Genomic DNA, 72,089 nt, shown 5'->3' on the forward strand with positions numbered 1-72,089 from the left:
GGAACAATCCCTATGCATGCAATAATTTCAACTGCAAACATCTATTTTCTATTTGTATATTCAGTCATAAAATTTTAATGGCTCTCAAACTGTTTATATTATAGGTATTTATATGTATTTTATGAGGCATCTCAAAAGCAAAATTGCAACTCTGCTTTTTTTCAGTGAGTGCTAAGGAGGAGGACCTGCACAGCGAGAGCGCAACCTTCATAATAACTATGCCATCGGAGGAGCAAAACAGCTCCAGTGACAACGGCAGAAAAGTTTCCACTGAAAGCCCAGCTCGCCCGACTATGGCTGTAATCAGTTCTCCAGGGACAGATTTGTTCCATACGCCACATGAGAGGCAGCACTCGAGAACAGTGAATGCAACCACAACCACTGATAAAGATGCAATTACCTCAGATGGGCCGAGCTTTGTCTTAGCGTCACATTCCACGGGTGAGGACGGCACGGCAGCGGAGCCGTTTCAGTCCGACGGAGACCTCTCATTGTTCTCCAATGATGAGGAGAGCCTTCATCCCTCAGCTGAGGCTGGATTTGAGTCAATGATGAATGACACCATGACGCCTGCTGCTCATCTGTCCAGAGGCAGGGAAAAGATCCCAGCTTTTTTTCACGCTTCACTGGAAAGCAAGAATCAAAGAGTCTGGGAGTCTATTACTCCTTCGGCCGCAAATGGCATTCCCATGGTATCGGCCTCTGATCCATCAGTAATTGATAACCTTGGGGAGTCAAACGAGAGCGTGAAACGATGGGGCGAAAACAAGACTGAAAATTGGACTCGGGAGTCGTTTGGCGCTGATGACCCTCCGAATGGCACGGCAGACGTTTTTTTGAATAAGAACCGTTCAACCATTATGCATTTTACAGTTTTGCAGGGTACAGGGCTTTTAACCACTGAGCTTGGTCAAAATCCAAGAAATGCATCTGAGCCAGAAGAACAGAAGAATCCGTTTTCACCGAGTTCAGTGATCCTTGCTACTCCATTACAAGTGAAACCAACCAGCCAAGTAGTAGTTAATAAAATGGCAGAAAGCAGCAAAAATCCCAGCACCAATGGACCAAAACCTTTTGGGATGTCACTGAAGCACCCAGACTCTATGTTTTTATTCTCCGCTTCAAAGCTGACCCCTGCAAAGAATCCAGACGCAACCACACTGAATTATTTTTCAAACACGGCAACAGCTGCTGGCGAAAAGCACGTGACAAAACAATTTGTGGCCTCGCCATTGATATCCGACTCTGTGCGTAGAATCGTCTCAGCGAGGGACGGACTAGAAAGCAAATCGATTTTCCACACCAAATCAGGTAAAGAGCGTCAAATTAAACCAACGTTCCAAACAACTTTCCTTCATCGACTAAATAAAACAGACCTTTCTTTGACCACCGAAAATTCATCATCTTTACTTAAACCATCAAATCTTTGTTCCAAAGAAGCCAGAACATCTAATAACCCTGTGATGGAGAAACGTAACAGAATGGATCATTTTCCAGTTTGGCTGAGTGAATTGATAGGCTTTAGTACTGCCTCATTAACCAACGCTGAGGAAGCAACTACAGCAAGTGATAAGCGAATGTTCACGAAACAGACTCAAAGTTCACTCGCTGTGCCCCGAACCCTTTCACCTCAAGTAGATGCTTCAAAACATTTTGATCAGTTTGACGAATTATCAACAGCGGCGCCTTTTTCACCTCTTACAAAGCTTAAGAATGTGTTTCATGTCTTCAAAGTGAACGATCATCAGCCTCAGCAGCCTCTAAATCATTTTTCCTCAGAGAGATTAAAGCCTTTTGTATCAGTTCGACATTCTGAATCGATTCCTCCTTCGTTTACATATGCAACTGTGAAGAGATTCACAAACGTGGAAGACTTTAGTACATTTGACTCTACGAACCAAAACCAAGAGTCACAAAAAACCACATCTGTCATATCCGAGAGGCCAAATGTGAACTCAAACAGATTAACAAGACACAAAATGATATCAATCAACAAAAGCATGTCACATTTTAGCATTCCCATAACACATACGAAAACAAGCATTAAAACAACTATGGAGTCTTTTGTCAACGTCTCTCTGTTCTCTCATGCAGTTCTGCAAAAGAACTCCTTTTTGCTGCCAACAACTTTAGGTAAGTCACAAAACACAGTGACAACGGATGCCAGAGTTCTTTCAAAACTTTTGTCCATCTCTAAGAAACGTAATAGTGAGTACGGCTTTTTAAATCACTCGTTGACAACCATAAAGATTGGTTTGCCATTAGATGACAAACAACAACATCTTAAGGTCCCAAGAGGGACTGTGATGCCTTTTTTTGGCAGCTACACGGTTAGCAGTATCCCATCAGTCCAGCGGCTCATTGAAGCTCACCCTGGAGAGGAATTCCTCACTGGCGCACCGCAATCACAATCTGGGCTTCAGATTGAGTCATACTTAAACAAGAGAGATGGCACGGCTAAACCAACAACCCTGAAACACCATGATCAGAGCAGTCATTCTGTAGTAGGCATGAATCAAACCTCTTTCACGTCAATTTCGCACAGGATTGTTTCAAGCCCAGGTCACACTACTGTTTCCCCTGGTGTTTTCTCAAATGCTGAGTTTAAACAACATTTGATCTTTTCTGCTTTGCCGTCAGTATCTACTGAGCGAACAATGATGCAGGTAAATGGACTTCATATGTTTGTAAATTTATCAGTTGTTAAAGAGCATCCTCTGAACATGACGTCCAGCCCAATTTCTACCATCAGTAGGCACACAAAAGCTGCAGAACGACCAGAAGGGGCCTTGAACACATCGCCCCTTGAATCATCCACTGGAACAACTTCACCAACTTTTCCTTTGCATCTTAATCAAATGCAGAATGTGTTGCGTGAAGTGACCTTAACTCAAAACCAGACTGAAGTTTTCTCAACAGTAAATGAGCATTTGCGAACTACGCAATCGAACTTTCCTTATGATGAAATGTCCAGTTCAGGCACGACAGATGATGTACAAAAACACCTTGGGCGGACTGCGCTGTTTGTTGTTACTGGGGAAAAGTTCTCTCCTATTGTCCACACGGATTTGAGTTTCTCAAGTACAGAGACAAAATCGCTCCCCAAAGGTTCATTACAGTCCAGAGAAGGGAGTGAAGATATTTCACATGGCACCACTCCATTTGCTGAAAGTGACTCAGGGGTATCTGCTGAGTTTGTGTCAGACCTGCCAGTGATAAACAGGAAGAGGAGGGTTATATCACCCGATTCTCTCAGCGGGTAATGACACAGAACTCCAAGATCACTTTTAATGTGGAAATGAAAGAATTTTATTAGCATTTGTGTAGTGCTAGATCAATTATGAGCTTAAGATAGGTAGATAGATGATAGATAGATAGATAGATAGATAGATAGATAGATAGATAGAGCGAATGAACAGTAGACAGAACAATAGAATGATATAATGATACAACGAACGATAGGTAGATAGATGATAGATTGATAGATAGATAGAGAGTGAAAGAACAGTAGACAGATAGATGATAGATAGATATATAGATAGAGTGAACGAACAGTAGACAGAACAATAGAATGATAGATAGAATGATAGAACGAACAAACAATAGAAAGAACAGTAGATAGAAACAATAGAAAGAACAGTAGACAGATAGATAGATAGACAGATAGATAGATGATAGATAGATAGATAGATAGATAGATACATACATAGATAGATAGATACATACATAGAAAGAACAGCAGACAGGACAATAGATAGAATGATAGAATGATAGATAAATACATAGATAGATACATAGATAGAGCGAAAGAACAGCAGACAGGACAATAGATAGAATGATAGAACGATAGAATGATAGATAGAATGATAGATAGATAGATAGATAGATAGATAGATAGATAGATAGGTAGATAGATAGACAGAGTGAGAGAACAATAGACAGAACGACAGAATGACAGAATGATAGATAGATAGATAGAATGAAAGAACAATAGATAGAATGATAGAACGAACGATAGAGTAATGACACAGATAGATAGATAGATAGATAAATAGATAGATAGATAGATAGATAGATAGATAGATAGATAGATAGATAGATAGATAGATAGAGTGAAAGAACAGTAGACAGGACAATAGATAGAATGATAGAACGATAGAAAGATAGATAGATAGATAGATAAATAGATAGATAGATAGATAGATAGATAGATAGATAGACAGATGATAGGTAGAGCGAAAGAACAGTAGACAGAACAATAGATAGAATGATAGAATGATAGATAGATAGAATGATAGATAGATAGATAGATAGATAGATAGATAGATAGATAGATAGATAGACAGATGATAGGTAGAGCGAAAGAACAGTAGACAGAACAATAGATAGAATGATAGATGGGATGATAGATAGATCAATACCTAAACACTATATCAATAAAAGCCATTTATTATTATTTTTTTTATTATTATTGTATTTAATTTTTGTGAAAGTGCTTTATAAATTATAAACTGTAATTAAAAACCAAAACAAAAAAGAAAAAATAACTGAAATCTGGTGGACCATTTCTAATTAAAAAAACACCATATTTCCCCCCAAACTGTTTGTTTAGAAAATTGAAAAAAAAAAAAAACACCTGGGTTTAGACCACAATTAGTATGCCGTTTGGCCTCCTTTTGCAGCCAATACAGCATTATTTCATCTTGGGAATGACAAATACAAGTCCTGCACAGTAGCCAGAAGGATTTTGAGCCATTCCTTTCGCAGAACAGTGGCCAGGTCACTATGTGGTGTTGGTGTATGAAAACATTTCCTGACTCGCTCCTCCAAAACACCCCAAAGTGGCTCAATAATATTCAGATGTGGTGACTGTGCAGGCCATGGGAGATGTTTAACTTTACTTTCATGTTCATCAAATCACTCTTGTCACCAGTCTTGCTGTGTGTATTGGTGCATTATCATCCTAATACACGGCACCACCTTCAGGGTACAATGTTTGAGCTATTGGGTGCACAAAGTCAACCTTCACACTCTGCTCTTATTGGTGGAATGTGCGATCAGTAAAGACTGGCCACCAGGCTGCATAAATATAGCCATGAAACCTCCAACACTATATTGGCCAGTGTTTCAGTTTCATTGTCCAACCCCTGTATATATATATATATATATATATTTTTTTTTTTTTTTTTTCAATTTCAGTTTAGTGATATCATTAAAGTATGTCTGCTGTTGTTGTGGATGGAACGTTACTTTACTAAATAAACTTTAGCTCTGCAAGTACAGATGCAATCTATAGAGATGCCAGCATGGTGATAAACTGTAGTCAACATGATTAATTTTCACTGCACTCAATTGGATTTTGACCGTCTGATTGTCTTCTTCCAGTCTGGCGCAAATCTCAGATGATATCTGCGGCACTGGCAACTACACAGCAGAGATGAGTCTGAACTTGGAGAGAGATATCATGCCCGGAGATCTCATCCCTGCCCTCGGAAACCTGCGTGTCGTCATCAGCCTCAAAACAAATAACAGCCAGGTGAACCTAGAGATAAAATCCTGCTGCCTATCGCCCACCGTCAGACTTGATGAATTTAACACCACCTGCTGCATTTTTTCCAGGTAATGTGCACCTCTCAGGTTATTTCAGATTAACTCAAATCACATGGTGCCCTTGAACCAGGCCACATTTCACATTATGCTACCAAATCAGCTACATGGTCAGAGCATGGCTGGATTATACGGATCCCGTCTCCCATATTTTTAAGTGGAAGTTTAATACGTCAGCATTAGTTCCTGTTTGTATGACTTAGCTACGTTTTAACTGGTCACCTTATCACAGGGGAACAGCATTAGAATGATTGGCTAAGAAATAGTCCCTCAAACCTTTTAACTTGAGAAAGCTATAAATATCCTGGGCAAAGTATGTCCCTATATCGAGCTGTTAGAGCGGTACAGTAAACTGCTGATGCCTGTGTCCCTGCTAGTGTGTGAAGTATTCACTTTCTTTGAGTCTCTCGGCTCTGTTGCCAATAGCACATTGCCAAAATATCCAGAGACAGCACAATGTGTACTTTCAGAAAATTTATGCACTACACCTTTTATCAAAATAAACATCTGTGAGGTAAATTCTTTTGAAATTCAGTATTTTGGAAATACAGTAATGTGCTCTTGTTAAACAAAATTGTTTCTCAGTCAAGGGAGACATGGGAGCTCTTGTTTCATCAAATATAATTGCTAAAGTCATTTTTGCAAATTACACTCGAGACGTTCAGAGGGAGAAAGTCTGTTCTTTTGCATACTTCTGCACTATTTTATGCCATTTAAACTATAAGAAGTACAAGTAGTATCTAAGAATTTTAGATTAGATACTTATTTCTTCTTTAATTTTTGGACTCTTACATCAGATCAAGTGTGTTGCATTCTCATCATAGAGGGAAAAAGTCACTAGGGGAGGCAGTGCCTCCACATCATTATAATTGGCTGATTGACAGGTGGTCTGCAGATCTGCATAAATGCGTCAGACTGATGGAAATATACAGAAAAAAAAAAAAAAAAAAAACTCCAAAAAAGCTACACTAAAGTATGTTCCTTGTATTATTCTAGTTATTTTTTAAGGGGATAGTTCACCCAAAAATGAAAATTCTGTTATTAATTACTCACCTTTATGTCATTCCAAACCCGTAAGACCTTCTTACATCTTTTGAACACTAATTAAGATATTTTTGATGAAATCTGAGAGCTTTCTGACCCTGCATACACAGCAACGCAACTAGGAGAGATGAGAGATGGATATTCTAAGCAGCACCACACACGTGTCATGATACTCTTGTGAATCGTGGCGGAGACTGACACGGAAGAGAGTCGTTATTTTTGTTTTCTTTGCACACAAAAATTATTTTCATAGCTTCGTACAATTACGGTTGAATCACTGATGTCATATGGACTATTTTAACGATGTCCTTACTACCTATGTAGGATCACGAAGCTCTCAGATTTCATCAAAAATATCTTAATTTGTGTTCCGAAGATGAACGAAGGTCTTACAGATTTGGAATGACACGAGGGTGAGTAATTAATAACAGAATTTTCATTTTTGGGTGAACTATCCCTTTAAGCTGTGTAAAAATGTGCTTTAAAACATAATTTAATTTTAGTGGCATAATGATTGTCCAGCATAAGTCAACACAGAAATGTCTGTCATCTGAGACATTTGACATTTTGATTTTAAGCTCTTTTTTTAATGAAACATGCATGGCTGAATTGTTCACAATAACTAATAAGATGAATTTAGAAAACAATGATAGTAGGGTAAAACGGGACTAAATTCGCCCCGGGGTAGAAGGCGCCCTTGATATTATTGTCCTGTAAACCACTAGATGGCAAAAAAACGTGGCGTAGCACTTTCCAAAACATTGGCTTTTCAAGATGTACATGCAAATTTGTCTGATCCTTGATGCAATCGTGGGCAGCAGCGCAAAGTTGATTCTGTGCTTACTTGATCTAATATTTTATGTTTTTAAAAATGTTAGATTTAAGTAGAAAACAAGAATTGATAAAATGAATGCAAATATTTTGCGACAAATGTCTTCTTAATGATTTTCAGTTTTGTTTAAGATAATTAAAGCAACAGTTTTTAAATAACGAAAGAATTGTATTTGGGGTATATGATAATTATCTATCTATCTATCTATCTATCTATCTATCTATCTATCTATCTATCTATCTGTCTGTCTGTCTATCTATCATCATTTCCATTTGTTGACATGACATTGATATATTCAGATGATAAATATCATATATTATATAATATATAATTATAAGGGTAGATTTGTACATACACTGCCAACACACATTAATGTTCAAACAACATGAAAAAGTGAACTTAGGGTACCCCGATGACCCCTTTAAGGTGTGCGCCCCATTGTACCCTATAAGATAAATTATGTTAAAAAATGCTTTTTAATGTTAAATAATAACATTCAGGGTTCACTCAAAAATGAAAATTACCCAATGATTTACTCACCCTCAAGCCATCCTAGGTGTATATGATATTCTTCTTTCAGATAAATCTGAGTTATATTAAAAAATGTTCTGGCTCTTGAGATTTTGAAGTCAAAAAAAAAAAAGCCTACATCCTGCGTCTTCCTCTGGAATGCCATTCTCTCATACGACAATTCACGGAAGCTAGATATTATGCTTTATAAAGTTGTAAATATGGTTATTATAATTTTTTTTTTTCTTTATTAACAAGCCAGAGCCATGTGGAGCACTTTTTATGATGGACTGATGCACTTTATTGAACTTCAAAATCTCAACCACCATTCACTGCCATTATAAAGCTTGGAAGAGCCAGAAATTTTATTAACATAACTCCCAATGTATTCGTCTAAAAGAAGAAAGTACACCTAGGATGGCTTGAGGGTGAGTAAATCATGGGGTAATTTTCAATTTTGGGTGAACTATCCCTTTAAAATTACCCAGAACTTGCATGTCACGTTTGACTAAATCAAACCACTGCTCTCATTGTTATCATAATTAGAAAACCATCAGATATTTGCATATAGCACTCCATCCACGGGATTTAATTGTCATGCTTTTTAGCGGCAGACGTTTCACCTCTGTTTGCATCACCCGGCAAGTTCATTATTTTAGTTTTGTTCGCACTATCAGAACTAATGCGTCTGTTTGATGTGAACTCCCTCAGGCTGCCTATAGACCCTCATGGCATTAGACTGCTTCCTAGCGTCCTGTCAAAGAGGGCCAGCTTTACCATCAGTCTCTTCCAGATGATCAATTACTCCACCGCTTACCTGCACTGTGACCTGAGCGTTTGTTTGAGGAACCATTCCGAGTGCGAGAGGGTGAGTCTGAACCCGGCCTCACAGATGAAAACTTAGGTATCATTTATCACTGTTGAAGAGGTCTCAATATTTCTCCTGAAAGATTTTCTACTTTTCATTACTCTCCCGCTTTTGATGACAGCGTCTGCAGTTTCTAAATAAATGATCTTCCCCGGCTTGTTACTCTGTCACTGCAAGACAGAAAAAGTGAAGTGGTCGGCAATTCGTAGGCTAACAGAATAACTCGCCGAGCCTGTAAACAAGTTTAAAGTATGCAGAAGTTCAGGGGGTTTATTTTGGCCCCGTATAATGCCTTGATTTCAGGATGATGACATTATTGGTTATCCATTTCTCATCCCAGCAGTGTGTTCAGAGTCGAAACGCGCATCTCGGAGAGGAAGCGGGGGCCATCTTCAGCGGCACGGGAAACCGCATTTCTTTCGGCCCTGTTTTGAAAGAAGCAGACAATTCATCACTCTCTGAAACAGCAGGTAACTTATTACCAAGTTGTTCTGGTGAGCTAATAAAACAAACTAGTGGAAAAATATTTCAGCCGAACTGTCGGCCTGATTTGGTTTGTTAATGCCGTACAGATGACACCGAAGCCGTGGTGGTGATTATCAGCTCAGTGGCCGGCTGTTTGCTGGCGTGTTTGGCTCTCTTTCTTGTCTGGATGGCAAACAGACGTTGTCTGCAAAGGTCTGCCTACTGCTGGTCCAGGGCCCTCTGTGAATGCTAACAGAACAGAGCTCACTGCAAACCAGCCAACCGGACTGAAATCTGCATTGAGCATTCAATCATTATCTGACAGTTTTTGAATTGCTCATCATTATGTTTAGTTGCTGCACTGGGAAACTGATGAAACTATTAACATTGTTAAAACAGGCCCAAAGTGCTCTTGAATACTCATTTATTCTGTATCACAGTGCCATGCTTTAAATATTACAATAGAGATGTAAAAATCGCAAGTCAACCTTTTTATTGTGAACACTTATACATGCTAAGTAAATGAGTAAATAATGTAAACAGACAGCTGTTTAAAGGGACAGTTCATACAAAAACCTACCCTCATGTCACTCCAAAACCTTTCTTTCCTCTGCGTGAAGGTGCAGTCAGATTGGTTTGGAGAATTTTTTCGAACTGTTTTCACAATAATTTCTGTTCATTTCGTGTGAGGTCAAAAGTTTTTCCAATGCAGATTTCGCACCCGTTCAAGTTCAAGACTGTCTAACAGAAAGCTGCTTGGTTGACAGGTTACTTCCGTGTAAGCGGTACTTCATACATCTCCACACTATTGAGAATTTACCGTAGTCACACAGGAGTTCAGGCGAGACACTACAGGCAAAAACAGTTTTTTCCTGCTCCTGTCAGTTTTGAGATTTTGGTATTTTACAAAATATATCTCAAAAGTATTTTTCCTGACTAGTGGAAAGAAAACATCCAGAATACACTTTTAAGTGTTTATAGCACTTCATCTATTTGTATCTCTAGATTTCAGTTACAGTTCAGTTTCTCAAAATAGGATTCTTCTCCTGCTCAAAAATGTCCAATTCAGTATTACTTGTATTCACCAAACTTTACAGTTTTATTCCTGTCTATATTCTGTAGACCTCTGTAGAATTTTTACAGAGGGAGTTGCTCATATATAATTTGCCTGGTTTTATACAACATTTCATTCCTAAAAAAAATGGTGATTTTTCTGGGTGTCAGTAGTTTCCGAATTCTTCTTATGGAGTGATAAATCAGAATCCCCTACCATCAATGGTTCAATCTGAATTTTATGAAGTGACAAGAATACTTTCTGTACCCAAAGAAAATAAAAATAACAACTTTATTCAACAATTTATCTCCATTTTGAAGAACATCCACTGGACACAAACTGCACGCACTGTTCTATGTCAGCCGCACCACACAGATATGCTATTTTCATTCAAATCAAAGCGTAAAGAACGTAGAAGACGTATGTGGTGCAGCTGACACAGAACAGCGTACGCAGTTTGCGTCCAGCAGATATTCTCCAAAATGACGTTACGGTGACGCAGATAAGACAAATTGTTGAATAAAGTCATTATTTTTATTTTCTTTCTTTTTATAAAATTCTGATTGAACCACTGATGGCGGATGGACAATTTTGACGATGCCTTTCATAATCTTCTGGGTCTTGACAGTGGTATTTACTTGGCAGTCAATGGGACAGTCACAAGCCTCCCGGTTTTCATCCAAAACATCTTAAATTGTGTTCTGAAGATGAAGCTTTTACGGGTTTGGAACGACATGGGGGGTAAGTGATTAATGACAAAATTTTCATTTTGGAGTGGAGTAACCCTTTAAAACAAAAGATATTTTGTAGGGGTGGAGGAAAAAATCAATTCACATTGATCTGCCTGCTACAGTGGCCCGTCAGCCGTCACGGGTGCGGTCCTCATCCGAACCCACGGGGTCCGGCAACTCGTCCTGCGGCGCTGGTTCCCTCTTTTCTCCTCTCACACGCCGCCAGACCTGGATGTTCCAGCGCCCCTCCTCCTCCCACACGCCCACTTATATCCGTCTTCAGCATTTCTGGCTTCTGTTAACGGCATTTTACAGACTAAATATAATAATAACGTTATATATTCACACAAATGACATTTTGGAACATGAAGGGCAGTCTGTCAAGCCCTGTAATATTTGTTAAATATCCGTACAATCTGCCTGCTTTGTCACGGACTGAAGACAATTCTTCCTTCTATTTCTTATCCCAATATAGTAAATTACTTTTGTTGCTTTGTTTTTTCGCAAAGCCCATTTAGTACCGCCGCAATGGCCAACTTCCGGATTGACGATGTAACCCCAAAAAAACACTCTTGTGTACAGTAAAATTACCCATTGATATAGTTGCAAGAGAAAGCACTGAAATATATATTTTCTTTCCATCTCGTATTTTGGGGTTTCCTAATACATGTAATTTCTTGCTTGAACAAAGTGTGATCGCATTCGGACACATTACGACTGGGAAGTGTAATTTGGGATCGTCTGAAGCCGAATTTAAACTGCATTTAGGAAGTTCAAACTCGGGGCACCATAGCAGTCCATTATATGGAGAAAAATCTTAAAAATGCTTTCCTCAAAAAACACAATTTCTTTATGACTGTGGAAAGAAAGACATGAACATCTCGGATGACAAGGGGGTGAGTACATTATCTGTAAATTGTTGTTTTGGAAGTGGACTTCCCCTTTAAAAACACACATAAGTTAGAAAAAAAACAGTGGGTTATGTCTATGACGGTAAACAGCTGGGAAAGAAATCGCAAAAACAAAACAGTGGTGCTGTGGATGAAAACATGCAGATTAAGGGGTAATATTATAATAAGGTCCTTTTTCACGTTTTCTGGCTTGGTAGATGCACCGGGGACCCGATCATAGCAGTTAAATACGGAAAAAGTCAGATTTTCATGAGATGTCCCTTTTAGTGGAGTACAAAACAAGATTCATTGTATGCATAAAGAAGAATAATAAGACATTTCTCAAAATATCTTCTTTTGTGCTTCACAGAAGAATGAAAGTAATTCAGGTTTAGAACAAAATGAGGGTTAATAAATTTCATTTTCAGATCTTCTTAAGTTGCCTATCCTAACACTTACTGGTTTCTTTGCTTCTTTAACATTTACCATTCTTTAAAGTCTTACTAGTACTGATGTCAAAGATATACATGAATGCTTCTCTTTATGTATCGCCACCCCTGCGCTCATAAAAATTAGACATGTTCAGCTGCTTATTAGATTTCACATTATGTGTTTCTCTTTCAAATATCGCCGTCGGAGTAAAAAAAAAGAAGCAATTAAGTAGGAACAAGAGCACTGCCTTTGAGACGCATCTCTTTGTAAATCCCACCGCCAGGCTGGGACAACCTAGGGGCGCAGCAGATTTACTGGCTTAAAGATCACTTAATAAAAACATAATGGCTTCTTGTACTTCAAAAGTACCCCAACGGGAAACAGAATAAGTCACAGAACTTAAAAGAAACAAACTTTGGTATTAAATCTTTCAAAGTAGAGAAACGGACCATTAGAAACACTTGTGGTTGCTTGTTGCGTAATTACTCCTTCCGTAATTAAGGTAATTAGCTTATTGATTCTGTTATCTTTAGTGGTAGAAGGTCATTTACAACAGTTTCAATTGCTTCGCGCACAACGCAAACTGAAAATTACAGTCACCTTCACCACAGCATTACACGTTTCGACTGTAAATCTGGTCCTTGCATTAAAATATATACCCAAGCAGAAAACCAACAGATCTCGTATTCGTGTTGAAATGCAGTGGCTGGCCCTTTGTGCACTTCTTAAAGGATGAAGTGTCTCTTCGGGTGGCCGACTAAGACTGAATCGCATCGGCTGAATGCCAAGTCTCTCCTTGAAAGCATTGAAGCGCACCGTCACCTCAGTATAAAAGTGCTGCTCACCGCTTGATTGTTAATTACTGTTATTAGTATTATTACTTTATTTTTTGAAAGCCTGTCATTGAAGGCTACAGTAATTTGCATCAGAGTTTGGCTTAGAATAACATTCACTCCACAGGTTTTTGCTAATGTGCCAAGAAATTCAAGACGTAGCGCTTGAGTGATTAATGAACAATGGGAAAACTTCCAGAGAACAATAGTAATTATAATGAAAACTGGACATGCACTTTATGTTTGTGTTGAACTCTGAGACAATTAATCATAAAACCTTTAATTAAGTTTTAAGCGTCAAATATCTTTGGACATTCCACTGAATTATATGAAATAAAATAATACTGCTTCCCTAACAAAAAACCACAAACATGCATACATCCCTTGTGAAGCAGTGCTGTCAAAACATGAAGCTGGTATTTCCGGTTATCGAGTGTCCCGGACAAACCTCTCAGCCTCACCTGTGGAATACATTCAGAACTGGCTTTGTTACATTTTTATTCAAATAATCCGGGCTCAAACTCCTCCCACCAAAACCAGCAGAGTTTTTTGTTTGATATGTGTTTCCTTGACCTGGTTTCTGTGAGCCAAGAAGAAATGTCGAAGTGCAGCGTCTTCATTTCCTAAGACTGGAAAACAAAATGACAGCAGCTAATTTCAGTGTACAGGATTCTTTCAGAGAGAGCAGCCTGGAGAGATTTACTCATTTTAAAAAAGATGAGTTTGAAAGTGACTGGGAGAAATTGGCGGAACGCAAGTTTGGTCGAGTCTATAAGGTGAAGGTTAAACTCTGGCGGGAAACGTGCGCTCTAAAGACAACGACCAATAATTACAGGTACAAGTACACACAAGAGTAATGTTTAAAACGAAATTGTTGTTAAAACTGTGAGATTGTGTGTAGTTGCTAGTTGTGAAAAAGCATAATTATTGCGTAACTATTGCAAATAAGGTTCGTCTATGTACCTATAATGATTTTCCATTTTATGCCCCAGGAACATGATCCAGATGTCCAATTTTGGAAGACTGAAGTTCAATTATTTAATCTCCATTTATGGGATAAGCCAAGATCCACCTGGTTTATTGATGGAATATATGAGTAAGGGATCCCTGGACAACCTCCTCAGCAGCCATTTCTTAATGTGGCCCAAGAAGTTCCAAATGATCCACGAGATGACGATGGGCATGAATTTTCTCCACAGCATGAAACCACCCATCCTTCATTTGAACTTGAAACCAGCCAACATTCTTTTTGACGATCATCTGCACGTGAAGGTGAGTCAAATACTACTACCTCAAATGTTTCTGAATTAAATTTGATTTCAAATGGTGTATATGAAAACATTAGAGCTTTAATTATTCTTTTAACCTCATAGTGTTGTTGGATTTTTTTCTTTGAAGATTTCAGATTTTGGCCTCATTAAATGGGAGGAGTTTTCGGGCAAGACAGAGTTTATTGAGCACCTGACAGCTAGAGGGAACATAAATTATGTGCCTCCGGAGACCTTCACCCAGAGTCCTGAACCTCCTGGAACGAAGTATGATGTTTACAGGTGAGAGTTCATTACTTGAAGAACTTTACAGTATGTGCTTAAATTGACATTTCGACAGTGAGTTATGATATGCCATGAAATAAACATCTAAACATTCTCACTTTGCAGCATTTCTATTATTATGTGGGAAATTCTGACTCAGCAGCGTGCATATCAAGGTATACATTGTTTCTTATTTTGGCACCTTTAGTATGTTTTAGTAGTGTTTTAGTATCCAAGTTAAAATTCTGTAATGTGATGTGGTCACTATCAAAGCATTAATGTCACTACCAAAACATGGGATGTTCTGTCAAAAATAAACTGAATTATAAGCTAAGATGTTATGATGTTATTTTTGGTTCAAGGTATATTCAAACTAATAAATCCTCAACTTTGACAATCTACAAAGAAAAATTGGATTCAAAATACAACAAATCTCATAAATGACACTTAAAATATTGTTAAAAATGTAATTGTTATTGATTTAAATTTAAATATATATATATTTTTAAATAAAAAACATATTAATAATGTAGATAAAAGCTAAATCTTAACAGGTCAATATAATCCTTCTAATTAAATTATTATACTGTGTTTTTGTAGTGACAAATTTAGGGAGATGACAAATATTCCAAATTCTGTAAATACAATATGAGAATTAACTGCACAATTACTAGAAATGTGTATATTGGATATTATACAATTTGCATGCATACAAATTTTTGAAAAAATACAAAATACAAATTTTTAAAAAGAAATTCTAGAATTTTCAACTCTGACTTTGGACCAATTCCGTAGAATGACCCATATATACATATATATATATATATATATATATAATATACATATATTACATTAGATTTTTTTTTCAAGATAGCTTAATGCAGGTTACATTTGCAAAATAAATTGCATATATAGACTGCTGTTCAAAAGTTTGGGATAAGTAAGATTTTGAAATTTTGTTAAGTCTAATCAAAGTTATTTTTATTTGATCAAAAATACAGAAAAAAAGTAATATTTTGAAATATTAGTGCAATTTAAAATAACAGATTTTAACAGTATTTTAATATACTTTAAAATAAAATTAATTTCTGTGATGCAAAGCTGAATGTTCATCAGCCAGTACTCCAGTTTCCATCAATGTTGGAAATATTTTTTTTGGAACCTTTGATACCTTTTTAAGGATTCTTGATGAATAAAAAGTTAAAACAGCATTTCTTCAAAATATAAATCTTTTCTAACAATATAAATCTTTACTATCACTTTTTTTTGGTTGTTGTTTAAATCAATTTAACACATCCTTGCTGAATAAAAGTATTAATTAAAAAAAAAAAAAAAAAAAAAAAAAAAAAAACTGAACAGTAGTGTATATTGTTACAAAAAAATATTTATCTTAAATAAATTCTTTTTAACTTTGTATTTATCAAAGAATCCTGAAAGAAGTATCACAGGTTCCAACTAAATATTAAGCAGCACAACTGTTTTCAACATTGATAATAAATTAGCATATTAGAATGATTTCTGAAGGATCATGACACTGAAGACTGGAGTAATGATGCTGAAAATTCAGCTTTGCATTACAGAAATAGGTTCTATTTTAAATTATATTAAAATAGAAAACTGCTATTTTAAATTGCAATAGTATTCACAATATTCACAATAAAAGACGTCTTTAAAGACATTAAAACAAGTTTTGTTTTACAACTTTTAAACTATATTTAAACACCCTGCATTTTGGTATTAGTGTTGACTGAAAAGTAAAATCACAAATTGAATACAGAACAAAACAGCTCATATAATTTCTTTTGACTGCCTGAGGTTGCCAGTTGACATTTCTGAGCCATCTTCTACTCACTGTTTATTGAAGAAAATGAGTTTCAGACCCTTTTGTATAAAATTCATAGCGAGTTCCTTTTCCTCTCCGGTTGTTATGAGAGTGCTAGAAGCACAAGTGTTGTTTACAACTGCAATATTTGGAGTTTGTATAATACAAAAATAACATTCCAAGCAATTTGTTCTGTTCTGCTTGTCACAGGTCTGAATATGACAGAAATATTAATCAGAGTGTCATCTGGCAAAAGGCCCGGTGTAGAGAAGATCCCTGAAGACAAGCCCCCTGAGTGCGAGGACATGATTGGTATCATGCAGCAATCCTGGCACCAAGACTGCAGCCTGCGACCGGCTTTCTCTGGTAACAAACCTCATTTTTGTTCTTGTTTCTGTTTAATGAAGACTATAATAGTGCTTGATTATATACAGACAAAATGCATTCCAGAAGTCCCAGCAGACGTTTACTCAGTTGTCTTGCGCTTCTGAAATAACAATGAGCAAAGAACCAGCATCTTTTATCAGCCTCCCTGTTCCTCTGTGACTATTTCCTCCTCAGGTCACCTTCAGTAAAAGTTCTAATTAAATTATTTGATTTAGTGACTGTGATAATGCATTTTAATATTCACTGTTTGTGTTCGAGCATTAAAGTCGTTTAATAAGCTTTTGCTAATTCTATTGCAGTGTCATATTTTTGAGTTGAATACAATTAATCTTGTACATCAGATTACTAAAAATGCAGTGTGATTAGTACCGTTATATCCCCTGCGCTTGATTTTATCTCATATTATACACTACCCAATTAAGTTGCTCCTCCATAAAAGCGGCTAAAGGCTGTCAATCATTGGCTGGCCATTTGCATTTTTATCCAACTGATCACTCTTGTGTAAGAAGGCCTGAAAAAGAGCTCGAGCACAACTGCTCCCCAAAGTGACATTCAGCTGCATCATCTACATTTCTCTGCAGAGACCGTTCGGTTGACTGAAGTCCTTAGTGAAGTCCTAAAAATCCCAGACACGAATGCAAGGGGTGAGATGAGAAAGCGTCTGCCTGAACAGGTATGGACTTCTCCAGTGCATGTTTAGACCACAATACACTGTCAGCACATAAGGTGTTAGTTTGAGTCACACTCAGTAATACTATTTTCTCCTCTGACTTTGGGAAGGAAACCTGCAGAATGATAAGGAATGAAATAAACATGGTATAATACACATACACAAATACACGTTCGGACTAAAGAGATCTTTTTTTGAATGTCATAAACACTTGAAATTTTACCAGTCTGGTTTGGATTAATAGACCAAGAAAAATCAAATGCAGCTCAGCTTGGTCCAGTATTTGTATGTGTTAATCAGACTACAATTGGCGGGCAATGCTATGTGCTTGCTTGAGGATACACTAATTCACCCCCATGTCATCCAAGATGTTCATGTTTTTATTCAGTCGAAAAGAAATGAAGGTTTTTGAGGAAAACATTCCATGATTTTTCTCCATATAGTGGACTTCAATGGGGATTAATGGGTTGAAGGTCCAAATTGCAGTTTTAGTGCAGCTTCAAAGGGCTCTACATGATCCCATCCGAGGAATGAGGGTCTTATCTAGCCAAACGATTGTCATTTTCTATTAAAAAAACAAAGCAAATTAAGATACTATTTAACCACAAATGCTCGTCTTGCACTAACTTGACTTCACACGTTGCACAATCACATTGAAAAGGTCACACGTGACGTAGACGGAAGTACCAACCCAGTGTTTACAAAGCAAATGTGCAGAGAAAGTCAAGCACCCTTTACAAAAAAGGTAAAACAACAATGTTGGATGAGAAAATGAGATTTTGAGTTTTTTGTCCTACCCTACATTTTTGAACCGAATTACACAGACGAAGTACTAACCGCACATGACCTTCACGTGACCCCCCTTAGTTACTGTAGCTCACTCGGACAAACAAACATAGTTGCTAACTGTCTTACAATGCCAGCTGTCAGTGTCACTTTTTGAATTTTAGCCTGTGTAGTATGTGTTTAGGCATAAAAAAGATCTACAGAGTTACAAATCTCAAAGTCCACTCCAAAGGGAGATATTTCGTTTTTAAAAAGAAATTACAGAACTACAACAAACGGCTCCTTTGGACTGCAGCGTTTGTTTTCCGCATGTTATGATGTCACAACGCGTTCTATTAGAATATCATTAAAATAAATCCCGCCTATTGAAATTCGAATGGTTGGGGGGTGAGTAGGGACGAGGTGCGGGATTAGCCTAACTTTAGCGATGCAGCACGGAGAGCAGCTTCTTTCGATGAGCTGCAGTGCGGCTGGTATAAACACAACCATTGACTAGAGTGGCCGCGTCAGAGCTGCAACACGCCGCAGACGTGTGCAGTGGTAAGAGATTTATTCATCATACAGTGTGGATAGCTTCACTTATAACGCAAGTGTTTTTTAAAATGCATAAACTTGCACTAGACTAGGCAAGGCTAATTAGTGATGATATTCTTTGATAATGTTAATGCTAGGCTGCTTTTAGCCTTATGCTGGAGCTGGTTTCGGGCAATGAAACTAAATATGTAAATAATTAAATAAATTAGTATGATAATATCAGGCTGACGATAGGACCCAACACTACTGTAGCGTATTATGTTACTCCCCCTCCATGCATCCTAGGTGTATATGACTTCCTTCTGTCAGACGATTGCAATCATAGTTATATCCTGTCACTCCCAAGCTTTAGAACAGCATAGACAAGTGTTTCTCTTTAATCAGTCCAAAACAAGTCTAATAAAGTGCATCCATCCATAATAGGCCTCTGTAGCAAATCAGTGCATATTTGTAAGAAAAATATCCATATTTAAAACGTATCACTTTAATCTAGTTTGCGCTAACAGTTGTACACGGAACTTGCTACCTCGGGAAGGGGCGTGGCAGTACTGAAACACCGTCTAAGCTGTTCGCCAATCGCAGCGAAGTGGGACAGCTAACCAATCACAACACATTTTGTTTTTTGGAAGGCAGGCCTTCATTAAAACCTGGAAATAATTGAGCCATTTGTGCAAGGCTGGGAGAAAGGTATTGTAATAATGTAAATTATGTGAAAAAGAATGCGTTTTTCGAACCACCAAGCATGACAGCATGTTCTTGTACACCCCCAAAGCAAAATCAAGACTTTGTTTAAAGAGCATAATAAATACGTAAAAATACAGATCAGTATGAAATGTAGACTTTCGTATATGTGTTTTTGACCTACACTGTACATGAAGTGAGAACATGTACAGGGTACATTTAGGTTTGTATGTAACGTTAGGTTTGTAACTTTAACATTAGCTAGTTTTAGCCAGAGATATTTTGCTGAAGCACAAGATGACATTAACATTCTGCTTGAACAGATGAAAATGGTAACTTAATGAGAGAACTTAATTGACAACCAGAAAATGAATGTTTTCGTCTTCATTGGGTTTGGGGTTGAATACTTAGTGACATTTTGCTCTGTTTTGGTTGGGTTTAGGAAATGGAATAAAATACATTCCATTGCCTATCCTCTCAGGATACCTGGAATTAGTGTTACCAGCACCCCAGGCACATCGTTTTTCCATTTTTGTAGCATAAACACCATCAAACCGATGAAAGCTTTAGACCTTCCAATGTCTCTCTATGGCACTGAAACGTAAAGATGTCCGAGTTCCGTTCCTCATGCAACTGATACTCAACTGTTATTGGCTTTGATATCAGGAAATTGTGTTATTAGTCACACAACAGAAATACCACTCATTTAATTTTGCTTTCTCTCCATTAGCCAAAGAAAGCAGCTGACTCCTCAGGCAAGTATTTTGTCCAAGTCCTCACATTTAACCTCTTTTGTTCTGTCTTTCTACACTTTATATAAAACTGTCCTCCATCCAATTTTTTCCTCCTACAGACGACTCTAGCGTTCACTCTCTCCTTGTAAAGAAAGACTTTGTGAGCTTCAGGAAAACTCTGCGAAAAGAGCACGTGTCCATGGTCTTTCGAGACAACAACTCTCTCCTCCATCATGCCGTGGCGAGCGGGGACACAGAAAGCGTGCAGATGGTCCTGAATCTGGGAGGCTCGGTGAACTGCCAGAGTGTAAAAGGCTACACCCCACTCATTGTCGCAGTCTTGCACAAGTTTTACGAGATCTCCAGCTTGCTGACAGACTGTGGGGCTGACGTCAACCTCAGCGATGGCGACCAGTGGACCGCGCTGCATTTTGCCGCGCAGGCTGGCGATGATAGATCTGTCCGCCTTTTGTTAGACAATAAGGCAAAAGCCGATCCCAAAGAGAAGGACGGGTGGACGCCTTTGCATCTAGCTGCACAGAACGGTTACGAGCACATCGTGAGAATCCTGCTCCGCCGTCTGGATGCCGTGGACGAGCAAGAGCAGCAGTCTGGCCGTACGCCGCTTCACGTGGCTTGTATTTACGGTTACGTGAACATCGTCAACCTCTTGCTCAAAAACGGAGCTGATGTTAACAAACCAGATAACCTTCAATCCACTTCCCTACACTTGGCAGCAGACGAGGGGCACTTCAGAGTCGTCCGTTTGCTGGTTAATAATGGGGCTGATGTGAAAGCAGTCGATGAGCAAAGCTACAGTCCCCTACATTTTGCCGCTCTAAAGGGTTACACGGGTATCTGCAGACTCCTGTTGAGTAAAGGAGTCGACCCCGATATAAGAACTTATCAGAATTGGACAGCCATGCACCTGGCAGCCCTAAAAGGGCATCCAGAGACTGTCCTCATGTTGGAGGAGCACCATGGCTCAGTCAATGTCCAAGGGAAAGATGGCTGGACTCCTCTGCACCTTGCCTGCCATCATGGGCAGGAGGAGGTGGTGGCGGGGCTGCTAACAGCAGGTGCCGACCCTAACCTGGCCGAGGATAGCGGCTGGACGCCCCTCCACTTAGCCTGTAACAGCAGCTGCTTCCCTAGCGTTCTGCAGCTGATATCTCATCAAGCCAATGTGAACGCCCAGAATAACAGCGAGTCTACGCCGCTGCATTTAGCCGTCCAGCTCAGCAACATCCCCATCATCAAAGCCCTACTGATGAATAATGCACAGCGGGATATGCAGGACTCGAAAGGATGTACCCCCTTAACCTTGGCTCAACGGTGCAACAATACAGAAGCCGTGGAGCTGCTGAACAGCTAGCACACCGGTGGAGATCCTGGCGGAGAGCGAGCTGTGTTTGGTGACAGATAACTCCACCATTAGAGAGAGTGCAGCATTGATTTCTGCTATTGATTTCCGTCCTTCTGCAAAGCCTGTTCTTATAAACACCTTTGCTGTTGTTTGTGATTTAGATTCCTAGAATTTAACGCCTTTGTTTGGGCTTGGTTAAGAACTCAGGTGTGTTCTCAGAATGGAAGTGTTATAAATGAAGGATTTTATGACTGGTTTTTAGTTACTTAGGTTGTACAGGATATTGAACAAAGCTAAAGGGATAATTGACCTGTAAATTAAAATTCTGTCATCATTTATTCATCCTCAAGTCATTCCAAAAAAGGAACTGCATGACTTTATTTCTTCCATGGAACTTAAAAGAAGATATTTTGATAAATGTTGGTAACCAAATTGTTTGGGTGACCATTGACTTTCATTGACAGTTCTCCACAAATCTTCTTTTATGTTCCACAAAAGAAAGAAAATCAATGTAACAACATTAAGGTGTGTAAATGATGACAGATGTTTATATTTTAAGTGAACTTTTGCTTTAACAAATTAGATTTCAGACAGTTTTTTAGCATACTCACATTCAGTCTGCCTCCATTGTGGTGTGCAAATCTATCCACACAATTTCCGATTTACTTTGAAAACCCATCATGTTAGAGGACTACAATAAGTTGTGAATGCTAATTCATGCTGACAAAATTGCCTATTACAATTATGTTTTTATCTATGATTCAGTGCATTCATACTTGCATGAATTCCACTACTGCCAGACATGCACATGTACAGTAGTGTCATGGTGAAAAAATCATAAGCATTCATGGCATTCAAATGGAATGTTACTTTCACAACCAAAAGCCGAAAAACCTGTTTGACAACATGCTTATCGCTTCCCAGCAGGCTTCCGCTCACGTTCGACTGCTTTGTCCTAAGCACAAAGGGCAAAAAAAAAAAAAAAACCATCCACTTTATTCTTCATCACGGAAGTAAACCTTTGGGCAACCTTACAGTTTATTAACCGCTATAGGGAAATAACGAAAAGAATAACAACATGCAGTAAACGGTAAAACCAGTCTGTTCATAATTAAGATATGTTAAAATATTACGGTAAGACACATCAATTTGCAATATGCAGTACAGCTAAAAATAGCAGGATGCAGATGAGACTGGACGCAACACCCATAAAATTTACAAATGGCCATGCCCACTCTTAAAATAAGGTGGATATAAAATGAATACAATCGAAGAACCGAGTGGATCCATTCTATGTCATTATACAGTTGTGTATATGTATTTCATAACTGAACTGTTAGTATGCAAGACATCATTACATAATTCATATTTATCAGGTGTAAACTTATGACTGAAATGCACCCAATTTTGTACTTCCCAAACTGTATGGTACATTAGATGTGACAGCATATGATAAAGCTTGAAATACAATGCTCATATCAGTAATTTCACATACTCTCTTGTGCCATAGAGAAAGTTGTAATGAGGGTTTAGAGCTTTTAAAACAAAATATCGAAATCACTTTTTCTGGTTCTGGCTCGCGTTTCTCAAGTGAATACGTTAATAAAACATCAATGCCTTGTGAAGGAAGGCACATTATCACAGACTGTGGTTTGCTCTGCAGCCTCTTCACTGTAAAGTACATGACACTTTAAATATCTCATTAAAGTCTGGATAATAACAAAAGCGTCTACAACACGATGCAATCCTCATTTATATGCAGTAATATGAAATTAAACAGTCTTTTATGTAATACCATGTTTCTTGAGTGTTTTTCTCATTACGTGAGATTGGAAAGTTTGAAAAATGTATGTATAAGATCATTTCCTGTCAGGTAAGAAAAAGAATTGTGTGTTCATGTTTACACAGTAAAACAAAGGGGCTTTTTAGACATCTACAATTTAATGTAATTAAATAGTTTGTAGTGCTCCTGAGTGGAATTTGTGAGGGAACACTTTTCTTTAAAGCTTCAAACATTCATAATACCAAAGCTTCCAATATTCCCCATGGACTGTTGTTAATGCACCAAAGAGCACCATATATGCGGATTAGGTTTAAATCTCCACAGCAAATTTGATAAAAATGAATCTATACACAAGACTGCACATCCAAAGAAATGTGCTGAAAAAATACAGTACCATTTCTGAGAGATGGCTGCTAGTGAAGTATGACCAATTATTGGTCTGGCAGAATTTCATTACTTTTTGGTCCTTTAGGCAAACACATAGATAGCTGTACTAATGAGTGGTTGATAAAGTTCTACCCAGCATGCACTGAACCCTCTTCCAGAGAATGACACCATGATTTCACTGTCAACACAATAGCTGTTGCAATAATAGACTGTTAAAATGAGTTTGTTTACATAATTGCTATAGTAAGAGGACACCGCTATTTAATGTCACAAAGAATGCTATTTTCCCTCCCATGAATTATGAAACGCGGATGGAATCGCTGATTAAAAACGGAACTGTATAACGCAGAATGTCATGGAATTTTGGATGAACACATCAGAAGTAGGTCAGTACACTTCAGTCGCGATGTGGACAAGTGTCTGTGAATATTAAGCCGCAAAATACTATTTAAATATGAATCCTGCATGTTCTGTCTGACTATATGACTGAATATGGCGCAGACGTGCTGTTTCGGTTAAACCGAACTTTTATTTTGAACGGGTTACTGAAGACCTGTACATTTCTGTTTGTATATGATATGACGATAGTTTTGAAGGAAACAGTAAAATGCTCATGAAGTGACTCTAAGAGCAGTTTTAGAGATGATGTTTATGTGTTCATGAAATCCACTGAAACTTTGAGGCGGCACGCCACGAGCCAGAATATGGAAATAAATAAAATCTGAGAAAAAATAAAACGGATGTTATAGTATATATACCTAATATATATACCTAATTATCCTAGCTTTTAAGTCATTTATGTTATACTACTAAAAGTTGGCAAATTAGCATTTAGATATTACACTGACCAAAATTATAACGCAACACTTTTGTTTTTACTCCCATTTTTCATGAGCTGAACTCAAAGATCTAAGACTTTTTCTATGTACACAAAAGGCCTATTTCTCAAATATTGTTCACAAATCTGTCTAAATCTGTGTTAGTGAGCACTTCTCCTTTGCCGAGATAATCCATCCACCTCACAGGTGTGGCATATCAAGATGCTGATTAGACAGCATGATTATTGCACAGGTGCACAACCTACTTGAGTAGGCAATACTCACATTCGATGGCGTCTGGCACTTTGGAAAGGTGTTCTCTTCAAGGATGAATTCCGGTTTTCATTGTACAGGGCAGATGGCAGACAGCGTGTATGGCGTCGTGTGGGTGAGCGGTTTGCTAATGTCAACGTTGTGGATCAAGTGGCCCATGATGGTTGGGTTATGGTCTATGCAGGCATATGTTATGGACAACAACACAGGTGGATTTTATTGATGGCATTTTAAATGCACAGAGATACCGTGACGAGATCCTGAGGCCCATTGTTGTGCCATGACCATCACCTCATGTTGCAGCATGATAATGCACGGCCCCATGTTGCAAGGATCTGTACACAATTCCTGGAAGCTGAAAACATTCCAGTTCTTGCATCACCAGACATGTCACCCATTGAGCATGTTTGGGATGCTCTGGATCGGCGTATACGACAGCGTGTTCCAGTTGCTGCCAATATCCAGCAACTTCGCACAGCCATTGAAGAGGAGAGATGTGTTGCACTGCGTGAGGCAAATGGTGGTCACATCAGATACTGACTGGTTTTCGGACCACCCCTCAGGACCCCCCCCTCCCCAATACAGTAAGACTGCACATTTTAGAGTGGCGTTTTATTGTGGCCAGCCTAAGGCACACTTGTGCTATAATCATGCTGTCTAATCAGCATCTTGACATGCCACACCTGTGAGGTGGATGGATTATCTCGGCAAGGGAGAAGTGCTCACTAACACAGATTTAGACAGATTTGTGAATAATATTTGAGAGAAATAGGCCTTTTGTGTACACAGAGAAAGTCTTAGATCTTTGAGTTCAGCTCATGAAAAATGGGGGCAAAAACAAAAGCATTGCGTTTATAATTTTGGTCAGTGTATATATTTCAAATATAAAGTTTTTTCTTCCAGACAAACTGATTAAAAATACTGAAGACTCATCCTGCACTACACGGATTTTTGTCCAATCAAATGCTTCTAAAATCCCCATCACCTTTCAGTTTTTAAAATGTAGCACTCACCTGAGGAAAATGAATTCCACATATATTTAAAATGTCACCTAGTCCATACCTTAGAAAACATAATCATGGCAATTAAAAAAGAGCTATTAGAAAAGAAAGAAAACAAGTCTACAGAAAAAGTTACTTTGCTCTTCATGGAAGTGTATTCATTTAATAGGCATGAACTAAATATGTCAAACTCATACAGTAGTTAAAAATGATAAGCTTACCCCAGACTTGTTGAAAGGAATCATCTGACAGGGTAATATAGGCATGAAATTAGTACTGTATTTATTATTTTATGAATACATCGTTAAATTCAATGCCAAAGGAAAATAAATCTACTTGTTTCATATTTTATTAAAGATCCTTTTTGTTGCCAGGAATCTTTAGATGCTGCTCAGAGCATTTTAATAGATCCCAAGAGTCCCAAAAGTAGTCTTTTGCTTCTACCTAAGACCATCTGTCATCCAAAAAAACCTCTGCATCAACTTTTTAGGAGCGTCTTGGCAACCAAAGGTGCTGATGCAGCATTCAGTCCCAAATGTTGTGGTAATTTGATATAATGTTTTACAGATTATTCACCGTGTTGATTGAAACTGGCTTTGTAAAGAGAATTGTGTAAGATTAATGCAACAACTGCTGGATATGATTCAGGATTCCTTAGAGATGTGCAAATAGTCCAATTTTGTTAACTAATTTAACACTGAAATATGACAGAATGAGGTTAATGCGATTTTTTTGGACAAAACCTAGGCGTCTGCATTCTGACCAGTGATATTCATCTTCATCAAGCTTCTTGATAACATTGTTCCTATCTCATCTGGCACACGACGGCATGCTCTCGCTCTATTTTCACCTGAACTTAGGAAATTCTCAGTGTGTCATTGTGATATTAACATAGATGCCTTCTCAAACTGAAGCTTGACAGGACTCCAGTACAAAACCTTCATCGCTCAGTCTCCTTTCATCTTGGTTAAACTTCACACAATTGTCACTTCCTGATGTAAAAAACACCATGGACTTTCCACAAACAATTGGCCTTCGCTGACCTGGGTCACATGCTGCACAAAATGGAAATTCTTTCATTCACTTTACTCCACTCGTTTTATATCGATTTAATAAAAAGCTGTAACTCACTCTGAACTGATTTACTCACATCTGTCTGGGTGTATGAAAAAAAATGACTTTCTTGATGGCTAAATTACTCAAAATCTAAAAACTCTTCCATTCAGGTCTGTCCATGAGCTGCTTATATTTGCCAGAATCGAATCATTACTTTTGACATTCATCGCGTCCAGAGGGCTGGCTTACTGTCAGAAGTGTCATGCCCACCTAAATGTACTCTGGTTGATGTGTATTTGGAATGCAACTTCTAAAAAAAATGTCAAAAATGAAATATTTTTGTAAAACGTTGTGTCATAAATCACTTGTTTATAATTCACATTTGCCTTAAACTGAACATTTTGTCCTTGTCCTTTGTCCTTAAACATTTCATTCTGCTTGAAACATATTCTTTTGTGAAACATAAGCAATTTAGACACAACAGAAATGCTTTGGTCTTTGACTTTCAGGTGTTATTTTTAGTGTAGGCAGAACTTTTTTAGCATAATATAGCATAATTTTAGTTGTTTTGACCCAGAACACCTGTGGACATGGACTTTTATCTACGTAAAAACCATGTCGATTGTTTTCCCTCAGAATTAGGAGATTTGTTCAGACATACAGCCTAAATAATGTATTTATATTGTAATGCATTTAACTACATAGTTTGTCTTTGAGGCATATGCTCTAACTCTCTACTTCTTTCTATTTTTTCTAGCGAACTAACAAGTGCGTATTAAATGGCTTTCATGAGGTAAGCGTAACATCACGTGACATCGTTTGCAAGCTGTTTTGTTGACATCTTCTCACAGTTGACTGGAGGATTACATGAGGGATGAGGCACTTTTGTAAGTTGTACTGTTTGTTTCTGTATACACTTGGATGTTCATACATGTTTATTTCATGCTGTAACTAGTACTTGTAGTAGTAACTAGTAGTGAGACAGCTACAGCGATCTGTCATGCCACATTTTTTGTTCATTTATTGTTTGTATCTCATAATAACAATAACATTTAAAAGCAGAAACTTACTATTATTAAAAAAATAAGGAAACAGTCAAAATTCAAATTCATGGCTTATAATCGTGTTTCTCAACGTCCCCTTGCGACATAAGACTGTACATCATCACATATCTGTCCTTGACACATTTGTTTTGTTCACTAACTAATACATAATTCGTACATAGATCTAGTTATTTTATAATTAACCATATAGGCCAGTAGTGGGATATATAGAAGCCGGTTTCCACCACTGAATAAAAAAAAAAGGCTGTGAGATATATGCTGTGTCCCAATTCGCCTATGTCCTAAAAATATGCATTCTTTTTGTGAAGAAAAAGTACATACTTTTGAGTATGTAGCAGAATAGAAGAGCAAGCTTTGGGACATACTACTTCGTCATAGCTGCTTCTTTAACAGATGCTCTGTTGCTTAGTTACACTCTTAAAAATAAAGGTGCTTCAAGATGGCATAAAAGAACCTTTTTTTGTTTAAATGTTTCCATAAAGAACCTTTAACATCTGAAGAACCTTTCTGTTTCACAAAAGGTTCTTTGTGGTGAAAGAAGGTTCTCAGATTATAAAAAGGTAAGAAAGAAATGGTTCTTTAAAGACCCTTTGACTGAATGGTTCTTTGTGGAACCAATAAATGGTTCTTCTATGGCATCACTGTGAAGAACCTTTTAAAGCACCTTTATTTTTAAGATTGTATGTGCATCCTGTCACTGTTTAAACTGCCCTGTCAATCATCTTCTCACAGTTAAAATAATCCACAGTTTCATTTGATTTCCTACCATATTGGAGAGAAACGAAGAGGCATGTTGATCAGCCAGTTGTGAGACTTTTATGCCAAGAACTTTGCTTGTGTTTGCATAATGATGCATTTAAATGTTAATGACCGAATGTTTAATTATTAAAAAAAATTCTGCAGATGAAATAAGATGGATAACATTAAATAAATATTATCAGACTTTGATTATTTATCACTTAAACCCCTTTCTCTACCTGTCCATCAGTCGTACATATGCCATGTTTGTTGTTTTTTAACACTTTTATGGGTAGTTCTTAGTATGTTTGTAGTTCTAATCGAATCCTCGTCCACCGCGCAATGTGTTGTGGGCAGAACTGTGAGACAAACTCTCAATTCTGAGAAAAGGAAACTCGCATTTCTTTTTTACTTTACAACTCACAATTGTGAGTTTATATCTCGCAATTCTGACTTTATAACTAACAATTGCGAGTTTATATCATGCAATTCTTTTCATATGTGAGTTTATGTCTCACAATGGTGACTATAACTCACGATTGCTGACAATTCTGAGAAAAAAAGTCAGAATCGTGAGATGTAAACTCGCAACTGCACAAAAAAGTCAGAATTGTGACATAAAAAGTCGAAATTACCTTCCTAATTTTTTTATTCAGTGGCAAAAACAGGCTTTCATAGGGATAAGATGGCCTCTTTGAATAATTTTGACATTTTGTTCTATGACAGCTAAGTTACCACAACTGTTATGTTCTTATTGTCTGTTCGTAGCCTACTTTCCTGTAAACTGCTTTAGTGTAAGTGCTTACTTAGAAAATGAATGTATATATGGCAGAACTTGTCGATGAAAATTCCCTTCAAATCAAAACACAGCTTTACTTTGAGCGGGATAGGAGAGCCACAGTTCAATGCTATTTCCTCAAATAATTACATAATTGTGTGGACAAATGACTTCTATTTGCAATTCCTGACAGCATTGCCCTGTTAAATGAATCAGTGCTGTGTGGTTTAACTGGGTGGGGTGTGTGGAGGACGGTCCAGTGGGCAGCAGGAGCGCTCTTATTAACACATCAGAAAAACAAACACAGCACCTGCCTGTGGCTCAGCTGGCCCAGCTTAATTCTCTTTAGTTGGGCTCATAGGAGGGGGTAAACGTGCCAAGCAAGTGATTATAGCTTCAGCGCTGTGGGAGCCCTCACACCCTCCCTTCCTTTTTCTCTCTCTCTTGCCTCCACAACTCATATTCTCAGCCCAACATCTCAAGCCCAAAGATTTAAGTCAACAAATCTTCAAAGTCCCAAAGATTTAAAAGATGATCGGCTACTGTTTTGAAGAGACAAATTGGTCCAAAACATGCTGTACATGCTGTGAATGACTAAATTTGAATTTTTCAGCAGTTTTAAACACTAAAAGCCTCAAATGATTCATATCAAATGTTACGTTCCTCCTTTGTTACATTTTGTCACCTGTCACATCTCTAAAGTGACTTCATATCCCACCCACGTGACCCCTTTCAGATTCTGTTAAGTGCCGACAGCAATCAAGGGCTGTTGAACAAGGTGTCTGACGACGAAACCTGCCATCGCATTTGTCCTTCCATTGACTCGCAAGAAAAATAACCCTGATTGCTGGGTATCAAAGGAGCAATTTAGTTAATTAGAAACTGTCCAAATTCATGACGTTTCCTACACGGAATGTCATCCTTTGCATTCAGGAATTTTTAGTGCAAATTACCAAGCTGCTCTCCGTTGTTAGTGCCCGTGCTAACAAGTTATTTTTAACAGGTAATTTAGTTGGCTAATGAAGCTTGAAGAATTTCAAGTTCTTAATCGGTTTCTATTGAAAAGCCAAGTGCAGAGTTTACTTTGCTCAAGTGTCTCTCATTTTTCAGAGCAAAATCATTATTCACAAACTTAACATGCAGCACTTCCACATCCACCAGCAGTTTGTGATTGCAAAGCAGACAAGTGGTGAAAAATGTTCTTGACAGATTTTTTTTTTTTTTTTCAAATGTAAAATAAATAGCTAGTGCCCTACACATCCCTGGTGTTGAGGGTCAAGCACCACAGTTTTAATCAAATCTTAAGGCCTTCAATACATGTCTATACAAATGGCCCTGGAGTTCTGACAGTGATCTGTGTTTCACAATAAACACAGGCTGATGATTTATAATGTGTCATGGTACCTTATACACTGTTATTTTATTTGTGTTGCAGTTATATATATATATATATATATTCCATTATACACAGGATTCCACCAGTACCGAAAGTATTAGTAAATAAAGTAAATATTTATTTATTTACTTACTTACTTACATACCAAGTATGTAACAAGTATGTAAAGACTGTAACTGCACCATAACATTTTTCCATTAACAGCCATACAGAAGAAGCTATGTATTCTAGTGAAAGAACATTTTGGATATTTTCCCTTTTTGCTGCATTTTAATGTCATGGTTCAGAATGGTTGTGAGGCAGTTATAGGGATAGTTCTTCCAAAAATGAAAATTCTATCATTACTCACCCTCATGTCGTTCCAAACCCGTAAGAACATTCATCTTCAGAACACAAAATAAGATCATTTTGATGAAATCCAAGAGCTTTCTGACCATACATAGACAGCAACGCAACTGACATTTTCAAGGCCTAGAAAGGTAGTAAGGACATTGTTAAAATAGTCATTATTGTTAATAATGTGACATCAGTGTAGTGCTGTCACTAATGGTTATTTTGGTAATCGAGTAATCTGATGATTATTCTGATAATTAATTGAGTAATCTGATAATTATAATTAATACAATTATTTTTGTAGCAATAAAATACTTAAGTGAGCAATAGCTTTTAAAGTTACATAAAATGCATGTATAATAGCAATAAGGCAATACTAATTAGTTCAAATAAAGTACCGAAACCAAGTAATGTTATGGTTTTACTGAACAAAACTGTTAAAATACATAATGTATTATAAACAATACATTACTCAATATAACAAATGACTGCAGAGGGCGCCAACGGCGTGACGAATGTTTTTATAAACTTTACTGCGCAATCCTTGTTTAATATTGACTAAACGTTTAATTTAAATGTTCACTTAATCGTTAATATTCAGACATTTATTTATGACAGAAATGGATGGTAAATTGACATTGTTCTCTCTTCTGACTGCTGATATCAGTTTCTCTCAATTTTTTCCTTTGATTGAAAGTCGTGAAAACACTATTGTGTAGTTTTTCTTTTGCTATTTGAGCAAATGGGAATTCAAAAAATATATTTATGGTAGTCTCCCATTCACTGCTCTCGGATTTTACCCAACTATGACGACTTCCGCTATGAGAAAGGTCCATCCAGGATTTTAAAATAATGGAGTATTCGACTTGAATCAAGGAATCCTGACAGTCCTACATCAGTGGTTTAACCTTAATGTTATGAATCTACGAGAATACTTTTTGTGTGACAAGAAAACAAAAATAACGACTTTTTTCAACAATTTCTTCTCTTCCGTGTCAGTCTTCGATGCATGTTCACGAGAGCACCATCAGGGTTGCCAACTCTCACTCATTTGGTGTGAGACACACTTTCAGGCTCTGTCTCACGCTCTCACTCTGCTCATGTAAATCTCACACCAAATGTAGCGTTAAATCGTTAAATGTAGCGCTTCAGTTAAAGCCAGAGCCATTGAAAAACAGAGCTGCAACAAGCTTTGACGTCGCCATCACGAGGTCACGTGGTTTATTGAGCTCTTCAAACAGACCAGAGCTGACAATACATTTGAATGAGTTTAAGTAGCATAGACGACAGCTTCACCGCACAGGCAGCAATTTTTAGTAAACATTACAGCATATTATGCATTGATTATTACGTGGATGACATTTACAGCATCATTTTATTCTGGAGAGTGATGGGAAAGGCATTTGCAATGCCATGGTTTACCCAATACCTGTATTTAGATACATATACATGTATCTAGAATATTTGCAGGTCATACCTGCTTACTTATTTGTAAGGTTTTCATTTGAATATTTCGACATGATTAAGTTTTTAAATGTGAAATGTAAAAAGTTAATAACTTACATCTTTATTAAATGATACCCATATAAGTACATTCAATGAATGCAAGCAAATTCTGAATTTAACCCGAGTTTAAAATTGTGCTAAAAGATGCATTTAACAAAACATTTTTATCCCTTTTTATGTACAGTATATATGAATTGATGTTGAATTGAGATTGAAATCTCCAGAAATCCAACCCCCCCCCAAATCTCACTGGCAACCCTGGTACCATGATGCATGCATGTGGTACTGCTGATGCAGGAGCCGGCGTTCTGATGTAGTTCATCGTCTTTATATTCTGGTTCAATAACTTAGTCTAGGCAAAAAATTGCAAGTCATTCTCATATCAAAATTTTTAGACATTTTTTTGAAGACTGTTTTATGTACAGCGTGCGTCTTCTGCAGGTTCTACATCAGAACACCGGCACAAGCGTACATAGCGGTACTCTCGTGAATGGCCTTTGAAGACTGACACGGAATAGATGAAATTGTTAAATAATGTCATTATTTTGGTTTTCTGACAGCAAAAAACATCTAAACTACACAAAGTTTGTGTAGCTAAGAGTTGAGCCATGTGCTTGCAGTAGTTTGTAGTTAGGCGTAGCCAGCAAAAAGGAGTGTGCTGATCATCAGCTGTGTCCACAGATGGTTGCCATGGGGCTAATGTCATTGTGTTGTCCACAGAACATGCATTCATATCAAACACATCAGTTGAGTCAGCCCTTGGGCCAGAGACTGAAAACTTCATTTTATGGCTCCAGTGTTTTTATTCTGCAGGAGAGTCTGTCCCTAAAGTTCTTTACAGTGATGAACCAAGATATTGATGTCAGATAGCAGATGTTGGTTTGTATCACTAAAAACATCCGTCAGGATACGGCAAACCGTCAGTGCACAATTACTTTATTCATAAGCTTATATCATTGTGCAACATACATCTTATGAGAACATGCATTACAATGCAACGGCAGGCCCATCACATTCAAAATGTGTCATATAAAGCATGAAAAGCTACATATATAAACATAATAAATAGTAAAAAAGAAAAATGGAAATTTACACTCAATTTGCTGTTGCGTGTTTTGCACACTTGATGTTTTCGTTCATCCGCACAATCCAATCCTCAGGGACTGCATGCAGTTCATCTTTATCCTCCCTTTTCACTCCATCAGTATTATCTTTACCTCCTCAAGGTTAAAACAAGGATCTGAAATGGTTAATGCTTCCATAGGGAAGGCTGACAAACAACAGTCAAGGTTATTTAGTTTGAAAATCACAGCATTTTAGTGAAACTGTATTTATTTTCTCTGCTTCTTTATGTTGAATCCACTTTGCTGTTAACGTGGCACAAATGCTTTGATATTGGCACAGAAATTACAGTTGATTACACATTTGCTGAATGTATTATTTAAGGTTTCCGCCTGCTGTTAGTTGCTGAGAGAACATCTAACAAACATTATAAACGTGGGACGTAACATTGCAGACATGACTGGCATAAATAAGCTTTTCAGCAACAAAATTACAACCTCCATGCAATGCATGGCCTATTGAATACTACAAAGCATCTGTTTGCATCACAGTATGTACTACTATGATTAAAAACGCTGTTTTGAGCAAATCCAGAACAAATAATACTGACAAACAGATAAGCAAAGGCATTGCTTGGAGTGTTATTCCAAATGAGCGTTTTTGTCTGTGCTGAAGATACTGCTTTAAGCCCCATCTCCCATAGGGTTTTTATATGCGTTTTTCTTTTCTTTTTTAAGCGATGTGATCTTGGAAAAAAATAATTTTTATAATACAGACAATTTATATACATTCCTTTAGATTTAATCTCAGTGAAATGCAAGAGATGTAGCCCCGAGGCCATAGTCCACATGGGATCCAATTTAGATTCTTTATTTGAAGTTTTACAGTGTGTCCACTGCAGATGAGGTATCCTTTCTATCCCTTCTGCTCCGGTGAAGTGAGTTCTCTCTTTCAACAGTGTAAAATCTTAATGAAAGCTTTGCGAAACTCAATGTTGAAAGTGGTGTATATGATGGGATTTACAGCACTGTTCACGTAGCCCAACCATGTAAAGGCAGTGTAGAGTTCAGGAGGGACTTGGCAGTAAGTGTTCACAATGTGCGTGATGAAGAACGGCAGCCAGCAGATGATAAATACACCTGACAATAAAGCACACAGAGGTGGCAATAATTCAGGGTGGGCAATGTTAAGAAACTGTACTTTTGGGTTGACAACCTATATAAAATGTTTCATTCAGAGGAACATTTGTACATACTGAATAATACTCTGTTAACTGAAATCAAACAGTATTGTTAAAGCTGAAGTGGGTCATTTTCACACCATTAGTATCACCAAACGAAACTGCAAAAAATCATATACTCCGCCTGAATTCTATTGGTTGGGCAAACACATAGTCCTGCCCTGAAAGTCACATCATTGGCTGTGCCAGTGTTGCTGTTGTCAGGCCAGTTTTCAGGGTTGCCAAGTCTGTGGTTTTCCCTCAAAATTGGGCTACTTTTCAACTGTTGTTGCAGTTAAGGGTTTGACATTACATAAATTATATTTGACTGAAATGCTTGAAATTTAATATTTTACCAGTGATAAAACTGTGCTAGATCTTAACAGTTTTTGTGAGGGAGCTCCTTTACAAAGACTAACTGTGTTAATGATTGCTACTGTACTATGTAGTAATTAGGGGCCAAGGTTATCCGACTGTATCCGTATTATTATTTCCCATAAAACCAAAGTTGTGTAATCTGGTACACAGAGGACAGTCTCAATATTAACCATAGCAAATTTAGAATCTCTATCTCAAACTCTCTAGCACCACCAATAGGCCAAATTTGCACTTATATTTCTGTTAATAACATTTGAACTGTAAGGTCTAGAAGCAAAATTTCCTCTGATTCCTTGCTGAGTTGAATGCATTTCAAAATTTAAATTTCTACTGGTAAAGATTTTTTGCATTTTTGCGAAAAAATCTACTTTTTCAAACTCTTCCTAGACGGTTTGTGTGATTTTCACCAAAATTGGCTCAGATCATCTTCAGGCAAGAAATTATCAAAAGCTTTTTGATATACCAAACCTGTTTTTTGTTATACCAAGCATGATCTTGGTCAGTGAACATGAGTAGTTTTGGCACAGTGCCACCTACTGGTCAAAAGATATAACAATGTTAATTTTTTTAGGGGGTTCAAGCGCATAGCGCTGAAACCCTATTGTAATTGTTAGAATGGTCACAGATAAGCGATATCCACATAAAACTGATCGTGCAAACCAAACCACAAGTCGTAGAGACTTGAAACTTGGAGGGATGGTAGTACTTACACCACCTACAACATGACCAAGTCTCGCCCCAATCGACCTGGCGGGGGCACTACAGCAAACAAAAGTACGAAATCACTTATAACTCTTAAACTGTCAGTCGCAGGTTCAGGTGTCTCATGTCGTTGGAATCCTTGACTCACGTCGGACAAAACACATGCCTCAGATTCAATTGTGAGCCTGGCAAAAGTTTTGTGTATTTCGTGTTCTTTGAAAAACCTACTTTTGCGAACTAGTCCTAGGTTTTTTGCCCGATCAGAACCAAACCAGTGCAGAAACATCTGCATATCTCTAGAGATTGAATATCAATAATTATCAAAAAAAAAATTAACTTTCGACTCCCTGTCGCAAAAGGGCGCAGGGCCACTTTTAGTAAAATTCCTATAACTCCTGAACTGAATGAGATATCAATAATGAGAGCTCAATCTGAGGTCACAGGAAAAAAATCACGGAGCTGGGATTCTTGGTGGCGCTATAAGATGGAAAAAAATAAAAAATGAAAATGACTATAACTGCATAGCCATTTGTTCTTTCAACATAAAAATCGATGTGCATGGTCTTGTGCCACAAGTTTCTACAAGGACATTTGCGTATCTCAGAAAACACGGCTGCCATTGGCCGACAAACTTTAAGCACCTGTTAGACAAAGTTAACGGAGGCCAATCAGAAAGAAACTCGCTGTTCGAAATATTTTCAAGGACATAAACGTTTGTGCGTTGTGAGGTTTTACGCACCTACGCACAATGTTTGTATCATATGATAGAACTTCTCATTCTGGACAACTTCTCCTCTAGACCCACTGTTGTCAATCAAATCATTTGTTAAATGATTGAGAAGATGTAAAAAACCTACTTTTGTGAACTAGTCCTAGGTTTTTTGCTCAATCTGAAACAAATCACTGCAGTACAATTCTCTGGACTCCCTAGGCCAATAATCCTCAAAAAAGTTAAAATTTACCCTTTGAGAGGCTATAACGGGGTCATTTAGAAAAGGGGCCTGTCCAAATGTACCCAAAATCCTATAAAGCCTAAAGGAAAACTCAAAACTGCTGAGCACATGCGACAGGAGATTCTAAAAGAGCATGCAAAGTTTTAAGGGGATCGAACCACAGCTGGCACTATAACAGTCATAAACATTTAGAAACATCATATTTCTATGGTAAATTACCTAGATTTGCCAAAAATGCTTTTTTAGTCAATAATTTAGGTGGGTGCAGCCTTGATAAATAATATGTAATGCCTTTTTCCTTATATGCTTAAATGCCTTAAGCGCTTGCAGCTATATTTGTTTATAATTTCTGAACAGTTTGGCCAAAAAACAAAAGCGTGAACTTCGGATATATTGAATCAAACGATACCAAATTTTCCTATGCTGGCCATTTTGAGTTTTGTCGCAAAATGCTGTATCAACAAATGTCTTTAACAGGGGCCTCCAACCCTGCTCCTGGAGAGCAACCATACTGCAGAGTTCAGCCAAAGCCACTCAAAGGCAAGCCTGCAACCTTTAGCCAAAAAAGCGTAACAGCTAGTGCTAACGAAAAACGAGACCAGAGGCCGTTCCTTTTGAATGGATGTCAATGGAGGAGACACTTCACTACACTGAATAAACAACGTTTTAAAGGAAACAGCTTATAATTTAATGAATCAGCAGCCTATTAGCTAATCTTCAACATGTTTTACACTAAACAATACTTTTGAAATGAACAGTTTTTAGAGTTTACACCAAAAGAAATGGCAAAAATGCTTTTTAAATAATTGATTTAGGCGGTTATAAGCTTACTAAATAATGTCGTTTTTCATATATGCTTAAATGCCTTAAAGCGCTTGAACCCTGGAAATCACTTTTGCAAATTGACATAGTGTATAATGCATAACAGTGATTGTAAAATATGAATTTTAAGCATGGGAGTACCATATATTGAGTTATGATATTTGGGCTAGGGTCATTGACCTAGTTTTGGGCTATTTTTGATTGGCCATTGGGCTTGTTTTGTTACGCAGATCTGGCAACCCTGCTGGTTGTGATGATGAAATACAAAGCAATGTTATGAAAGTGCCACAGTATTTACACTTTATGACCCAAAATGTTTTACTTAAAGTATTTTATCCAAAAAATCACACTTCACCTTTAAGACACTGTTTAGGCACTAAAGGTATAGTAAAAGCACACTTACCAAGGACAATGGCTAACATTTGAGTGGCCTTCTTCTCCTTCTGCTGGGAGATTTTGCGTTTGTTAAGAGTCTTGACCGATGTCTGTGTTTTGCCGGTGGGGGGAGACCTGGATCTCAAATGCTTTGGCCCCTTTTGTGATATTGCTGGTGTTGCCATTTCTTTCAGGTTTGACACCAGCTTCAGGCGATGGGGGTGATATGTCAGTCTCTCTTAGATTGGAGTTAACCAGCCTGCTGTGTTGTTGACTTGCGCCAGACTGATCCTGCTTCCTTTGTCTCTGAGGGTTTAAGTTTGTGATTTCATCCATTTGGATGTCGTCGCCATTGTTTACCACCTCCTTTATGAAGATCTAATAAAAAAAAGATGAAAAAGAAGTTATTTTACAAAAATTGGTTTACTCCATCAAGCAGCTCATTTCATGACAGAACAGTGTGTTGTTTCAGTCAATACAACTTTATATGAAGTGTTCACTGGATGCAGAGATTAACATTTAATATTTGCTGACACACTGTCATTTCTCAAATGTCATCTGTCGTTATTACTTCTGTTGCATATGACAAACAGTTAGAAGCTGAAAAATCCTGTCAAGAGCGATATTTGGAAAAGAAAAGTGAAATTGGCTCTACCACGTTTTTGTTGTTCACAGGAAAATTCCCACTGGACTTGACGATAACAGTGCAGAGTTTCACATCATCAGGGTGGGTGCATTTCTGAAACACACATGGGAGAAACACCAGACTGTTTTGACAGATTTAGACCAGAAAGGAATTAGTTGTCCCGCCATCGGTTCGTTTTAAATTTATTTGCAATTATAGAAACATGCAATTGGAAGGTTGGTAATTCCGTTCCGTCACAGTGATGTTTTTTGCAAATGTCAGCTTATAGATCATGTTTATAGGTAAAGCGCTAGGAAAAGTTTCCAAATTCTTTAACGTTTTAAATTAGCTGCTCGGCATGAGGATTGCTAAAGCTCCATCTGAACGGCACACGATTTGGATGCAGATGTGGGCTATCTGAAGATCATTTCAGATCTAAATCCAAAAGTTCAGCCTTTTGAAAACAAGACACTTCTTATATAGAAGGATAAGGACGAGTTTTGCACTTCAAAATGAAAGCGCTCCTGAAATAAACATGATGTTGATCCAAGCCTGATGTTTTCACATCAGAATGCTTTGGAGGAGACACAGCAGTGTAAAGGAAACCACTGATAGGGGATGCTATGTTTACTTATGCCGTCAGGACACAGTATGAGAACTCCCTAACCACAAATGGCTCTCAATAATGCACTGATGCCCTTGCAGAAGCTTAGGATGGGTAGATAAGCTATCAGTTTCTTTGAATAATGCTATATTGAATTTATTCTGCTGCGGCATGCGCTTCATGGAGAAGACTGGATGTCGTTGCTCCGTGTAAAATAATGCAAAGTCTAGCCATGTATTATAATAACAGTCATATGAAGCAGCTGCCATTTCCTGCATGGCACACATCGATTAGATGTATGTCGGCAGAATCAATACGAGCTAAAAAAGAGGTAAAGGTCATTTTAGACACACTATGATCATAGATACAGATGCTATTAGTTCATTACAGATACACAGCTACATTACTGATATACAGCTAATGGGTGTTGCAGTGCTGATGAATTACTTTGAAATTCATTGACACTGCAGTTTTTTAACAATCCCAATTCAACTCTACTGGAGTGCTAAGTAAGTAGAAATTTTTGTCGTCCTGCAGTTGTTCTCACCTTTAAAGTTGAGCTCATATCCATGTCCGTAACTGGGAATGTGCGTTTGGTGTTGACGCGTTTCCGTCTCTTTCGCAGTACCACGTAGATCTGCACGTATACTAGCAGTGTTATGATGAAGGGAACGTAGAAGGATACGATAGAGGAGTAGACTACAAACGCAGGATTTGCGATCACACACAGAGCATCATCATGGGTAACTACAATAAAAAAGAGAGTGAGAATTAGATGAAGTGCCATTGCCTTGTGTATTATATAAAGAAAATGCAGTTTACTGACTGCCATGTGACATGTAGAATAGATGTCTGGGTATGGAAGGCCATTTTTGCCAGTGAATAAAAAATTAAAAAAGGTATTTGTGACTTTTTATCTCACAATTCTGACTTTTTTCTCAGAATTGTGAGACATAAACGGGCATTTCTGGCTTTTTTTCCCTCAGAATTGCGTGATATAAACTCGCTATTGACCCTTTGCGGAACTACACATCATGTTCTCACGCAGTGAAAAATACATTGCGGAGCAGAGAGGAAACTGACAACATGCCGATATTTTCTCAGAATTGCGATTTCACAATTCTGAATAAATAACTCGCAATTGTGTTCTAAAGTCAGAATTATCTGACTTTATATAGTCTATTACAAAATTAGAGTTTATATTACAAAATTCTGAAAAAAATGTCAGAAATATGAGTTTAAATCTTAGACTTCTAAGAAAAAAGTCAGAATTGCAAGTTTGTATCTCACAATTTTGAGAAAAAAGTCAGAATTGTGAGTTTATATCACACTATTCTGAGAAAATCTCACAATTTTAAGAAAAAATGTCAGAAATACGAGTTTATATCAAACTTTTAAGAAAAAAGTCAGAATTGCGAGTTTGTATCTCACAATTTTGAGAAAAAAGTCAGAAGTGCGAGGTTGTATCTCACAATTTTAAGAAAAAATGTCAGAAATACGAGTTTATATCAAACTCTTAAGAAAAAAGTCAGAATTGCGAGTTTGTATCTCACAATTTTGAGAAAAAATTCAGAATTGTGAGTTTATATCACACTATTCTGAGAAAAAAGTCAGAAGTGCGAGGTTGTATCTCACAATTTTAAGAAAAAATGTCAGAAATACGAGTTTATATCTCAAACTTCTTAGAAAAAAGTCAGAATTGCGAGTTTGTTTCTCACAATTTTAAGAAAAAATGTCAGAAATACGAGTTTATATCTAAAACTTCTAGTAAAAAAGTAAAAATTGCGAGTTTATATGACAATACTGAGAAAAAAAGTCAGAATTGCTTGTTTATCTCACTATTCTGAGAAAAAATGTCAGAATTACAAGTTTATATCTCACGATTTTGAGAAAAAAGTCAGAATTGCAAGTTTATGTTACGCTATTCTGAGAAAAAAGTCAAAATTGCGAGTATGCATCTTAAACTTTTAAAGAAAACAAAAGAATTGTGAGTTTGTATCTCACAATATTGAGAAAAAAGTCAGAATTGTGAGTTAAAAAGTTGCAATTACTGTTTTATGTTTGTTTGTTTTATTTATTGAATGTTGGTCGTACCAAATATACCTATTATGTTTAAAAAATAAATAGCCACAGAGAGAAAGCATAAAGGTATCAATACAGCAGCTGACATATTACCTGTATTTATTACCGCACAGTATAACGCTCAACTTCCCAGTCTCTTACATTATGATTTGTTTTGTTCATGCCCACAAGTCCCTGACCTCTTCCTCCCAGCACAAGCATTCAAGCAGAAGAATGCTGATTAAATGACTTCCTCTAATATAACTTTCAAATGAAGTGGTGACCTAACTTAATTTTAGTTGCCCCTAACCCCGGTGTGTGCATCAAGGTAATGACACCAATACTCTGTAAATTTGCTCTTAAGTGCAAGCTGTTGTGCCATAATAATATTTCTAAGCAGAAGCTATTTGTTCCACTTCAGGACAAGGGGATCCACTTACACAGAGTTTAGCTATCATATTCCTTATGGTTGTTAACTCACATGCAGAATAATGCATATAAAATGAGCTAAAGTGGACAGTAGCAAACAGTAGGCCAGAGATTACAGATATAAAACAGTATATTGGCTTTTAAAGCTTCTTTTCATAATATCTCTCTGCTACAGTAATTTGAAGACTTTATTTCTCCACAAGTACGCAATGAATTGCCTTTAATTCGATTAATTAATTTGTTTAATTGATTGACAGCTCTACTAAAAACATGTAATGTACACTGCTGTTCAAATGTTTGGGGTAAGAATTTTATTTTTGCAAGTCTCTCATGCTCACCAAAGCTGCATTTTTTTAATCAAAAACTAAAGTACAACAGTAATATTGTAAAATATTGTTGTAATTTAAAATAACTGGTAATTATTGCAATTTAAAATAACTGTCAGAAAGAACGTTTCTGTAGAAGCCTGTTTCCGCCACTGAATATAAAATAAGAAGGGTAATTGAAAGAAAAGAAGAGACAAAAACTTTTTTCTCACAATTGCAAGTTTATATCTCACAATACTGACTTTTTTCTCACAATTGCAAATTTGTATCTTGCAATTCTGACTTTTTTTTTTTTGCAATTTCCCGCAATTACAACTTTTTTTCTCTGAATAGTGCGATATAAAATTGCAGTTATAAGGTCCAATTCTACGGGGAAAAAAGTCGCAATTGCAAAGGGTCAATTGCGAGTTTATATCTCGCAATTCTGATTTTTTTCTCGCAACTGTGAGTTTATATCTTGCAATTCTGACTTTTTTCCATGCAATTTAGAATTTATATCTTGCAATTATTAATTTTTTTTTTCAACTGCAAGGTTATATCTCGCAATTCTGACCTCTTTCTCACAATTGCGAGTTTATATTTCACAATTCTGACTTTTTTCTTGCAATTGCGAGTTTATATCTTACAATTCTGACTTTTTTTCTTGCAGTTGCAAGCTAATATCAATATTTGATCACTTTTTGAACCACTTTTTTTCTCAGAATTGTGTGATATAAACTTGCAATTGCGTGTTGTAATGAATTCTGAAAAATAATTCTGAAAATAAAGTCACAGTTGTGAGATTTTTTTTTTGCAATTTTGAGAAAATTGTATCGTATACACAAATTGTTGAAAAAACTTCATTTTTTTTAAATTCAGTGGCAAAAAGTCTTCTATAATATTCTTTGTGAATATATTTTAAAATGCAATTTATTCACAGAAATCATTTAATATGCTGATTTGATCCTCAAGAATTGTATTTATTTAGTTAGTTTTTTATTGTTTTCAATGTTGACAACAGTTGTGCTTTTGTAAAAAAAGGATTCTTTGATTAATATAAAGCTCAAAAGAACAACATTGACTTAGGAATCTTTGGTAACATTCTAAATGTCTTTACTGTCACTTTGGACCAATTTAATGCATCCTTGCTGAACAGAAATATTCATTCCTTTCAACAAAAAAAAAAGAAAGAAATAAAATAGTACTGACCCTGACCTTTTAAATGGTGATGGCCTAGCAATCTAGTTACAGAATATTATTTTATCTGCCATATTTACCTGTATTATTGAGTCCAAACAACAGTGGACATGATATAGCAAAAGACAGAATCCAGACGACAGAAATCATGACTGTGACCCTCCTCTTGGAGCTGTAGCGTGTGTTGTACAACATAGGCATGGCTACAGCTGTGTATCTGTGGAAAATAGAAGACAAAAATTGATTTGTTGTTATCTTACAGGCTTTGTATGACCTATATCATATTCCTGCATGCCTCTGCACACAATTTTCCAAATATACATGTTATCACATGACCTATGATGTATAGAACCAAATATCGGTGCTTCCCATGACCTCTGTAATGCTTTCTAGCCTTTCCTTCTAGCATCTGATTACTTACTATATAAAGAGGAGACGTTTAGTATCAACCGCTATTGATCTCACAAGTATTTCTTACTATTCTGAGCTCATTGTAAGTAACAATGTACAATGAAATTGCTTTCGTCTATATATAACAACAACCTCAGCACCAAATCTGGCTTATTTTCAGGTGTGCAAAAGCTGAGTTGGTCTCTCTTTTGAGCTGAGTAAGTCAGCATTCGACTGCTCTAATAATGGCAGTGCAGAAACACCTACCTGTCGATACTGATGGCACACAGATTGAGTATGCTTGCTGTACACATCATCACGTCCAGGGTGACAAAGATGTCACAGTGGATTGTGCTGAACCTCCACTCTCCCACCACCTGGGAGGACAGACATGGACAACTAAACACTCTGCTAATTGTAGAACAATACATCTGAATGCAAACCTACAGTTTGCTTACAAATCTGCAATAGTTAGTCATTTGACAGAAGCACTCTGGCAAGCACTGCATATTAGTAATATCTTTAGATTATATATATCCGTGATAAAACCACAACCGCCTGTCTTTCTTGTCTGCAAGTCTGCGGAAGTCGATTTGCAACAGCTTCAGCCACTCTAATAATGTTTAAACCAATAAAATATTGGCATTTTCTCTGGTTTATGCGATAAAACTGGCAGAAAGAAGCAATATAGCACAGGTCAGCCTCATCCACAGTTCGCATCTCCTGAGTTAGCTGGCAGAGCTTTCTGAGCTGCCTCTGATTAATGTGTGTCCTCAGGCAAGCCGAGGGACTCAGAAACCTCTTGATGGTCTTAGGTCCCCGCCTCTGGAGTTTGCATCGCTGTCATTGATTAAAGAATTATTTGACACCTCTAATGAAAGCGGCTGTGAGTTGCCGGAATCAGTTCATCACCATATCTCTAAACTCAGATGAAATGAGCCTCACCCCTATCATTCTCAGACATCGCTAGTGATCAAAACATGTCCTTGCACTAATGGAGGGAGAGCAAGAGAGAGCGAGGTCCGTCGAACAAGCATGTAGTGTGAGTTTAAATAGAAACTTTTTTAAATTGCTGTGCATAGAAAGAGCTAATCCATATGGAAGCTTGTTTCTGCCACAAAAAAAGGTCACTGCATGTTTAATTCTGATTTTTTTTTTTTTCAGAATTAAGTCAGAATTGTGAGACATTAGCTGTGTTTTCATCTACCCATTTTTATGTGCATTTTGGAATATCACATAAAAAAAAAACACGAAGATGCGCATAAATTCTAAAAATGCGCATAAAAAACGTATGTGCACAAGTGAGTAGAATAAATTTGTTATCCGATAAGAAAAAATGCGCATAAACTATGATGGAAACCTTTACAGAATAAATTCCTCCTTGCATATTAAAAAAAGTCATGTGACTTTTCCAAAAAGGTGATTTTGGAAGCTCATTGGAAGTATGTATAGTTTCTTATTTATTTTGTTTTTATTCGTTTTGTTTATAAATTAATCATTTTATGTTTAATATAAGTGAGTTTGTCCTGTTTATTGTCTGTTTAATCAACTGATGCCAAATCGCAGCTAATTCGAAACTGAAAGTAAAATGTGCACAGGCATTTAAAAGTGAAGCAAAGTGTGGAAAAGTGGGAAAAACACTTAATGAACTACCCCACAACCTCTCCCCCCGTCGATTAACCGGTGGGAAAATTTCCTTACAGCCCTACTGCTCACCTTGATGTGCAAGCAATTCATATATATACATATATGAAAATTATTATTTTCAGTGGCTTCTCCTAGTTTTCGTAGTGATATTTAGTGCACGTTTATCAGGAAGTGACGATTTTGTTCTCTTTGTCTCATTTGATGGAAACGGTGCTTTATGCGCAAATGTTTTATGCGCATTCCAGTTCTGCGCATAAGTTAAATTTGCATCTTTGGATGGAAACATAGCTATTAACTGCCAATTTTAAATTGTTTTTAAAAGCTTTTTTTTATTTCATAATGGAAACTTGCTACCCTGAGAATGCATTTAAATGTCTACCTTATTTCTGATTTATAGAGACAATTCACCCCAAAATGAAAATTACTCCATGATTTACTCACCTTCATGTAAGAAAATTTTCCCACCGGTTAATCGACGGGGGGAGAGGTTGTGGGGTAGTTCATTAAGTGTTTTTCCCACTTTTCCACACTTTGCTTCACTTTTAAATGCCTGTGCACATTTTACTTTCAGTTTCGAATTAGCTGCGATTTGGCATCAGTTGATTAAACAGACAAGGTGTATTTCTTCCTTTTTCCTTTCAGACACATACAACTGGAGTAATATTAAAAAATGTCCTAGCTCTTGCAAGTTTTATAATGGCAGTGAATGGGCGTTGAGATTTTGAAGGCCAAAAAAGTACATCCATCCATCATAAAAAAGAATTTCACATGGCTCCCGGGGATTCATAAAGACCTTCTGAAGCAAAGCAATGCATTTGTATCCATATTTACAATTTTGTAATCTGTAATCTCAAGGTTCCGCTAACAGTTGTACACGTTCATGAGAAGTTGGCATTCCAGTGGATGACTTAGGATGTAGGCATAGCATACACTCTAGTGAGAATATGGTAGTCTCATGAGAACCAGGTCTCCTCTTGGCTTATATTGAATCCTCCGGCATTTTTTGATTTTCGTGTTTTGTTCTGCTCTGTCCTTTGCGCTTCCGCATTCATCACCACATTCGCCTACATTCTACGTCATCCACTCTCTCGTGAACATGCATACAACGGTTAGTGGAATCCAAAGTAGATTTTACGGTTTATAGAGTAATGTGTTAAAGTAAAAGAAATATGGATATTTTTCTTATACAAATGCATCGCATTCAGAAGGCTTTATTAAACCACTGGAGCTGTGTGGAGCACTATTTATGATGAATAGAAGCACTTTTTTTGGGCTTCAAAATCTAAACACCCATTCCCTGCCATTATAAAACTTGAAAGAAATATATAGGGCTGGGCGATTCATCAAAAAGAAATCTAAACCGAAATTCAGAGCCTCTAACCGATCTAATTTCCCAATGTCGGTTATTTCATTTTTTTTTTTAAATCTTGTTAATACTTTCCCATTAAAAACATATTACCGGTTGGTGCTGATAGCCTTGCAGTTAGAGCACTGATATATTGTGCATCTGCACCTCTGGTGACCTGAGTTTGAGTTCCGACTTGTGGTCCTTTTCCAATCCCATTCCTAACTCTCCACCCCACGCGTAATCAAGGTAAAAAGTTCAGTTAATCCATATTTTAGGTCATATCATCCAGGCCTAGTCGTATACATCTGGATGGCTTGAGGGTGAGTAAATCATGGGGTAATTTTCATTTTTGGGTGAACTATCCCTTGAAGGGCAAAAGGTTTAAATAGAATGAAATATATTCAGCATCTTACAAAGGACAAGTGATGTGAAGAATAAATGGATGGATGGAAATGTATTCCACTGCTATGTGACTAGCTATGTTAGAATGCAAATTGACATGTCACTGCAAGTTGTATGGTATTCTGTATATGTGACAAATAAGTTTTGAATTGAATTTGAATAATTTTTGAATTTTCAAATCTTGCTAGTGGTAGGGATTTGAACAATGATTCTTTTTGCCTGTTTTTTATGAGTGATGCACTAAATCCAATTCAACACACTGTTAGCTAATTCAATTCAAATTCATATTAATGAAGTAAAAGGAAAACACCAAAGCACTTGATTTCATTGGTAAGTTCTTGCAGGTATACTCAGGTTATTTTCATGACTCATTGTCACTGTGCTCTGAAGATACTGAAGTTGTTTACAGAAATCATCTTTTGGAATGATGATCTCATCAGCCTTAATAATAATACTGAGGGCTTTAATATTGCAGTGCAACAACAGCAATTTTTATTTAGCCAATAAACATTTCAACCATCTCACAACAGCGCTCCTTAATGTTCTGTTCATGCGTATAAATGATTCAAACTAAATAAATGATGACCTAAGCTACTGACTGAGATTGCGGTTACTCGCTGCCCTTTAGAAGGAGAAACAACACATCACAAGATATCAAAATGCTAATTTAATACAGGGAGTTATAATAATGCTGTAAATTGGATGTGCTGCATATGAAGCGTCACTTTTGACCCATTGTTCAGAGCTCAGTTGAGCTCACCCAACCAACCTGCTTGCATTATTCTCCAGTCAAGAATTATGGTCTGAATGTACATTACAAACCTATGGATTTTGCTTGATATCTGATAGCTTTGCTAATATGTATGGCTCAATGACATACACCAGGGAGGCTCTCTTGGTTGAAAATAACTACTAACCTGTGGCTAGGATCAGATTTTCTAGAATTAGACTGGTGCTGGTGGCTACTGCAAATTGATTGGCTAGAATTAGGTTTAAGACGGTGCCTGCAGCTCTTCTTAGTTAATTCTCACCCAGATGGACTCTAATGAGTTATGAAGAAGATGGCACAAGAAATTACAGTCTAATCATGTGTAATTTAATAATCTGTCCTTGCATTAATATAAACCACAGATGGTTTATTGTTAAATCATTTTAGCACTCGATCACGCTGATACCTACCTCGAGGTAAACCACCCATGGCATTACAAGTGTGGCAACCAGCAGATCAGCCACAGCCAGGCTGACTATCAGGTAGTTAGTAGTAGTCTGTAGAGCTTTCTCCCTCGAGACGGCCATACACACCAACACGTTGCCGAAGACAATGACGAATATGAGCAGCGTGAGAAGCATGGCGTAATAATTGTACTGGTGCCGCCCCCCTTGTTCCGTGCCATTGAAGCCCCGGGATCCATTTTCAAAGAAGCTTTCATTATAAGCATACTCCGTGAAGACTTCCATCAGATGGTTGAAGCCAAGCTGAGAACCTAGAAGCAAAGACAAGAGACTTTTAATGAAAATAATCCAAATTTCTTGTATCACGGTGTGTGTCTTATCAAATCAACCAGATTGCTCAGCGTGTGCCACTAAGTTCTGGCATGAAAAATCAATTTCTTATTGGAACACCTGAGCAGAAGCTTTGACTAAAAAGCACAGGGCCGTGGCCTTGCGCCGCATGGTACACTGTGTAAAGTCCATCCTTTATTTATGGGTGATCGTTCGCACAGCTGTCCTGAAAAGCCTGTGTTTGAACTCTGGATGTGACTTGACTAACTAGGACAGACGTCTCCTCCCTCCCTACTGTTTCCCTTGTACGATGTCCAAGAAAACAGACAGAAACATAAGCAGTATCAGCTAAATAATAAGCGGACGCAGGGAGGTGAGAGCACTTCATAAAATATCACCACAAACGGGCTTGTAGTATACCGTCTCTGCAAATTGAGAAAAAAGAAACTGCACAGTGAGCAGTTGTTTTTCTTGCCATATTTTGCAAATTTAGCAAAATTCGTGGATGCTCAGCACTAAATTTATTATAGCCCTAATGAGGAAATAGATAAAATTAATTTGCATTTCATGACAAATGAAGCCATTCTGGCCAGCTAAATAATATCAAACTCAGAACAAAGGTCTACTTGTCTTCTCAAGTTATTTTTTATGTCAGGAATAGCTCATTTCTTATGGCTTTGAGATAGAAAGAGCAAGATAAATCTTGAAGAGATGCAGTTTTTCCATGCAGTAAATGTAAATAAGTTCCAAAACAACATTGGACCCCACTGACTTTCATAGCATGGAAAAAAAGCACTGAGATGATTTTGTTTTTCCTAAAATATCTGTGTTCCACTGAAAAAAGAAAGTCACTGGTTTGAAACAACACCCCTGAGATGACAATTTTTCATTTTTTGGGTGAAATATATTAATTTACAATCAAAGTTTCACATCAAATTGTAGCATGTTACAGATTCCATTTGCACACTTCACACTGGTCATTTTACACAGCCTTGACTGACTCGTTATGTAGATCAGAAAGATATGTACGAGGAAAAGACACAGGCATGAGCGTTTGAACCTTGCCGCACCTCGCACGTAACATCACTCAGGGTCTGAGCAGCGCCTCGTCGGCAGATGTGCCACACAAATGAACAAATGTGCAATATGTCTTCACTTAAATCATTCAATATGATAGTAAAAAATGCATTCTACTGGGAAAAACCTATACAGAAACACCATCACAGATATAACCCACTCTTGTGTAAAGGGACCAGCGCTTATTGGTTTTTCCACATAATTGCCTCTTTAGCCTTCTCAGTGTCAGTTTTGATCATGAAGGCTGTCTCAGAATTGACACTCCCTGCAGAGCAAGAAATATGCATCACAGCTCAACTAAATGATGCTTTTTCATTTTTCGCATATCAGTAATTTGTAATCGTGTTTGTAATAGGATTTTGAATCAGAACAATTCAAGCTGTGCTTGTATCTTTAGTTTAGTTTGTCTACAGGAACAAACACAAGTAACACTTTATATTACGTGTCCTATTTGGATTAAAATGTAATGCATTTGATACAGTGTAATTATTGTGTACACACAACTCTTGCGATCTAGATCTTCTGCAAATGTTAGGGTTAACATGACGGTTATGGTTAGGGTTACTGCGGGACTCCAAATAAACAGTGTACTGTATGAATATCAGCCACCCACTGTCCCTCTTTTCCCTATGGTTTCATATCTTTACTGTCTCTATCAGTACATAAGTCTATCTATCTATCTATCTATCTATCTATCTTTTATAATTACACTATACATGTGTTTGTTTATGTACTGCATACCACTTATACTGTGATAGATTTTAACGCATGTAGGTATGACACATTTGATTATCATAACTGCACACACACACACACACACACACACACACATGTCTGGTTTATTATCTTTGTGGGGACTCTCCATAGGCGCAATGGTTTGTATACTGTCTACACTGTATTTTCTATCCCCTTACCCTAACTCTACCCCTAAACCTAACCCTTACAGAAAACTTTCAGCATTTTTACTTTCTCAAAAAATCTCATTCTGTATGATTTATAAGCTTTTGTACCCATGGGGACCACAAGCCGGTCCGCACAATGTCAAAAATTTCAGTTTTTACTATCCTTGTGGGAACATTTGGTCCCCACAATGTAGCAAAAACAAGTACACACATACACACACACACACACATGTTTGTTTTTGTGAATTGTGGGGACTTTCCATAGACTTCTATAGATTTTATACTGACCAAACGATATTGTCTATTCCCTAACCCAACCATAACCCTAACCCTAGCCCTCACAGAAAACATGTTTGCATCGTTACACTTTCAGATAAACATCATTTACTATTTTTAATCATTTTTTTTTTAAATTCAGGTTTTACTATCCTTGTGGGGACATTTGGTCCCCACAATGTAGCAAAAACAAGTACACACACACACACACACACACACATATATATATATATATATATATGTGTGTGTGTGTATGTATGTATGTATGTATGCTATAATGTGATTAAAAAAACAAAACATTAAACTCTAAAATTTAAGGCTTTTAAGTTAAGATTTATTGAAAACAGTGACAATGTCTATATAAAACGTGTTACAACCCTATTTTCTATCCCTTACCCTCTTCTTATTCTCTCTCTCTCGTTCGCTCCCTGTCAAACAGACGCTCACACCTCATTGTACGCATAAAGAAATTACAGCAATTTTGTCACTTTGAAAGGCGCTTGAATTAATTGGAAAAGATTACAGCCAGCAGTTCACACTTACTCGTCTAAAACAAATGCTTGTTTTTCCTCACGCAGTGGAATAAAGTTTCTCTGAAAGTGTCAGCATCAGCGAATCTATTAATTAGCAGCTTTACTATACTTTCTAATTATACATGAATAGAAATAAGTAGCTCACAAACGAGAGAAAATGCCGCGCTGTACCTTCAAAACCGCAACTTTGATCCAAAGAGCGGAAGTATCCCGTTTCTTAGATTTTAAATCCACTTTTCTCCATCGGATACACTTGTCCATCCGAGCGACTGTAACTGTATTCCTCTTCTGTCTCAATTACAGCTCCACGGGTGGATACAAGCGCTGTAAACCGGCAAACACGACTACTTCCATGAGGAAATTTCATTTTGGCGATTAAAAGAAGCTGAGCATGATGTAAATATATGCTTTTCCTGGTTTTGTGGAGGTGTTAAACTACACTTAGCCGGAGCAACCCATATCCTTTTGAGTCCAGGCGGAGTGTGAGCAACGCGCGCGTGTGAGCGCAGCATCTGAGCGAGCGCTTTACGCACACGGTAACCTTCAGCATCCACTGAGGGACAATCTCAGTCCCTCCAACAGAGATTGAGAAGGTTGGAAACGAGGCGGGGCTTTTACATAAACATCAGTAAGAATGAAGTATAAGTGGTGTGTTCTTAAGACACAAGCTTTTTTTTCTTTTCAAAACACTGTAATTGATCTTTTTAAAGACATGAATTGTTCGTGAATGAACCCTAAATGAATGAATTATTCAAACTGTAAACTCTACCTATTAGTATATAAGTAGGCTTCTTGTAGATTTTATATTTTGGTTTTAATTAAATATTTGTTTTGAATTAAAATGCTTAAAATTAGTTGAAGTTGGCAATGAGGATATATCTTTTTGTTTCATCTCCAACCTGTTCTTCCAAAATATTATGATTTATCCACCTTTTTCTTCAGTAAGAGCGGGCGCGGCCATTTGTAAAATGTATGGGTCTGGCTTCCAGTCTCATCCATGTCCAGCTATTTTTAGATGTACTAAACCGCTGGTTTTAATTATGAATACACTGGTTTGTAATGCGAACCGTTTTAACGTTTACTGCACGTTGTTATTCTTCTTCTTATTTTCCTATAGCTGCTAATGAATCAGAATCTCACTCATAGCTTTACTTGTGCATGGATATCAATAGAGGGTTTGTACTTCCATCACAATTTGGTCAGTTACCTTGATGCGCGGCCATATTGGCAGTACTTGGATGTAAACAACAGCATTGAATGCATGGTTAATGTAGTACTGAATACGTTGTTCTGCTAATTTATGCTGTCTAAACCACAGAAAAACTTGTGGAAACTGCTAAATCATATAGAAAAGACTTAGCAAGCAGGAAAGGAGCAAAATTTTCACAAACTAAAGTTAGGTGATAAAGATACGTACAGTATTAATTTAGATATTAATCTAATATTTCACATACCTGACCCTGATAAGAACAAACACGAATGTTGTCAATATTCTTTCTCTGGAAATCCTGGTTTAATTTGGCCAACCACAAACGCCTTTTGTTCCTCAGACAGGTTTTTGCAATCTTCTCCTTGATTTGTTATAACTTTTGGCAGTCTATAGTGCTCCAAATGTTTTTCCTGATCCGACCTATTAGTACAGCCCAAACCATGACAATAATTGACCATTTTCAGCAGCAAAAAGCAACCAAATAGATGTGTTTCTTTAGCTTCAGTGGCATTGTTTACAATCAGTGCCGCCAATATGGTCGACTGATGACGCGTTGTCAAAACAGCATTATCAAAATCGCCAGTTCTTAATTTTTGTTTATGGATTATTGCAGTGTTCATTATTTTAAAAAGTATTTATTTATTTATTTATTTATTATTCATGTGCCCCGTAGGGGAGAGTGGGGTGAGTTGGGCCAGTTTTTACTTGTAGTGTGCTTAAAGTGAGCACTTAACAGTAATGGGTCCAACTTAAATATGTACATAAACTTCAGAATGTGATGCGTCCTTGGGAATAATCACGTTGGATCTGAAATAAACTGATTTCAAAATGTGACTTTACGAAGAAAAAAAAAGTGGTCTCTTGGCTCAACTTTCCCCTAGTGAGGGGTAAGTTGAGCCACATGGAGTTGAACTGTTCCATTTATGTCAAAGTAAAACTGAACATTTTCACCTCATGCTATGACAAAATAAAGTTCAAATTGAATAATTAAAAAAAATGACCTTAGGGAAAAACAATTTCATAAAAACGTCAGTGGTCGATTTTCATAAATCCTATTTAAAATTGACAGAACAAAATCAAGTCCAAAACAAAGAACAAAATCAAAAATGTTTGGTCTAAAATGAATGAAATATCATGTAGAATTACAGTAAAATTATACTTTATGTTTATAAGAAGGGGGCTCACCTTACCCATGGACTTTTGGCTCAGATTACCCCTCTCCTAAGCGTTTTAACAAACTTGTATCATCCAGCAGTTCAGAGCTAACATCATGCTAACATTACAACCTCGTATTATAACCTCCTAAAGCACAAACACACGTGGTATTTTTTTCAGATTTGTCTGTAGTTGTTCGACAGAAGATGCACGAGTCCTTGAACATACAAAAATCACTTTGAGCTTTGATCATCTTTTGAACTTAAACGTACTTAGCAATTTTTCCATGGGCCTCTCTCATTCACAGGGTGAGTTAAATGGTTAATGCTTCAAATATGCGTGATTACATCACTCATTTTGTTTAAGGTTGTCTAGATACAAGGGGTGGCTCAACTTTCCTACAGGATCAAATCACCCCGTTCTCTTCTAATCTTTAAATAAAACCTTTTCCTTGCAACAACAAACCTTTTGTCCACTGGCACGAAGTCTGGGAAATAAAGCTCTAGCAACCTGTCATTCATGAAATTGCATCAAATAGCTAACACCTACTATCCAATCAATTCCTGCTGGACAAATTCAAGTCCCGTCCTAAATTCTTTTTCGATTTCAGAAACCATTTCGCTGGGATATACATCACAACAGAGAGAGAGAGAGAATAAAAGATCACACTTTCAATGTGACTTTAAATAGCCTTTATCTGTCATAGCTCAATCTCCTGATTCTTACTAACAGCTGTAAACTGACAGATTTTCTAAAACTAGATTACATGGCACATTACAGCCCGATATGAGCAAACATCACTGGTACCCACAGTAGATTAGTTGTGCGTCTTGTCTTCAGGGTAAGGATTGAGTTAGATGCCTTTATATGGTCTTTAAGACTTTGGACCAAAAAAAAAAACAAGTCCCCATTTCCCTTACAGCAATGGAAAGCAGCTTTGAGGACTGGATCAGAGTGCATGGATTTTAGACATGGTAGACAGAAAAATGGATTCGGTGCCAATGTGTGGACTGGATTTGGACCATGTGTGCTAGGGCTGAAAGACTAGATGGGCAATGCAATGAAACCATGGCAAGGTTATAAGTGCAAATACTGTGTGCTGCACTGATATGGCTTTAATAACAGTGAATTTCAAATACATGCATGCTTGGATGAAGATTTTTGTTGGATTTATAATTACATTTCAGATACTGTATGTGCACTACATTGCCAGTGCCTCACTATAGCCAGCCAGAGCATAAGCCATTACTGTCCTTAGAGAAGGATGATAAGATGTGGGTAAATCAAACAGCCATGTTGCCTTAGAAACTGGCAACAACAAATGCCCTTTGGTTTTTTGATACTTCTCAGAAATCAGATTGATTCACCCAAAAAAGAAAAAAAGAAAAATTCTGTTATCATTTACTCACCCTTATGTTGTTCCAAACCTTACTTTCTTTCCTCTGTGAACCTCACTGACTATCATTATATGGACAAAAACAAACGTTCTTTCTCCCAAAAAATATCTCCTTTGGGTTCTACTGAAGAAATAAGCTCAAACAGGTTTGGAATGACATGAAGTTGTGTAAATGGATACAGAATAAACCTTTTATTGGGTGAACTATTCTTTTAAGCACTGTCGAAAAATAAAAACTACACATGGTTGAACACAGTTCAGCTAGCACTGTGGTTACGGTTTGTTTATACCAAAGCCCCATATCGTAAACTATTCAGAAAGCGGCTTACAGCTTTCAAGTTGAAAAGTTCAGCACTCAAATAGCCTGGTGGAAAATGTAGGAGTCAGCATTCATTTGGCTCTGAAAGTCAAATGTGAAAGTGACTTCTGGTCTCTGCCGTTGGCGCGCTCTTTCCTTCCAACAAGGTGATTCAGACCAAAAATCTGTCAGTTATTCAAGTAAATAGAGTAGGTGTGATAGAAAAGCCTTCTTTTGATTGGCTCAGTTGGAACTCTATGCATAAATCTATGTCGTAAATGAAAGGACGTTTCATGTAAGGCCAAAATGTCACAAGTTTGCGTGCAGATTAAAGGAATAATACTGTCAGCATTTACTCCTCATCCTGTCAGTTCTATGGATTACTTTCTTGGTACTTTTATGATACTTTTGTGGTCTTTTTTTAAAGCTAGATGGTCTGTAGGGCCCTATGATTTCCCGTGATGTGGAAAACGTGGACGGAATCGTGGAGTCCAGTCATGAAAATGAAACTTACTGTATAACACAAATATTTTGCTGAATTTTGGACTAATAAATCAAAACTAGGTCAGTACACTTAACATGCATCTGTAAATATTAAGCAAAAATACTATTTAAATATTAATCCTGCATGCTCTGCGTGTCTCTGTGTGAATGAATGGTGCATTTACTATACACATACTGATGCTTGCAGCGTTTTCAGCCTCTGCTGCTTCAAAATATAAGTACATGAACACATGAACCCTTCTCTAGAGAGTCACTTCATGATTATTTTACAGTTTCTTGTGAGGAAGCCATCGTCATATCATAAACAAATAGAAACTTAAAGGTCTTCACAGCAACCTGTCAAAATAAAAGTTTTGTTTACCTTGAAGAAACTATGATAGAAATATATTACTTCATGTAATGACAGCACTACTACTAACAATAAAAATATTATTAAAAATGTTTTAAAGAATATTTACCAGAAAAATTATTTACCAAAATGTATTTACCAGAAAATTGTAAATACACAACACAGTATTCTAAAAAATAAATAAATAAATAAAATAATAATTTTTAATAAAATCAATTATTTAGAGATGCTTTTAATGATTAACATTTAATGAAACCATTGAAATGGAATCCAAAAAATGAATGGAAAACAGAATCTGGTAACAATAACATATTTGGTATAAAACATATTTTTATTGATGTAAAATTTTTAATAAATTGTTGTTAAATTGTGTTGGTTTTACGATTTCAATTAATTAGACAGACATGTTTTTGATTAATATTTCTTTATTTAACCATTAAATCAGAATCTAGAAAAATTCGAATGGAAAAAAAATTGGGGGAAAAATACAATTAAATGGAATATGGAAAACAATAATAAAATCAATTATTTAAAGATGCTTTTGATGATTAACATTTAATGAAACCATTAAAATGGAATCCAAAAAATGAATGGAAAACAGAATCTGGTAACAATAACATATTTGGTATAAAACATATTTTTATTTTTCTTAAATTTTTAATAAATTGCTGTTAAATTGTGTTGGTTTTACGATTTCAATTAATTAGACAGACATGTTTTTGATTAATATTTCTTTATTTAACCATTAAATGAGAATCTAGAAAAATTCGAATGGAAAAAAAAAATTGGGGAAAAAATAAAAAGAAAAAAAAAAATAAACGGAATATCGGAAACAAATAAAACAGTTTTAGTAGGACCCTAAGTAGAGCTGCACGATTCTAGATAAATTGAGAATCATGATATTTTTTTTCTGTTTTAAATAGTGACAAAATATTAACTGCCTCAAAAATGTTTCATTAATTTGAATGAATTATTTGTAAGAAATTGTTTGAATGATTAATTCAATGACTGACTAATAATTTTGAATAATTTCAAAAGACGATTTGCTCCATTTTGGTAGCTACCATAGACATCAATGTTTATGTCCGAACTACAAACTTTTATGACAGTACTTCTGTGATAATATAAATGATTGCAAGACAGAAATTATACTGTGTGGTTGAAAAGACTGTTTGTGAAGTCGTTTTATACCGGATTTGAAAGTTCCGGTATGACTTTATCAAAGGTTTAAAAACAGATTAATTGCTGTCATCCAGAAATAAGATTGCGTGGGTGTTTGAATCAAAATCACAATCTTTTAATGAATAATCATGCAGCTCTAGCCCTCTCAAGCCCATCAACTTTCATTTTATGCAATAGAGCAGCTCAGACATTTTTCTAAATATCTGATTTTGTGTTTTATACAGAAGAGTCTGAAACAACATGAGGGAGAATAAATGATGACAGAATTACATTTTTGGTTGACAAGCTTCTGAAATCCTCATAATAAGCTCTTATAAACAATAGGAGTCATCTGACAATGCAATTTACTTGACAAGTGTAAACAGTGGTTCATGAAAATATAGCTCATTTGTCCCAGTTTTGATGCTGGTATGTGTAAGGAAATTCACCTGGATATGTAGAGCTCCATCACGAATGTAGCAGTGAATTCCGATGTAATTTTTAAAGGTCAGCTTGTTTAAAAACTTTCCAATGGATTGTTTTGGAGACTCAAATCTGAAAATGCCATCCCACAATGATGATAAATCACCGTGCACAACACAAAGCAGCAAAACTTTCACAGACTAATGTCCTTTAAAGTGTGTGAGGGACGGCCTTACATTACCCAAACGACTTGCTGCCATCCCTCAGGAGAATACAGTACAGTCTGATCAGGAACATTTCCTCCACTTTTAAGAGCTGTTCCATAACAATGAAACTTCTCTATTTAAATAACTGACCCTGGGTTCTGGCAAATCATGGGAGAGAGAGAGCCACAGGGCTACCATTATAACCCCGCTCAGACTGAATGGCCTCTATTAACTCCTGCTGATGAGTAGACTTATATAGAATGCAAAACAAATCACGCTGACTTCAATAGCGGCCGCTATGAAACGCGGTTTTAAACTTTATTGATGGCCAGCGAGCATCATAAAAAGCCTTCTTTAAGACGCAGACCTGTGTTGATGCTGTATGTTCTCGATGGTGAAAAGCTGTGAGAAGGGAATCTGCCTGCATGAGGCTGAACTTCTCAGAACAGATGGTAGAAAAAAATGTCTTTTTCTGACTCGCTGGATGTGAAGACTTGACAATGGCACATACAGAACTTGAGAGCTGTCTGTCTGGCGAGTTGACGCAGTGAGCTTTTGGCCAAGACGTCTTTGGAAAAGGTGCACTGAAGCATGATTGCTTTCCCCGCCTGTCTTTGAGCAAACTCTCTGACTAGTTTATCTGTGAATGGAACTTCAAAGCACCATTATGCGCTTCAGTCAACTCTGTGCCAAACAGCACACCAGCACAGACATTTTAAATGAACCTCATTTATTACATATTCATATACAGTATTTAATACATTCAAATATTTGTAGAAATTCATTTATTTTGAAATGTTTCCAAAACATTAACACAGAGCTCTATAAAACTGCATAATTAAATGTTTATTTACTACTTTAACCCTTTCCACCAAAATAAATAATTGAATTACACACATAAATAAAAATAGTAACACATAAGCACACTACCAGTCAAAAGTTTTTGAGCAGTAAGATTTTTAATATTTTTTAAAGAAGTCTCTTCTGCTCACCAAGCCTGCATTTATTTGATCCAAAGTACAGCAAAAACTGTCAAATTTGTGAAATATTTTTACTATTTACAATAACAGTTTCTATTTGAATATATCTTAAACTGTTATTTATTCATGTGATTTCAAAGATGAATTTTCAGCATCATTTCTATCATTTCATTCCTCAAAATATGGTATAGTGTATAATGAAAAAGCTTATTTTTTCAGATAAATGCTGATTTTTGGATCTTTCTATTGTTTTAAATATCTCCACTGTTTTAAATATTGATAATAATAATAATAATAATAATAATAAATGTTTCTTAAACAACAGATCAGCATATTAGAATGATTTCTTAAAGATGATGTAACACTAAAGAGGGGAGTAATGATGCTGAAAATTTAGCTTCAATCACAAGAATAAATTACATCTTAAAATATATTCAAATAGAAAACTGTTCTTTAAAATAGTAAATATTTCAAAATGTTACTGTTTCTGTTGTATTTTGGATCAAATAACTGCAGGCTTGGTGAGCAGAAGAGACTTCTTTAAAAAAAAAAAAAACTTTTGACTGGTAGTGTACATAATAAAATAAACTGCGACAAATGTACACTTTTAGAAATGAACATATCCATATATAATACTAATCTCTGTTACATTGTCTGTGTAAGGAAGCGGACTGGACAACTTGGTAAGTAAACGTAAATAAAGTTTATTAACAGGAAGAGTTTGACATCAAATAATAGGTAAGGAACTTAAGGTCAGAAATAACTGAAGAATAACTTTTGGAAGTTTAAAAAGTCTTTTCCATTGCAGAAGGATGACGAACTGGAGGATAGCAGATGAGATGACCACAACCACACACACACCACTAACCAGACGAGGACGAGGAGGGGATTCCGAGGACTTGGAGAAACACAGAGGGTCAAGGAGCACACTAGGAGAAAGCAGGTAAGGTAACAGGTAAGTATAGCAGCCGCTATGAGATCACAAGAGTCCACTTTCGTGATTATGAGCTTGGACACTGACTGAAGTAGTGTGTGTGTATATATGTGGTTGTGAAGAGTGAGATCAGGTGGTGATGACAGGTGTGTCTGATTAGTACTCAGGTGACAGCGATCGGGCGATGTGGATGTAACAGTCTGTAGCATAAACGATTATATCATACTTAAACCAAACACTTTTACCAATCGTATTAGTTATGTAAATAGGTTAAGGGGAGAGAATATGTAGTCATGGGTTAAATATATATTTAAATACTTGAATAAAATAAAATAAAACTTAAATATTTAAAAATAATAATAATAATAATAATAATAATAATAATACTATGTTATCATACATTTGGATTTTTTTTCCTCATTTACTTTCATATTGAAAAAAAAATTGCCAGGATTTTCCTCAAATAAATGTAGTGCCAAAACATTTATTTTTGGGTGAACCATTGTTTTAAAGCCAAAACTAGATTTTTTTTTCATCAATTCACATCTTAAATCTATCACTTTCAGCCATCAGAAGCATTAAAAGAGAAGTCCACTTCCAAAACAAAGATTCACATATAATGTCCTCACCCCCTTGTCATCCAAGATGTTCTTGTCTTTCTTTCTTCAGTCGTAAAGAAATTATGTTTTTTGAGGAAAACATTTCTGCATTTTTCTCCATATAATGGACTGATATGGTGCCCCGATTTTGAACCAAAATGCAGTTTAAATGCGGCTTCAAACGATCCCAGCCAAGGAAGAAGGGTCTTATCTAGGGAAACGATCTGTTATTTTCATTAAAAAATTACAATTTAAATACTTTTTAATCTCAAATGCTCATCTTTCCTTTCTCTCCCTGAACTCTGTGTATTCTGACTCAAGACAGTTAGGGTATGACGAAAAACTCCAATTGTATTTTCTCCCTCAACTTCAAAAATCATTTCAAAATCATCCTACATCACTGCAGAAGTTCTGACCCAGTCTTTACAAAGTGAACATGCAAAGAAGATCAAACACCCTTAACAAAAAAGGTAAAACAGTGATATAGGACAATTTTGAAGTTGAGGGAGAACATGAAATGGGAGTTTTTCGACATACACTAACTGTCATGAACCTGAAAAAACAGTCCAGGCAGAGTGAGACAAGACGAGCATTTGACATTAAAAAGTAGTGTTGGGTTCGAGTCCACCTAAGTCGAGTCCGAGTCGAGTCCGAGTCTTTTACCAATCGAGTCCGAGACGAGTCCGAGTCCAAAATGGGCCGAGTCGGACTCAAGTCCAAGTCCCAAAGGGCCGAGTCCGAGTCGAGTCCGTCCGAGTCCAAGGAAACACTACTGTTTGTCAGTATCTTAAAATTGTTTTAATCCAGGGGTGTCCAAACTCAAGCTCTTATTAGGCATACTAGAAGCCCCCTGCCAGGTGTGTTGAGGCAAGTTGGAGCTAAACCAAGGACCAGGACCAAGTTTGGGCACCCCTGTTTTTAACCTTTACAACTAGAAAAACGCAGTGTCAGTTGAAATGTAAGAAAAGCAAACCTCTAGTGGATCTTGCCATTTTGATTTTTGATTTCACAACATCTCATAATTAGTGTCCATGCTCTACTTAGCAAACTTAAAGTCATGCAACAGAAGTTATGGCTGATCTATGTAATGTGACATATTTTAGAGTGAAACAGGTTTTAGAATGTGATAAATTATAGGGCGGTACTTGACTTTATTCATCGATGTAGTAAATGTATTAATTCAAGTGTGGGGGTAAAGGAGTAGGTATCTTGGTGAATGGGACCTTAAGAGCAGTAATTGTTTAAGTAATAATAATTTCAATACAGAAAAACCTAATCAACCAATGTAAGTAAAACATTCTTGAGCTCAAGGCAAGTAAACACTCCAAGTATTACTTATATGCAAAAGTATTAATGCATATATTAATGAAAAATACAAATGAAATAATATTTTTTTAAATAGAATCTTTTTAAAATAGAATTGTAGGGGTTTTTTTTATAAGTTTTTTTTTTTTTTTTATGTAGGTCTATCCACCTTATTTTTCCGTAAGAGTGGGTGCAGCCATTTGTACATTTTTTTGTGTCTGGCTTCCGGTCTCATCCACTTCCAGCTATTTTTAGCTGCACAAAAAGCTCGGTTTGCTGCTTGATATTGCAAACTGGTGTGTCGTACCATATTATTTTAATGTATTATCTTAATTATGAACACACTGGTTTGTAGTGCAAACTGTTTTACCATTTACTGCGCTTCGATATTCTTCTCGTTATTTCCCTGTGGTGGATTATGAACCGGACGTCTAAGTACCAGAAAACAGCTTACTTCCGTTTTGTAAAATAAGGTGGATATAAAGGCTATTACAGAAATAGACTACAGACATTTAAGTAATAAATGTTAAAATAAAATACTGCAAAATCTTCACTGTATACATTAAAGATAATTCTTTTTAAGATCTGACGCACAGATCAAATATTTTGACGCATCAGTATTTCTCCCAGCTGTTCAGGTTTACTTAAGACAAAACCGACTTCATTTACATGAATAGTCTCCGATACGAGCATGTGTGTAGCAATAACAGAACCTATTAAAAGCGAAAGAGAACTCTGTATTCGCACACTGACTGAGAGGCGCGTTCTGTGAGCGCGCTTTGAGTGTGCGCGCACTAGTGATGCGCGGATGGCGGTTATATCCGCTGGTCGGGTAATAAAAAAATGCATTCTGATTATTTGCGGGTGGGTCGCGGGTGGATGAGATGAATCAATAATGAGGCAAATATTAACTACATTTTCTGAAATATGAACCTGTTCTAAATACTTTTTTCAGGCAAAACAATTTCATTTTTATGTGTGTGTCTGTGTGTTCACCTGTTCGAGAAGTTGTGACAGAAAAAAAGACATTCCAGATCAAGTTTGAAGGGAGTTACGCCAGTGTTAATGCTATTGAGTAGGGTAATATTTAGTGGTGTAGTGCAGTACCTGCGGATACCCATTTTTTAATCCGTCGGCTTTGAGTATACCCACTTCTAAATTCCCTTTAATGCGCATCATTCAGTAGTGTCCTGCATTAGCCAAAATCATGACAGGCCACTATTTCTAATTCAGTCGTATGTGAATAAATGCAAATTATCGGAATGTGGCGCCGGCTTCCTTTGAAATATGTTTGATGATTGCGCCTGACATGCGCCCGCGCCCGCTCCGTCCGCGCCAGCACCAGATTTGCCGAGTAGTAAAATTAACAATTATTATTGATTACTAATTTGAATCAGTACATTATAACGAAAACAATACCTTAAAAATGAAAAGAATTAGATTTTTATGATCTGAAATTTCTTAAACTGGGTGAACCCCTGTAATCTTTTGTCCAAGGATCCAGTAGACGTTCAAACACCCAATTGATTTCACCAGAGATTGCGGAGAGTCACGTCCAGATGTCAGTTAACGTTATTCTTTTTAGCGTGGCTTTGGCTTAAAAGCACGAACGATTAAGCTTATATAAGTGTGCAGCGATGTGCAGATCAGCTGAATCAATCTGCTGTTAAAAACGAACCACCCATTCATCATATCATCATGCAAAACTAAGAATTAGAATAATCGTAAATGACGATCGGGTGTGGGTCGGGTGCGGTTATCTAAATCAGAGAAAAATACAGGTGCGGGTGGGTGGCGGGCGGATAATTTATTTGAAGCTGCGGATTCGGGTGACGTTTGAGCTCATCCGCTCATCTCTAGTGCGCACATAAACCCGTCGGCTTTCAAGTAGCCTACTGGACAAGACTTTCGTGATAATGCATCGAGTCAGTGACATTTCCGTCAACTGTCTCTGGACTCGGGATATTTTCCGAGTCCGAAAGGCTTGAGTCCGAGTCAAGTCCGAGTAAAAATGCATCCGAGTCCGTGACAAGTCCGAGTCGCCTGACTCGAGTCCGAGTACGAGTCCGAGTACCCCAACTCTATTAAAAAGTATATAAATTGTTTTATCTTTATGAAAATAACCGATCGTTTGGCTAGATAAGACCTTTTTTTCTTGGCTGGCTGCATTTGGGATCGTTTGAAGTACATTTAAACTACATTTTGTAAGTTGAAAATCGGGACACCATATCAGTCCATTATATGGAGAAAAATGCTAAAATGTTTTCCTCAAAAACATTTCTTTACGACTGAAGAAGGTAAGACATGAACAGCTTTGATGACAAGGGGGTGAGTGAATTATTTGTAAATTGTTGTTCTGGAAGTGGACTTCTCCTTTTAATATATTTCACAGACATTGCTGAACAAGCTGTTTTTGATTGACATTGATTTACACCCTTTTTGTTTACTACTTTGTTTATTTTTAACCCTTTAAAGCTGATATGGCAATAAATCATGCTTATTTAACTCAATCAAGCTTTCTGTGATAATACACATAGAACTGAAAATACATTTAGCTTGTTTTGCTGGAATAATTGATCTTCGATAGTGTAATAGAGATGAATGACATACAGTATATGAAAATAATTCCAGTGTTTGGCTCCAAGGTGACTTCAATGAATGTTTGAGCCAAGTCTACGAACACTATTACTCATCTTCATAAAGATGACCACTCAAGGCTGAGGTCTGACAGGGCCATGGTGACCTTCAGTATTTAGCTAAACAGGAAGATTGCTATCTTATTGCAGGAAATGATTCATCATAATGAATGCTCATACTTCAGCAACTAAAACTGCAGTTCTTGGCATTAGACTCGATCATCTGGGACATATCCTACAATATTAATGAATGATGCTATATATTAACAACATGCAGAGGGTTCATGGCTTTATTAAGTGTGAGCAGTTTAGATCCTCACTGTCTGTTTGCAAACAAAGAGGTTGTAAGAAGAGATTTGATGAAGGCATTGGCTGATATAATGTAAATCCTGTTCTTGTCAATTAATCATTCTGCTGACAGAACAGAATAAAATGGGAGGACTGATAGAAGAACAAGATTAGAAACAGAATTAAAGAGGCAAATATTGATTTCTTTGTTTTCTTCTTGTCTTTTCACATTCACAGATTTAGCCGGTGATGGACTGGCTGATAGCTGGGGGGAATATATATAATAATTTAATGCAAATTGAGTTAGCCATTCAAAATAAATAAGGAATTAAAAATATAAAAATCATTAAAGATGACTTCTACCTTGAGAATATAAAAACTCAGCAGCAACATGACAGCTTTTATTCTTCAAAACATCACGCTTGTGCTGCATCATTGTCACGTTGTTTAGCAGGCAGGAAGGCAGATGAGGATTGGAGAATGTTTTAAACAAAATAATTTTAATAATGATGGAAAAACAGGCAGACAGGGAGTGCACACAACTAATAACAACTAAGAATGGATGAAGACTATTGGGGAACTGAGGGTTTAAGAAGGGGAGCAAATCAAAGGAAGTAAGAAGTTAATTAATAAACACAGGTAAACAGAATAACAATCAGGAAACAAAAGAGAAGGTAACAGGGGAACAGGCCAACTGAAAACTAAATGAACACAAGCACAAGAACAAGAACTAAACATAACCCTGACAATTGTGTGACAGGTGCCATATTAAATATACAGTACAGCAGTATATAAATTGTTTTAGAGGATTCATGTACCCAAGGCTGAATTTGCTGTCTAATAGCGCTGGGTTTTAACACCAATTTCACGATTTGATTCGATTATGCTTCACAAGCTTGCAGTTTGATTTGATTCAGATTTTGAATCAATTCAATATTGATTATTTTGGATATATGGACCACAAAACCAGTCCTTAGGGTAAATATTCTAAAATTTCTGAAAGCTTTCCACTGATGCATGGTTTGTTAGGATAGGACAATATTTGGCTGAAATACAACTGTTTGAAAATCTGGAACCTGAGAGTGCAAAAAAAATATAAATATGGAGAAAATCACCTTTAAAGTTGTCCAAATGAAGTTCTTAGCAATGCATATTACTAATCAAAAATTAGGTTTTGATATACTTATGGTAGGAAATTTACAAAATATTTTCATGGAACATGAACTTTACTTAATATCCTAATGATTTTTGGCATAAAAGAAAAATCGTTAATTTTGACCCATACAATGCATTGTTGGCTATTGCTACAAATATACCAGTGCTACTTATGACTGGTTTTGTGGTCCAGGGTTACATATATCATGTACGGTACATGCAAAATTTTCTCAAGGAGAATAAAAATCTCTCAACTAATGCTTGTAAAATATATATGAGAATCAGTTGGTACTACATTACTATAATACTGAAGGTTAAAATTAGCTGATTTGTATACAAACACCTAAATTACACTCAATGAAGTTTTTATAACATTAAAATTATAATACTAACTTTATATTACATAATTATCTTTCTACTCAAATTTGTTTTTTGAACTATAAACATTTACATAAACATAAACATAGCCTAACTGTATTGAACCGGAAAAAAACAGAGTTCAGGCAGAGCAAGACAGGACGAGCGTTTGACATTAAAAAGTATATACATTTTATTATTTTTATGAAAATAACCGATCGTTTCGCTTGATAAGACCCTTCTTCCTCAGCTGGGATCGTTTACAACCACATTTGGAATCATTTGAAGCCGCGTATTGGAAGTTCAAACTCGGGGCACCATTGAAGTCCACTATATGAAGAAAAATCCTGAAATGTCTTCCTCAAAAAGCATTATATCTTTATGACTGAAGAAAGAAAGACATGAATATCTTGGATGACAAGGGGTGAGTACATTATCTGCAATTTTTTTGTTCTGGAAGTAAACCTCTCCTTTAACCAAACGTACTCATAATCCTCATATTCTCTCATCCCACACTAAACAGCATTAATTAGCCAAAGATGGCTTTCAAAGGGAGATCATGGCTGAGTTTTTGATAAGAGAACATCTGCCAGGCATCCCAGATCTCCCTCATCACATCCAGGTCTTTGACCCAGAACGTGGTGATCTGGCTCTGACCGTGCATCTGCCTTTTTAAGCCTGTTAAGCTGTGCTGCGCTGTCAAGGCTGTGAGCCTGCTGCTGCTAAATGATAAGTAAGAGTTAGATAAAACTGTGCCGAGGAAACACTTAAGAATCTTATCCTTCTTTTCTGTGATATGCAAGAATGAATCGGATACAGCGAAGCTCTTTAAAAGCAAAGATGGAGGATGGGCTGATCAAGATAACATAAAGCATATAAGATTGATTATTTCCATTTGTTAGATTCAGATTTTTTCTTTTTAAAATCTAGATCAACCTGAATGTCTTTTTTTTTCTATTGATGGAGGAACATTAATGCATGCAAATAGGGTGACTGTGATAAAGCACGCCCAAAGTGATGTCTCTGGCTTTGACAATTTATCTGTGTAAGTCTGAAAACTCCATCTCTGCCACAATGTAAAATTCAACCTCCTTCTCGAATGTCATTATAAAATTCACAACTGACTGACTCACTATTCCCCTCCATCGGTTGGCTATGGGTGACTGACAGGTGTTGTCATCCATTTTTATAACAAATCAGACAGACTGCTCTGTTGAATAACGCTTCTCCCATACATTAACTTATTTTCTCTTTCTCAGCGTCCCGCGGAGCGTTTAATGGTTTGTGTGTCAGCAGGAGAACTGCTGACATAGATCTTTAGTTTTTGACAGAAGAGGAGAAAACTTTCAACGTTCCTTTTGAAAAACACCAACAACAGCTGAATATTACTCATGTGAGATTAATCATATGCTCCAGAAAAGAAATTCCTGTATATGTCTTGCGGAATTAAATGTTCTTTGATATTTTGATTCATAAGAAGTCACTGTATGACATTGTAGTACAAAGTTACTCTTTAGTTCAAACAGCTTTTTAGAATCCACTGCAAAAATACCATGTGTAATGCATACTGCATAAAAAATAGTAACTACATTCAAACACACTAGTTTTGTACAGTTCTGTGGAGTCATGGTGATGGTAAAATAATATGGGAGCAAAAATTGTATTGCTTTTATGCAGTGCTTTTGTATTTGCTTGCAAAACGTTTGCATTCCCCAAATAACCTATGTGTTTGCTCACAAAATGTAAAGGTTTTGCAAAAGAATGCAATGTTTCTCTGGGGAATACAATGATTTTGCGAGAGAACGGAATACTTGAATGCAAAAGCATTGAAATATGATTTTTTTCTCCCAACCACCTTTGTTTTTTATCACAGTGTCTCTTTAGGGGCTCCGTATATTCAAGCTTTCAGGGATGAAATGGGGAGGAATTCATAATAGGATTTAGTCTCAGGCACTTTCTCACCTATTGCCATCTGAGTTTTTTCCAGACCGATTTTAAAAAAGGTACATTTAAAAGCAAGGTTGCAAAAGGTACTGGATAAAACCTTGGTTTCATCAGGTAAACCTTGAACCTTGAATTTATTTTTCTTACATTATTGGATAAAAGAATCATTTATGTATATGCTTTACAAATTTAGTGAGATTTATGCTTTAGAAAGACACGTAAGACTTTTTTTGTTCCTTGGGTGAATGCATTTCTTTTATTGTTCACCTAAGCATGGTTAAATTTCAATAAAGGGTTAGTTTATCCAAAAATTCTGTCATGAATTACTCACCCTCATGTCGTTCCAAACCCATAAGACCTTCGTTCATCTTTGGAACACAAATTAAGATATTTTTGATGAAATCTGAGAGCTTTCTGACCCTGCGTAGACAGCAATTACCATGTTCAAGGCCCAGAAGGGTAGTAAGCAAATAGAAAATAACCACTTTATTCAACAATTTCTTCTCTTCTGTGTCTGTGCGTCAAAGACTGACACAGGAGAGAAGAAATTATTAAATAAAGTTGTTATTTTTTATTTCTTTGCACACAAAAAGTATTCTCGTAGCTTGATGTCACATGGACCATTTTAATGATATGCTTAATTACCTTTCTGGGCCTGAACATGATAGTTGCATTGCTGTCTATGCAGGGTCAGAAAGCTCTCTGATTTAATCAAAAATATCTTTGTGTTCTGATTATGAACAAAAGTCTTATGGGTTTGGAACGACATGAAAGTGAGTAATTAATGACAGATTTTTCATTTTTGGGTGAACTATCCCTTTAATCTTACTGAAGATCAGAAAGGTGAAACTAAAAACATAACAGCCTGTGGTCCATTTAATAATACTGATGCTCCAGCATTTTTCACACACATTGGTGAAGTCTGGCAGGTGTGTTGCACATTTAGAATATATCAGTGGGATACTGGCAGATGGGAGTGAGAGGGCAGAGTTTGGGAACACCATGACCTTCAGCATTGTGAAAGCTGGGTGTGCTCAACACTTAACGTCCCTGTGTAAATGGGAGGCAGATGAAGGCGCTCTGTGCCTTGATGTGTTCATCAACTGCTGTTTGAGTTGAATCACACTTTTCATAGTTCAATGAACCCAGTAATTATTGAACAGTGAAATGAACTGCTGTGAAGAGCAGGGCAGAAAGCATCGACTCGACTGTGTCAGAGAAATGCCGGGCGGTTAAGATCTTGTTAAACATGGGCTTCAAGATGGACTTGAATATTTCAGTGAGGTCAATGTAAGCACATTGGGAGGTCTGGCGATTAGGTCTGTAGTGACATTAGGGTTGATGTAGCATGATGTAAAATATACATTTGACGGATTTTGTATTTTTATTTTGTCAGTTCCTTACTGAATGCTTAAAGTAGATCTAGAAAGCTGTCTGTAGCATTCAATTCATCTGCCATAGCACCATCCAGAATTACGCAAAGTGAAATTAGCCCTGGTGAAATATTTGCTTTTAAAGGAGTAGTTCACTTGCAGAACAAAAATTTACAGATAATGTACTCACCCCCTTGTAATGCAAGATTTCATGTCTTTCTTTCTTTATTCAGTTGTTAAGAAATTATGTTTGTTGAGGAAAACATTTCAGGATTTCTCTCCTTATAGTGGACTTCTATGCCCCTGAGTTTAAACTTCCAAAATGCAGTTTACAAGTGGCTTCAAATGATCCCAAATGCGATTGTAACCAATCCCAGTCAAGAAGAAGGGTCTTATCTAGCAAAAATAAAAAAAAAAAAAACGATTTTAAATACATTTTAATCTCAAACGCTCATCTTGTCTTGTACTATGGTTCAAGACAGTTAGGGTATGTCGAAAAACTTCAATCTTATTTTCTCCCTCAACTTCAAAAATCATTTCAAAATCATCCTACATCGCTGCAGAAGTACCGACCCAGTCTTTGCAAAGTGAACATGCAAAGAAGATCAAACACCCTTAACAATAAAGGTAAAACAGCAATTTGAAGTTAAGGGAGAACAAGAAATGGGAATTTTTCGACATACCCTAACTGTCATGAACAGGAAAAAAACAGTTCAGGCAGAGCAAGACAAGATGAGCGTTTGACATTAAAAAAATATATATATATAATTTGTATTATTGTTATGAAAATAACCAATCGTTTCGCTAGATAAGACCCTTCTTCCTCGGCTGGGATCCTTTACAACCGCATTTGGGATGGTTTGAAGCTGCATTTAAACTGTATTTTGGAAGTTCAAACTCGGGGCACCATAGCAGTCCATTATATGGAGAAAAATCCTGAAGTGTTTCCCTCAAAAAACATAATTTCTTTACGCCTGACGAAAGAAAGACATGAACATCTTGGATGATGAGGGGTGAGTACATTATCTGTCAATTTTTGTTCTGGAAGTGGACTTCCCCTTTAATGTTTGGTTCGTTACATAAGGACAATATTTGGCCGAGATGAGGGTGCAAAAAAAAAAAAAAAAAAAAAACCAAAATATTGAGAAAATTGCTATATTGAGTTCTTAGTAATGCATAATACTAATCAAAAATTAAGTTTTAATATATGTATGGTATGAAATTTACAAAATATCTTCATGGAACATGATCTTTACTGAATATCCTAGTGATTTTTGCATAAAAGAAAATTTGATATTTTTGACCCATACAATGTATTGTTGGCTATTGCTACAAATATATCCGTGCTACTTAAGACTGGTTTTGTGGTCCAGGGTCACATATTACATAATGTATAAAGGGGTATTATAAGGCTGCTTTAAAATATTGCTTGCAAAAAAATTCTACATCGCCAGAAACTTAAATAAGCGTAAATAAGCAAATAGCAGTCAATAATGAAGGATGCTTTTTGCATCCATATAGTGTTGTTGTATATGGAAGCCCATTTCCGCCATGAAATATAAAATAAATAAATAAATAAATAAAAATGTCATTGTGACTTTTTATCTCGCAGTTCTGGCATTTTTTAATTTTTATGTGCAACTTTATAATTGTGAATTGTAAAATAAAATAAATTAAGTTATTGCAACTTTTTATCTCACAATTCAGATTTTTTTCGCTCACAATTCTGAGAAAAAAACAAAAATTATGAGATATAAACAGAATTAACAAGATGTTAATTCAGAACTGTGAGATAACTCAGAATTATGAAATGTGAACTCAGAGCTGTAAGTTTATAAATGTGAATTGTAAAATACAATCTTGCTATTGCAAGAAAAAAATGTATAAGATCAAATTTGACAAATGCCTTTTTTTTTTATAAATAAAAGTCAAAATTCTGAGCTTATATCTTGCAGTTCTGAATTGTGAGAAGCAAAGTCTGAATTGTGAGAAAAAAATTAATTACCCTTTTTTCTCAGTTTCTTTATTTCATGGCTGAAACGTACTTCCATAGTTACAACATCTACCAGCAGAGCACAATTATGCTAACCAGCCC

General features: G+C 36.7%; 3 protein-coding genes across 3 annotated transcripts in view; 2 read left to right on the forward strand and 1 right to left on the reverse strand.

Moving 5' to 3' along the window:
* The window catches only part of ttc12 (tetratricopeptide repeat domain 12), a 29,048-nt gene extending 25,965 nt beyond the window's left edge, over window positions 1–3,083 (forward strand). The window contains 1 exon segment of the mRNA XM_051128654.1: window positions 166–3,083. Within this exon segment, the coding sequence (XP_050984611.1) occupies window positions 166–175 (10 nt within the window). The 3' untranslated portion in view covers window positions 176–3,083.
* Window positions 3,084–13,448: 10,365 nt separating this feature from the next.
* ankk1 (ankyrin repeat and kinase domain containing 1) lies at window positions 13,449–22,628 on the forward strand. Its single transcript, XM_051128611.1, has 8 exons — window positions 13,449–14,101; window positions 14,259–14,538; window positions 14,665–14,816; window positions 14,925–14,974; window positions 16,831–16,986; window positions 17,589–17,680; window positions 20,409–20,433; window positions 20,532–22,628. Exons 1-8 carry the CDS (start codon window positions 13,908–13,910, stop codon window positions 21,785–21,787), a joined length of 2,205 nt encoding a protein of 734 aa, XP_050984568.1. The 5' UTR covers window positions 13,449–13,907; the 3' UTR covers window positions 21,788–22,628.
* Window positions 22,629–33,830: 11,202 nt separating this feature from the next.
* drd2a (dopamine receptor D2a) lies at window positions 33,831–52,285 on the reverse strand. The gene is given in 9 exon segments (XM_051130122.1): window positions 33,831–35,112; window positions 38,451–38,544; window positions 38,546–38,800; window positions 39,078–39,161; window positions 40,199–40,398; window positions 43,724–43,860; window positions 44,301–44,410; window positions 48,610–48,914; window positions 51,893–52,285. Coding segments are annotated over 8 exon segments (1,347 nt in total). The 5' UTR covers window positions 48,889–48,914; window positions 51,893–52,285; the 3' UTR covers window positions 33,831–34,924.
* Window positions 52,286–72,089: the final 19,804 nt, after the last annotated feature.

The sequence above is a fragment of the Labeo rohita genome, chromosome 15 (assembly GCF_022985175.1).
Source record: "Labeo rohita strain BAU-BD-2019 chromosome 15, IGBB_LRoh.1.0, whole genome shotgun sequence".
Taxonomy (NCBI): domain Eukaryota; kingdom Metazoa; phylum Chordata; class Actinopteri; order Cypriniformes; family Cyprinidae; genus Labeo; species Labeo rohita.

Bases quoted from the DNA above. Each gene is read 5' to 3' on its own strand.
- ankk1 (XM_051128611.1), top strand. From the start codon at position 13,908: ATGACAGCAGCTAATTTCAGTGTACAGGATTCTTTCAGAGAGAGCAGC. The intron at 14,102-14,258 runs GTACAAGTACAC...TTTATGCCCCAG, and splicing joins ACAACGACCAATAATTACAG to GAACATGATCCAGATGTCCA. The intron at 16,987-17,588 runs GTAACAAACCTC...ATTTCTCTGCAG, and splicing joins CCTGCGACCGGCTTTCTCTG to AGACCGTTCGGTTGACTGAA.